Here is a 72,089-nt window from a genome sequence, read left to right as displayed (position 1 = left end):
TATTGGCTATTACTGATTGGAACAACCTCCCGGAACCTATTGTGAGCATCACAGAATGCAATGACTTCAGATCTGCCATTTCCTCTCTTGTCACCACCTAGCGTCCTGTTTGCACGTGTTCATAAACATCCTAGTCTTTTTTTTATTTTTTTTTATTTTGAGAGTTTAAATTTGCCCCCTTATGTAAAGCCCCCTATGGGCATTTAAGGGTGAAATAAATGAAATGAAAATGAAATTATTATGTTGAACGGTGATATCTTGTTAAATGAACAGGTACAGCTGGGCTGCGGCGTTTCTTCGGAACAACAACGTTTTCATTGTGCCAAGAAGCAGAGTCCTCAAGGATAACACTCGAGCATTGAGATTCGAGAGAAAAACTGTTTCATCACTAAAAACATTTTAGTGCGGCTATTTTTAATGTTTGCGTCTTGTGGGATAATTGTTCCTGTTTGTAGATCCTTCAAAGCTATCGCCCTATATAATTAACTATATAATATGTTGCAAACGGACCGTCACGTAACTATGCTTGCCAACAAGCCAGGAAAGGACAACAACAGAGTTTGGCTTTCCTCTATGTTCGCTCTTCATGAGCCAAAGATGCCAGATTACGATCAAAACGACCAACAGCGAAACCTTACTCTGGAATTTCCTCAGGGATGGAGGCACAAAAATGTCAGACGACAACTGAAGAACCACGCAGTGAAGCACTGACACTTTTTTGGCGAATTAGGACGAAAATCCCCAGACTCTGGCCAAAGAATACCAAGTTTGTTTCTACCTTGGCTACTTTACAAAACTCACATTTGGGCACAAAGAACTGTGCTACCTGCGATGATGATGATGATAAAAACTACCCATGTGTTTTTTAAACCAACTTCCTTTGTTCCGAAAAAAAAAATCACTCAAAACCGTTGTTTTACCGAAAAATACCCCAGATATGTCACTCTGAAACAGACGCCTCCACATATCTGACGCTATGAAAACAGGGAAATAGCTTTGTTAATGAACTATTTTGCTGATGTCGCAGCTGCTCACCGTTCTGTTGACGTCAGCGTTGTACATTTTGAAAACACCTTTATTCGAATGCGTTATTGGACGTACAACTTTCTTTGACGTATTTTTGTAATCTACGCGTGTGTTCTCAGACACAACTCTGACGCACGAACTCTCATGTTTACCGGAACTGGAACAGATGTTTAGAGTCGAAACGCCAGAGTGCATTTTGCTTTCTCGTTAAAGTGCATAACACAATAATTTTCTTCAAGTACCAACAAAATAATCATACCACGGGACATCTTGCCACGGAATTAAAAGTTATATTTGTTTTTAATATCTCGCAATTACTTCCAAAACAAAATGACACTGATTGTAAAGCATTTTGCAATTTACACATTATTGAAACGTCGTTTCCTCGCCTGAGAGCGACCCATTTTATTATTCAAATCATTGATTAAGGCTCTGAACAAAACCTAAGACGATTCTTCACAGAATAAATATTTGATTATAATAAACACGCTCTATGCGAGCATTCGCTAAGGGATACCCCGCTTTAATAAAAAAAAGTAATTCATCTAAGAAATAAAAAAAACAACCTTTAAGGTGACTACTTATTTCAGTTCTAAGTTGCACCTGCTCGATAAGAATATAAATATGAATATATGACTCATAATCAATAGAATTTCCGGATAATAGGGCGCGGCTATTTATGATGTCATTCGTCGCTGCTTCCCGATTGGTTGCCTATTGTTCAGTCGGGTAGCATTCTAATCTCACAGGCTTTACAGTGATAATAAGATGAATAAAATGTTTTATAGTTTTCCGTCATTTTTTTTATGAAGGCCGTAAGATAAGCGCCAAGAAGCGAAAATGTTAGAATAAAGAAATGCAAAACACACTCATATAAAAAATACATGTGTGTTTCTCAAACTCTTATTTGTTCGAACACACCTCGATGTAGGCTGCTTCGTAGGTATACATAATTAAAATGCAGGGCCTCGTCATACAGGTTTTATGAGTCTTTGTTCGTCGCGCAATTTATTAACGTCGAATGCAAATAATGTGCCGCGGTTGCATCGCTCGGGGTATGACGAGACGATTAGATCTACTTCATGAAATTCCCTGCAAGTTTATTGCTGAGACCAGAATTTGATTTTATGAGAGAATACCAGAGAAAACCATTTTATGGTATTCTCTAGCGGTGAGTTGGACACAGGCGTGCGCACGACGAAACGTATAGACTCTTCATGTGCGCAGACTAAAAAATCTGCTTCCTTAAAGTCGCACACTGCTAATACGCGATATAAAAGTGCTTACTAGTAGAGTTAATTATTACATGACTAATTCACAATGTGCTATGCCGAGGTAGGCTGAGGTCAATTCGTCATTTTCTTGATGTGAGCGTGACGAAACCTATGAGCTTTTGTGCACTGTACCCAGTTGAGGGTGCGATGTGAATCTTCGGAACGCTCGCCTTCTGTACGCACCAGAGTGCTCATAACAACCACATGGTGGTCGAAATGACGTCGCTGAAAACACTTCATACATAAATCGTTCGAAGGGGGTCCGATCGCCTCTGCAGTGCTCGAGGGAGAGAGAGAGTGATCGTCTCCTCGTTTTGTGTCCTGTGCTGGTATAACGAAATTGGAAAGACAGTCTGCAGACAGTCTGAGTCATATTTTTTTCGTTGTATAACCATGTATCCTCCTCTATACTCACAAAGCCTGGCAGTTCGACGACGGAGCCGGCCCGGTCGCAGATTTGGAGCGCGGGGATCTGGTAGCACAGAGCATCAAAGAGCCATTTCTTGGGGAACCTGGACTTCAGAGCACAGCTTTTGCAGCGGCGAGGACTCGAAACACACTTGTTCGCTCGGGAGAAGTGCGTTTCGGCGTCTCGCCGCAGCGGGGCGCCAGTCACGTAGAGGCTCTCCTCTCATCCGTTGTCTGCCGCTCTACCTTTTTTCATTTCGGCGGCCGCTTCTCGTGGCGATCTGCCAGGCTTTGTCAGTGCATGGGAGGCTGTGGTATATCGATCCCGCCACATTAGTAATACACAAACTGTCTGCAAGCATGTTGGAAGCATAGAAAGGTATATGAAACAAGCGTGCTTCGAACATACTTGAGGCGTGTCTGCAACAAAAACCGTCCCTTTTGTATTATGTATATGGGTAGTGTGTACAAATGGTGCTCTATATCGATTCCAACATTCGCCACCTGCGGGCTGCATGCCATCTTTATATACTGGGCTGCGGAACGCCTCCTGGACATGCGCAGTAGCTCCCTGCCGCGGAAGATCAGTCGCCGTGCACGCGTCCACAGCCCAGCGACTGTGCATTTTTTTTTAAACGCGATAGGGTTTTTGGAGCTCGTGTCGCAAAAAATCCGGCGTCGGCGTGCAACGCGCGCAGCCACGTGTGATGTCACACGTGGTTGCGACGTCATGACCCTATCGACCCGCTAAATTGGGCGGGAAAATGTCCCGCTAAATTTAGGGAAAAAGTTTCCCGCAAAACATAGCGTAAAAGATTCCCGCACAGAAAATTTTTCCAGCAAATTTGGCGAAAAAATTTGAATGAAAACATGTGATGTGACGCTACCGACTATACCACGCCCAAACGCTTGTACGGCTTGAGACCAAGCGCGGGTTTATATGAGAAAGTTTTACGAACGGGGCCCGATAACACTATCACGTGACACTATTAAATGAGAAGCTTAAGCGTCCCCCAAGTTGATTTTTTTTTTTTTTTGGGGGGGGGGGGGGGGGGCTTGATAAGCGCTGGAAAGAATTCACAACATTAGAAGGGAAGTGTGTCTTTTTCAGGCGCCCTCTCGTTGCCGTCTGTCTTGCTTCGGCTGCGTTGCACGTTTGGATCTCATGAGGTACCGAAGCCTTATCGGCGGTAGAAAGCTCGTGCTGCACTACTTTTTCGCACGCAAAGCGCTTGGGAGAGACGATCGTAGCAATCTGCTGAAGTAACTCGACAGATGACGAGTCTCTTTTGGCTTTCCCGTGTGGTTTTGGCGAAAGATAGAAGCTCCAGATTTCTCCGAGTTCAGCGGCTGCCCGCTAGATGGCGCCAGTGTGCTATCTTGTCTAAAGGGCTAAAGCGTGGCACTGGGCCCAGAGGAACAGAAAGAGATGGAGCGGATAGCCAGGAAACAACGGCTGGCATCCCTGCTTCCCATGGACGACTGCCCCATCCCACCAGGCTTCACCAGGTGGGAGAGGATATGCATCCGAAGGGCGCCAGACATGCACAGCCCTGACCTGCCTGACCCCAGTATGGCGTGCTCGATTTTATAAGCCCACTTCACCGAACGATCCCGGCCCAGACCCGCTCTGTAGAACTTACCTGTCAGCACCTTATATAGGACTGTCTGGGCATCAACAAGCAAAGACAAGCTGCCATGCACGAGCTCCTACCTGCGGAAGCCAGATCCATAAACTGCAGAGAATGGACAAGACCGGCCAGTGACAACCTCAATAGGAAACAAACCATGGGCATAAAGCCTTCTCGGAATTTCAACTTCAACGGTGTTAGTTTCCGTATGCGATGGCTTCTAGCTTCCAGTTTGGTCTTTAAACACACCATCGAACTTGTCGTCGCAACTGATGGTAAGTACACGGGGTAACGACTCGTAACCTCACGGCGAGGCAAATCCTGATCGTGACGTCACGAATGGAAACCGCAAGAGGGCGCCACCGAAACTTCTCGGCGCTAATAGGAGCGCCCGCGGCACGATCAAACGATGGCGGTGCTTGGATAAGTCAGGATATCCAGCGCTTTAATCTCGTCGTGAGCAGCGATGAGTGATCGTAATGCAGTCGGTCACTCTCAAACGCAAATGTCTTCTGAAGGAGGTTTTTGTCTTGGAAGTGCCATATTTTGGAAGTGCAAGTCGGATGGTCAAATCTCAGAATAAATCTCCGCATGGTGAGTCGCGGATGATGTAAATAGGATACTCTGTCTTGACGAGTCGCGATGGAGCTGAGGTGGGGAAGTTATTAAATTTTTGTTTTGTGCACTCAGGGCGCGATTGCATTACAGTCGGGGTAGGTTTACAATGTACAAGAAGTAAAAAGAAATGTGTGAAACGGGGTTTTAGTAGTCCGGTTAGAGCATTTTTAGAATCAACAGGAATTGTGGCAATGGACGTGAGGAGATGATTCCGGTCAGTAGACTTAACGATGTATGAACGATCTAAAGTAGGTATTAGTGTGACACATTGGAATTCCGACTTGTTGTGGGTGATCGACGCTTGATGATATAGAATGGCTCCAGTAGAAGCTCTGATTTCAGGACGGGGTGGTCAAAAAAAAAATGTGTGAAACGGGGTTTTAGTAGTCCGGGTAGAGCATTTTTAAAATCAACAGGATTAAGAATTGTGGCAATGGACGTGAGGAGATGATTCCGGACAGTAGACTTACGATGTATGAATGATCTAAAGTACGTATTAGCGTGACACCTTGGGATTCCGACTTGTGGGTGATCGATGCGAGATGATATAGATTTCAGGGCGGGGTGGTAAAAAAAAAAAAAAAGATATGTGTGAAACGGGGTTTTAGTAGTAAAAGACAAGCTATTTTGTGTGGATGTTACAGTTGAACTACGATGCAATTTTGAAATTATAAAGAATAAAGTGCGCGGATATATTCTGGACAGCCTTCAAGGCGCCGACAAGCTTCTCAGTGTTAGGGTCCCAGACTACAAAAAGCGTACTCCAGTTTTGGCCTAAATAGTGTTTTAAATATAAAAAAAAAAAAAATCATTGAGTTAAAAGAGCTTGGAATAAATGAAGTTTCAAATAGCCAAGCGTGCGTTTGGTGTCGTAAATGACGTGCTGAACATGTGAGTCCCACGTGAGCTTAGATGCCATTCATGTAATCGCCCTGATATTTGTAAGAGTCAAAACGTTTTCCAATGTCGTGCCATCAAGAATATGGGAAGTAGGTATGTTAGCTCGTCTGGATATGGGCCATATGTTTAGACGTCTTAACGTTTAATAACATGTGCCAAAAGATTTTTTTTTTTTTTTTTTTGCGTGGTTTGCATGGTTCCGCGTGGGTTCCGCATTCCGGAGATGGCCATCTTAGCCCAGTGTACGTAGCGCTGCTGGCACAACTATAGAATTTCGCTGTTTCTACCGGCTCCGGTTCCTCGTTTGATACAATTAGTGGTGAAAACGTCAATGCAACCAAAATGCTTTGGATGTTTGGACTGGGAGAGGGAACTACAGGGCGGCCGATCGCTGCCGATAGAGCTCCATCAACTCAACATTAATTTATTAAACAACGTGCGCGACGTGCTCGAAAAACGAAACCGAAAGAAGATGAGTCGGGAGGGCGGAAGCTTTCTCCCGTCTGCCTGGAAAACTAGAAATATGTCTCGTTCCTCCCTTCTTCTCGTGTCCTCTTGGGGAGGACACGAGAAGGGAGAAGGGAGGAAAATGCGCCGTTGCTACCCATTTCCTCCATTTTTTCTTAGAGTGTGCCAGTGTGAATACCACTTTACAACGAAGTATGTTTTTACAAACTACACCCGTGACATATGATTAATCATAGTGCCAATACAGAAGCTCCACAAGAAACCCACAGTTTCTCATGCACTGCAATTATGTCTATGAAGAGTTGAAAATGATACATAGAAATACAGCTTCCAATGTTTTATTCTCAAATATTCATTTTGTGATACTAATAAAAAATAAAATAAAACACCGTGAACCGTTTTGAACCGGTACCGCTATATGTTTTTACGATTCAGCTCCGGTTCAGTTCCAAGATGGCGGCGAAGATTTCGGTTTCGGTTCAGTTCCGATTCGGCTAAAAATGACGATTCGGTTCCGGTTTTCGGTTCGGTTCCGGTTCGACACTATGAAAATGAGTTATCATCATATTTAAGCGATCTCAGAAACTTCCTAAAAGCACCTTTAATAAATAATTGCTAAATGTTTTTAAGTGTCATCTTTGAAAATATTACCTTCGGTCCAAGAAGAGAACAAATTCTCACAAAAGCATACAAATGGCCAAATAAAGAAATAATATATATATATATATGTGTATCGGTGGCCGAGTGGGTTAGCGCACACCAGCTCGGAGCGCGTGGAGCGAAAGCTCGCGCTGCAGAACCCAGGGATCCCGTGTTCGATCCACACCCCTACTTGTTTCGATCTAGACGAGCATCATACCGGCGTGCGGTCGTGTATCACTACTGCACACCAAGTTAGTGGTAGTGCTGCACGGGCTAAATGTGTCATCTACAGCTGAGAGACAAGTCTCCCTTTGAGGCAGACTAAGTTCAGGCTTTATAAACATACCCAAACCCCATTCTTTTTTCAGCATTATCATAGATTTTCTGGCCATTTTAAAAACGGAACCTCCACGATGAAATGATCAAACGAAAAAAACGAATCAAAACTTCAGCTGAATCGGAAACTGCTCCATGCCCCCAGCTGTAGAAGCCACGTGCGTTGGAGGCCAGGAGCTTCGGAGCCGGTCGAATGAAACACCTGAATGTGACACGCTCGTCAAGCGAGCTTAGGCTTAAAAAAATAATAATAATGCTAGAAACAAAGCCCCGCATTACACGCAAACCCGGCGACTGAAATGTTTTACAAACTAGCAAAAAAACAAAGCTATTCTCTTGCACTTGCTGAGAGAACACCGATAAACGTTGGTGAAATCGGATTACGACTGCCATAGATTCTCCCGTTGAACGCACGTGGCTCGAGTACCTTCCTTTACAGGAACCGTCGTTAAAAAAGAAAATAAAAACACGCATTGTCGATGGGTTTTATGCTGTCATGGTTTCGTGTAGAATCATCGTGGCTGAAAAAGTTCACCGCTAAAGTGAGCTGGTAAATTTTTTCAGATAACTTAGCGGAAAGGTTTCTTTGTTCAATGTGGCGGAATAATTTTTGTCACTTAACGTCATGGCGTGAATTAAGGCACGTGACACCATAAGTAGACACCGCGAGTCAAGGTATGTGATATGTCACGTGACCTAATGACGTCACGGTACCCAATGGTATCGCGTGACCTAATGACATCACGTGACCTAATGGCATCATGTCCCATGACGCCGCGGTTAGTGTGCAGTGTGATTGTGAATAGCCAGTGTGCGTGCAGTGTCTTGGCTGTTGTCACATGTTCATTTGCAGGATACGGCAAGGAACCTGGATTGGTTTTCTTATCTAGAGCTGGGCTACATTGCTTTATCAAATAGCGTGGTCTTTAACGTTTTCTTGGGTCTCGGTTTGGCGTTATCCAAATAGGTGTTCATTTCCCTAGGATAAAATGAAGGTTTATGTTTTAATTTGTAATAACTGTATCTGAGTTCCCATTTCTGTTTCTTGCCGGTATAGGATATACACCATCGTTTGTTCCTCTAATTCAGTGGTTCTCAAATGGGAGTCCGCGGACCCTTTGGGGTCTGCGAAGGCATTCTAGGGGTCCCTCTGTCTCAAACGTCAAGCGCGACAATAAAAGTGTTCTTTTTTCAGGTCGGGAAGAAATGTTTCAGTCTTCGGGCGAGTTTTCTCATGTGTATGTCAACAAGAAAGGTCTACTTCACTCTATCTCTTAGTTACAACTATTGATTAAATCATTACTATATTTACCCGGTACCTTTCCCCTCTCCTCACTACGAACGGGGTCCTCCATCATCTCCGCCGATCCACAGGGGGTCCGCGAAACATCAGTGGTTGAGAACCACTGCTATAATCGATGACAATAACTTTCTTTCTCTCTAGTCAAATTATATTCACTAACACCCTATAGAATTATTCCCATATGAGGCGAAGTAGTTACATTGTAAATAAATCATAAGTAATCATTACTACAGTACTGCGCAAACTGCCAGTCTGCAGTGTAAACACCAACCTGCAACCTTCATGACGAACGCAAGTTCCAGGCTTCCAGCTGTGTGAACGAACCCCGTATCGAAACTGAACAGTGCACAGCTAAGCGCAAGAGTCGCGGGAAAAACAGCGCAATTCGTTTGTTTCACGGCAGTCTCGCTGTGACCCAAAAAGTTCACTACAATGAACGGATAGCATTATAGTCACCGAAGCCTAAGAAACAAGGCGTGCCAAGTCCTGAGCATCTCGTTATGGCTCCTCAGCCAATGAGATTGCGGCATTTGGCGATAAGAACTTCAAGCAACAAAGCACAAAGCGAGGGACGTGAAAATAATGCGGCACGCAAGGACGTTGCGAACTGACCGAGGCCCGAGTTTGACCAAGTTCGAATTATCCAAGTTCGAATTATCCGAAATTTTAGCTCCAAGTTCGACATGAAGCTCCATGAAAGTGCGACCGCCATGCACATGCGCGTGAAATAAAGGTGATTTGGCTGGCACCACCTCGGCGTACGAAAGGTGGAGAATTCTAAGAAATGTACCAAATTATTGAAAACTGGTATGTTTGTTTTCCCGTCGTCTCCACAGTTAAGGCGAATGGCTCCCTAAAATTAGAAAGCTGTTTCCTACATAATTTTTTTTTTTTTTTTTTAAGTCGGGCCACACTGTTATAGAAGTCGATATTTGTCGAATTTTGCCAAAAAGTACGAAGGTGCGGCGAACGTGTCCAACTTCGAGGCTCAACGGAATTTCATTACATTGCTACACCAATAGATACTACGCCTCGAGTGAAAACTTTCTGCATTCGATAACATTTAGGAACGGTGCACACACTTCCGACTGCTTACGACCGTGCACATTAAAAGTTAATACCCCTTAAAAGTTCTTACGACGAGAGAACACACTGGCGCCATCTATCGGGTAGACGTAGAACAATTGCAGACTTCGTTTACTTCTGATTTTTTTGCGCACTATTAATTTTTTTTTTGGCTCCAAAAACTCTGGTTAATGTTATCAAATAACTTTTCTTGTAAGTGTAATTAATTTCCAGGCTCAGCCTATATAGATGGCACGAGCGTGCCAGTTTGTTTTCTATATACGTAAGAAATGTTAAAGGGGGATTTCTAGCAAAATTCTCGTGTTCCGCGTACCGCACTACCGGAGCATTAGAAGCATGCTTTAAAGGGTAACTCCGCTCAATTCCGAAAAATTTAGGCTTACATGTGATTCCATTTCACAAAGCACTACTAAACAGCTCTACGTCCTCGGATTCGCGAAATGTGGAATATTATTTGTCTAATCTTAATTTAAACATCAGCAGATACCGAAACCGAAACTTCGGTCGCGTCAGGCAACATTGGTCTCGTGCCGTCAGAGTCATGGTCCCGTCACGTCGAACCACGTGGTCTTGTGACGTTCGCGGGGGCGAGGGACAGGACACGAGACGCGGGCAGGTCGCTTCGCATGGCGTGGACGGTGACGGTGATGGCCCGGGGGAGAGGGGGAGAAGACGAAAGAGGAGAGAGGGAGCGGAGAAACAGACCGATAAGCGCGCAGGGCACCGCAAACTAACGCATGCGCCTTACGGTGATCACGTGGACGCCGTTCAGCCAACACCGGGAGGAATAACTCATGACGTCATCGTTCAATTTCGCTCTGAGAAGTAAAAACAAACAAAACGTGAGAATGACGTAGTCATGCCTCTGACGTAGTGGCTCAACGTTGGCCGCTCCAACTCCGTGCATCGACTTCGCTGATGATTGCGCCTCACGTCGCACGCTGGAGTTAGCAGATTTCGGCGACTTGGCTGATTTCAAAGTTTGCTGGCCAGTTTATTAAATATATAGACGGAATTAGATCGTAATATTTAACATGGGGTCTTCCTATATGATACTGAAGAGGGCTACATAGTTTTCTAAATATCAAAAATGAAGCGGAGTTGCCCTTTAAAGCGCACGCCTCGCCGTCACGGTATCACCCAGGCGAGTGCCTAAAAGCTTGCTTCGAATGCTCCGGTAGTGCGGTACGCGGAACACGGTAACGGTTTGCTAAAAGTCCCCAATAACTTGGTCCTATAAGCGAACGTAAGTGCGTGGACAGGCGTGGCCGAAAGCATCGAGCACGACCGAAGGCGGAGCATCTCGTAGTGTAGATAGCATCAGCTGAATGGATGGATGGATGCTACGGTCGGTAGCTTGCGCCACCTAACCTTCCGGGTGTGCCCCAGTGTTGTCTGCAAGAAATTTGACTTTCACGAGCAGCTGAACAACAATAGGTTCATTGCTTATCTTATCATCGATGTGATCATCGAATGAGATCATAACGTATTTGCCAAGTTAAGTTATGGACCAATCATAAAGCATCGAATAACGTCGTAGACCCTCACTCACTGACGGTGGTCTTTCGGGCGCAGGCATCACATCATCATCATCATCATCCAATCATGTCGATGGCGATAACAGCTGTGCGGCATCGTAATTAGGGGTGTCGCGAACCGGCCGCGGTTCGAGTTGGACCAGGTTCGACTTTTTCGACCTTTTAGTGGAAAGTTCGACGAACCTTCTATTGAGGTTCAACTCGTGTGCGCATGCGCGACAGGCTGGCCAGTTGGCTTCGGATTGGATGATAATGGCTAAGAGATGAATTAAGTGCAGCGCTGATTGGCTACTTCAGTTGATACAGTATTAAAAATTAGGTTATTAGACAGTTTTAGTGGACCGTACGCTATAGCTTTGCGTACGCAAGGAAATTGCGGGTGGTGAGTGCGCATGCGCAGAACGCAATAAAAGGGCTAGCGTATTGCGTACGCACGCAACGCTGGGAATTTTGCGTTGCTGGCTAGTGGGTCTTGCGGGACGCTTTCGAGAGATCTCGGACTTAACGAGAGCGCCAGTTTCAAGATGGCGGTTGCCTCGACTGGCGCAGCAAGGGCGACGTGGTGTTTTCGAAGTTCTGTGTTACGTGAAATTGCGTGGTGTTCAGCTCAGCGACTCTTTCTGGGACCTACCGCGGTCGAATCAGATCGCCGTGCAGCTGAAGGAGTGTACAGTGAAAATGTTCGCCGCTCGGAATGTGCGTCGACGCTGCGATCTGCTCAACGCTAAGCCTATTCCCACAGTTCATCGCCGACGGACGAACGACTCTAAAAAAAATCGCCGAAGTTCTCGCTATGCACTGGACATCAGGGTCATGAATTTCATTCCGCGATAGCATTGATAAAAGATGCCGTTTCAAAGGGAAGATTGACGGAGGCTCCGTGATCGAATTTGGCTACGCACTTGAACTCGTAGCCTCTGTACTCCGCAGAAAAGCGAGCTTGACGAGGCAGCTGTGGCTTGATTTAATTTGAAATAAAATGATTGGACACGTTTTCATTTTCAATATTTCTTTCCAGGAGCATAGTTGCGCTATAAGAACGCGGAATTCTACGGCTCTAGCAAATTTAACCAAGTTCATGCGCCGTGTTCACTCGGAAACGTAACGCACAACTAAATTCTGCCCGAGCAAGTCATTTTTAGCGTACGCTATACTATTGCGTATTGCGTACGTAATATCCAGCTACGCTATACTAAAACTGTCTATTAACTTCTTCAGTGATTAGAATTAGTTTATTTTAATTGCAACTGTTCCCAGTATAAAATAACCCTTAGCATAAAAATTTTTTTTTCCAAACCTAGATATGCTTGTAACAAGGTCTGGCCACACTGTCCACAAAGTCGAACCGGTCGAATCTGGTGAAAAGTTCGAAGGTCGAACCCCGAAAGTTCGACCAAAAAATCTGGTTCGACAAAAGTTCGCGACACCCCTAATCGTAATCGTAGCTCTGCCAATTCACGTACTGTAAACCACAGTCAAATGCTCACACAGCGCACAGAAGACATGGTGTTCGCTGCAGAATAGATTCTTTTCAAAAGTCCGCGCCGTCGCCGGTCCGCCATTGCGTGATCACATACTCTGAGCATGAGTTGAACACGAGGCCAGCGTCAGCGTTCGGCGCGGACTCGGATCCAATCACGCGCTTTTCGTGACCAAGTAATGGCGACTGCCAATGTTGCCCGAGGAACTTTTGAAGGTCTCTTATATGTAGACACGCCTCTTTCATGCCTGAAGTGCGTTTGCTGCGTACATTTGTATGTTTTGATCATGTCTGCAAACAGCTTTTGTGTGCCAAGTATGACAGGACTCCCATACAAGGAACAAACACGTCTCAGTCGGTGTCTGCAAGCTGCATTTTGTGTAATGCAGCAGTGTATAGCGGGTTAACCTGTTTGACAAGTAAACAAGTTAGGGACTAATCCGAAAGCAGCGAATGCCGTCGTAGACCCTATCTGGCTGACCGCGGCCTTTCGGACGCCAGGCATCACATCGCCATCATCATCATTACCCAACGATGTTGACGGCGATAGCACCTGTGCGACGTCGCAAACATGTTTCCCCGAATCCACCAACATGTGCGCAGTCAGAGCGAAAACCCATGGGCCTTTAACAGGCTCCGCTACGGCACGCGTATAACCAATATACTGCGCGTCCTGTAGAAAACGACACATTGCGGGGCAGACAACGTCCATGAATTATATGGCGTAGGGTGGCTATTTCCTGTCGTACGAAGGAACGCATGTGTGTGCGTAGCCAGGACAGCCGCCGCCAACAAATGTATGTTTTTATTATATATCTTTGTTGATTTTTGGTTGCTCTCTCTAACTCCCTGAGCCTTCTGCCCCGCAGCATCACACGCCATCTCGCGATAAGGCCCGATAACACTCGAGGCAACAAAGAGCAGAGCAGCGACGCCTTCTCTCTCTCGTCTCTCCGCCCCAAAGTCGACGCGTCGCTTGTGTGCGGTCCTCCAATCGTCGCTGAATAGCCGCCCGCATTCGTAAAGAGGGCTGCCTTGGCGCCGGCCGTGTGATTATGAACAAGTTCAGGCTGTTCGCGCTGAAGAAGCTACCGCTCCGACAGAGAGTCAAGGCTGCGTCCAAGAAGGGCAAACTTCGCGCCACCTTTTCTTCTTCGCCAGCGAAGATGCCGCAGCAGATTCGGAGGGTTGCCAGACGTGTGGGTGTCGTTTTGGGTTTCCGGCCGAAACAGGCGGACGAAACTCTCATTGTGATCACGGCTCAGCCCAAGTCCAGCGTCAAGAAGCCGGGGAACGCCAAGAAGAAGGTGCGGTTCGAGGTGCAATCAGAGGTAAGAGACTCTAAAAAAGCCAAGCTGGTTTACACTATAATAGATGCTGACAATTTAAGAAATGGTGACGGTGCCTTGGTTGCGTTCACGGTTCTTGCCTCGCGATTTGCTCTTGTTTATTATTTTTCCTAAAACCGTCTTAACCAAATGAGAGGATTATCAGAGGTTTATAAGTGGAGAGGATTTTCTCTAGGCTGACCTCTCTGACTCCTTTATTTTATTTTCACCTCAATAATACAAGTGCAACAAGGTTCACCATATTTCGCTTTTACCGCGCAAGCGACAAGTTAAAGTTAAAAGGGCAAAACGAAATGCATGAGGCGACAGCCCACACTAATCGATTTTTGTTCTCGCCGAAATATGACCCCGTAGATTCGAAGTATAAACTCTACATTTCCCCAGTTCCATATATAGAGTCTGGGAATCTTACCTCCTGTTTCTGGGGTAGCAAGGAGAAAAACAAACAAACACAAAAAAACATTGCGCGGAGCGTGAAGCAAATGTTACAAGCACAAGCGCATACACGTCACTGAATGAATTCTCTGAGCAGCACAATCTTTTGACAGGTGAAGCTGCGCCATGCTCGGTGTCTTCAACGTATTTGAGACAACCGTTTCGCTGCCATCATATGTTTCTTGAAACATGGCTACTGGCGAATATTTGATCCCACTTCTTGCTTTGCAATCGATTTATGATTACACGATTGTGAGATTATCAGAGCCGACTACTCCGTCTGTTTCATATCGGTGATGAGCGATCAAGAAGGCGTAATCAGGCACTGGTAAAGACGGGACCTCAAGAATCCTAGGAGGGTGACTCCAACTTCGTTGGTGACTCTTTTACGTGGGTTCTACGTATATTTGTAATCACTGTTGTGCAGTGAACGTTATTGATGTCAGATTTGCGGAACCGTTCGGCTTGTTCAAACTGTCCGGTAGAGGTACACCGTGCTTGTACTTTGTACAAGTGACCTATTTCAACTTGCGAGGCAGAGAGACTTTCGCTGTCCTATAGACTTCATGCAGATAGTTTTACTTAAACATGGTTGACGATTGTATCGTTTTGTATAAGGTCACGAATAAAACCCACCGGGAAATCCGTGGATGACCACATGACCCAAAAGCGGTATTAAACCAAGATAAAATACCCGAAGATATTTAGCCCGAGCCACTCTGAGAAATCTGGATCGTCTGCTCTCTCGCAAAGCACCTGGAAGAGGCAATCACTGAAATCTACGGCAGAAGCTCGGCGAATCATAAAAATAAATATATGATTGGACATTAAAAACAATTACACTCTGCGCTGTGCCACGTCACGGTAAAATCTCATGCTATGTGGCACAGCATATACTGTTTTTCTTTAGTCTTTTTTTCATTCTAAACATGTTTTGATTTGTCGTTCGCTGCACTCACTCTGTACATACCAGCGAGTGACTCATGAAAGTGATTTGCGGGAATACATCCCAGATTTCTTAAGGTGCCGCAAAAGGAATCCTACGAATACGGCCACACTTAATTTACTCTGTTTAGCCAGGTGAACAGGAAAAATTCCTTCGATTGGATATAGAAATGCGTACATCAGGTCAAGTCCGTAGACACGCAGAATATCCCTGTTCGGGATGTAAGATCAGCGTCAGCTATGGATGCCAGCCTTGCTTTACTTCGCTTTGTTTTAATGGCACGAAAGGGCGTACACTGACAAAGAAAAATAAACGCTTCGGTTGTAAATGTAAGTACACGTGCGTTTCGCCTAGCACAGCTGTGCGACGAGTTCGCTCTGTTTTTCTAGCCTCGCCACTTTTGAACTGGCGCATGTTTCCGGCGCGAAATACTCGAAATCTGGAAAACAAACCTCGTATAGGCCTTTTTTCCAATAATGGCCTTCTGTGCGCTGCCATTTGTTTGTCTGCTGTGGAACCCGTTCTGAGCATGCGCAATAGCTATCTTCAACGAAAAAAGAAGAGACGCCTCGCATGCATGCGCCCACAGCCCAGTGACCCAGCATTTAGGCACACAGGGCGTGGCCTATTAGGATCGCTCTTTCTTGCTTTGTGATTGGACCATCTGTGCTCCGATCGACTGATGCAGCAATCTGATTGGCTGCTGAGCGATAATGAGATGCAAGGCACGCGCCACGCCCTGCGTTTCTTACGCTGTCATTGACAATAGAAGCAGCAGGACGGCAGCCGACGTTTCGGCAAGAGCTGCTTTTGGGCAGTCGCGGCCTCGAAGACGTCAATTTCTTTAAAAAAAAACACCAACACCCTCCCCAAAACTTCATTTTTTTTTCTTTTTTGTCAGGTTATTTAATGTGCTGTCAGAAGACTACCCAATCAATATTTTGCTACAGCGTCACGTGTATTTTGAATAAAGTTAAATAAAAAACGCCACAGCTCAAAACCGAAACCGAAACTAGAATGGAGTTGCCGGAAGTCACGTGACTACACGCGACCGCGTTTTATTTTTATTTTTCCCTCGTTTTTCCGACCTTGCAAAGCAGACGAAAGACGCGCACGTCGTAGGAAAAAGGCAAAGTCAAGCATTTGGTGCTTGACGTTTGCGAGTTTTTCAAGCTCTTAACCAATTCGTGTTCGTAAGACGAGCGATGTCTTCACCCGGGACAAGGGGTGACGACTGAGCGACATCTTCGTTCAAATCAGCTTCGTGGTCGGGCGTGTCGCACGCATTAAATCCTAATTGTATTAATCTGTAGACTACTTCTCATTAAAAAAAAAAAACCCTGAAAATAATTTTTTCAGCAGTCTGTTTGGGACACGCGTGTCAAAAAAGTAATTTTACGCTAAAGAGAAAATTTTTTTTAGAGCAATGTTGACGGCGCGAGACGCGATTTATTCGGAAGTCACCTCCTTTCCACTTGATTTCCCTATCGTCCTTTCGGGGGGCGGTTGGAGGAGAGGTGGATCGGCTTCGCCTTCACGACCGAGATGGTCATTCCGGAATGACCAGTGACGTCATGGACTTCGCGCGCAGAATTTCAAATAAATCTCTCGCCGTCAATATTGCTCTAAATCTTTTTTTTTCGCGTAAAATTTATTTCTTGGCACGCGTGTCCCAACTAGACTGCTTATTTATTTTCTTTTCAGGGGCTTTTTAAGGCTAGACCGATTCTACGGTATCGCGAACAACAGTTCCGAAGTAGAGGTCCCACGCCCCCTTTGTCCCCAGCCATCACTCGGTCCGCTTCGTTCCAGCCCGTGTTTCCCGCGATACGACGCCATGTTGAGAATTACGCAGAGAATTCACAGAATGCTTCTGGATCTTTATGCAACGTTTTTTTGTTTGTTTGTTTTGTTTTTACAATCAACATGTTTGCAGTTTTTTAAAAGCCGCAAAAATAAGTATCACTTTTTTTTTCTTCTTTTTTTTAACATTGAGTGCGTGCCTTCGATGACTCGCGACTTGGATTATATTAGGTATGCGAGTGATTCTAAACCGCGGATAACGGCACGTGACCACAGAGAAGAGGGAGCGCGACTCAAACCGGCCCATATCTCGATCGGCGGATTTTGGGGCGGAAAGAACACGAATTTCAAGCCGCAAATTGTGCTCCAGGTATTTGGGCTCTCGTATGTCATGTACTGATAAGAAAGAAACTTGGCGAGCATAACAACCCTGTGAGTGAAGCCGCCGTTCACATGATTGATACATCTCGAAAAGAAGAGACACTGCCTGAGGCGTCTTTTTTCACTGGTCACGCACACATTGTTTGCAGACACACTTGAGGCACATATATACACGAAGCAGATGTCAGCAGCGAATACTTGTAGGACAGTGCGACTGCACTTTCGGGAGGACATCGGGGCACCCAGTCTAGACTATTCAAACAACTTAACGTCTGTACCGTTTAAAAAAAAAAATAATTAGATTTGTATTTATTTTTTTGAATAAAAATTTATCAAAGAATAAATCAAGGTGGAAAACTAAACCATCCAATATCCAGTTGATGGTTTGCCCAGAGATTGCGGCGTATATCGGAGGAGACAACGACCGCCTTCATTGCTGTAGCAGTGACCACAACTGAGCAATTTACTCGATAACTAAGTCGACTCTGAGATAATACGGAATGATTGAGATAAAGACCCGGTCGACGGCTTGTGATGTATACGTAAAAGATACGGATGGCTCACGACCCGGCGACGAGGTCTCCTTGACACAGATGGTACATTTTCTGTGTCCTTCTGCTCCGACCTTCTGTTGCTACGCGGAACTGCTTCCTTGGCTCTTGTGCGCGCAAGGAGTTCCCTGCACTAAGTGTCCAGCAGATGTCACGTTGTCATTCCTATTTAACCTTGCCCCCCCCCCCCCCCCCCCCAAAAAAAAAAAAAAAAAAAATCGGAAAAGAAAATCTTGATGGCGTGAAGTGCATACAGCAGACGCTCTTTTGTGCTCCAGAGAAGTTAAAACAGTTAGCCGCCTCGGTGGCTCCGAGGCGAGAGCGCCTGCCCACGGATCCCCAGGTGGCGGGTTCGAATCCCGACCGAGGTGCCCGCAATATGACGGAGGCTTATTGCGGAGAAGGCGCCGTGGTAACCGAGCTTTCGGTTGCACGTCAAAAGATCCCCAGGTGGTCGAAATGAATCCTCAGTCCTCCGCTGGGGCGTGCCAGATGCCCGTCGTAGGTTTGGCACGTAAAGCCCCCAAATTTTTTAGAAGTTAAACCAGTTTGTGACAGAGCAAAACGATATCCACCTCAGCTTCCTAACCCGGCATCTGAAGCCGAGGAAGTCGTATTTTTGAATTGTGGCGATCGACAGTGGCGTCTGCTGTACACTAAGTACCAGGATGGCGGCGCCCACTAGCAGATCGGGGAACGAAGTGCCGAAGCGTGGCTCATTCTAGCCACCATAATAAGCGATGATGTGACGTCAGTGTAAGCCGAGTATGGTAATTGACAGCTCTAAAAGATACAGGGCGTGGTGATCCCTCTTCACACTTGGGGGAGGGGGGGGGGGGGGGGGGGAGTCATATATGTTAAATAAGGAAATACCAAGGTCTAAGTGCAAACGTTCCATGAAAATAACAGCGACTGATAGCTAAGCGTTGCTGCTTTGCCTGAGGGAAACTATTTGGGAAGCCGCTTTTTTATTCAGACAGCCAACGACGAGAGCAAAGCAGCGTTGTTAGAATTGAAGAGGACGTAACACGTGGGATCGTATTGCACATTCGCGTCTGTAGCAGATGTGGCGAACTAAAATCACCGGACAATCGGAAAGTATAGCGCCATTGCCTCACCTGCCTATTAGCAGGATTCCAACAGATGCTGTTAACTGTGAAGTAACCAGGAGTATGATTACACAACACACAACGAGTAGCTTTACTCCGGTTGCTTACACAACTGCCGATCTTGATGGCGGCGTGACCGAATGTCCAACATGCGCATGGCACGCACACCATCCGATTGTCGGCAGAAGAAGACGAGGGCCGTCTTCTTTTTTTGACATGTTATGAAGGACGTAACACCTCCCCTTACTAGACGTCATGTTTATAGCCTTGAGTAGGTCGGCGGTTCCGGGAACTCCTTCGAATGTCTGAAGTGCCAGGCTCTGCCTGTGGCGCAACAAGAACCGATTCTTCCGGAATTGCAGTTGTACTGTTGTCCCTGATGATTGTCGCGGGCAGCGGAGCTAGGTCGTCGCGGCTTTAAAGGACCTTGGCAACGATATTCAATTGGAATGTTTTTCACTTGACACGAGCTTACTGGCACACCTGGGACTTAAGGATACTCACACGCAACGCCACTGGCCAAGAAACTCCTTTGTTGCGGTGTAATTTCAAGAACAAAAGCCATCATTTTCATTCAATCTCTCCTTTGCAAAATTTGATGGCGTAACGTGGAGATCGCAGTACACCCAAGTGACGATATTTGAATGCGGTTCATAGATTGGACCCGAGCATTGCGTGGGCACTCGACTTGGGCTCGTGATAATTGCTAGCTCGAGAAGCATTCGGATAGTGACCCGTGTCCAATCGATGCAACGACGACAACAGCCGAGCCATAACAATGTCTGGAACTCAGCCCGTGTCCTGCGCTTTGCCAACCCGCGTGGCTATGATCAACACTGGCGGCATATAATCGGCTCCAGATCACGTGGTCGCTTGTTCTGGCTGCGAGTTGAGGGGGTGAACGCTGCTCGTTTTTCTTTAATTTTTTTTCTGGGACTTCTATTGCGTGGGGTGAAAAAGGAACGCGTGTTTCATAGGTCATTAACGTTAGGGATCCGTTTTAAGCGGTATTTGCGCAAAGTACAAAAATTGTTGCATCGCTCCTTTAATGGCCCATGCAGCTGCCACAGCTGTCTGTGGAGGTTGATTATGCGATCCTGTCTTCGTCGCCAATGTTAATTGTGAAGTAATTAGGACTACGATTACTCAACACACAACGAGTAGCTTTACTCCGGCCGCATACAACTGCCGATTTTGTTGACGGCGTGACTGAAGTTCCAGCATGCGCTGGCACGCACACTATCCGACTGTTGGCAGAAGAAGACGAGGGCCGTCTTCTTCGTTTGACATATTATGCAGGCAGCTGGACACAACAAATACTAATATACAGACGACCAAAACCTCACAAGGCGATTGGCTAATCGGTCTCTGTTGCCATGGCAATCGACATTTCGTTCGTTGGAAATCATCGAATCTTTGAAAAGGATGTTCCGAACCAGTCGCGCCAGGATCACTCTGCAGCGTCACTGCACCGAAAGCGTTCCTCACCATTATGAGCGTCTTTGTCACTGTGTATGCAATCAAATTAATAATCATGCTTACCTCCCCTAAGGTTTCTCACAATGATATTGTTCTTCCTACGTATTGCCACTTTCAAGACAGGGAAATTATATTTCAGTGACGCTAAGCACCGATGCCGCGTGTGGTGGCGGTTGCAAAGATTGTTTTGCCTGAGTGTGGATATGCAAAATCTCGGTATAAAAGATATGTCTTTACAAAGCAACCTGTCAGCGGGAATTTGGACTGGCACACCAAGAATGAAGAGGTCCAAGGAGAAACTGCTCATTTCATTCATTAAAATGGCGACCACACGGGAAGCTTGGCGCTACATTCCCAGGATCCTGTGACTTTAGTTCACTTCTAAGCTGACACTGCACGGTTGTGGCTACGCACTTGCCGGGCCAATCAACCGCCTCCTTTTCACCACCTGACCCCGTTCTCTCTGCACGTAGATGGGAGCGACATCATGTGACTAAAGATATGACTGATCCAAGGGGCACGTAGCTACCGTAGTGCCAATTTAGCGGCCAAGGAAGTATAGTCGGCAAGACAACGTATACCCATTGCTGCTGTATCTATAGACGCTTTACACACGCGCCAAATTACAGCCGCCATTGCTGACCTTCTCTTGTCTTACCGAGATGCCGAGCAACTGAAACGGTAGTTGACGATCCTCTACAAAGGCCGATGCTTTAGAAAAGGACACAGTTGAGTCCAATATGGCAATAACCTGGCCTGATATATGGTAATGATGAAGTGAAATAAACGAAATAAGAGGACACAAAAACAGATGGTCAGTTATCGCGGCGTCCATGCACAGCTGCTGCGAAGCGTCTATACATGACTTGTACTGGCGTCACATCAGCGGGTATTGCGGTGGCCTCTTCTGCTGAGAGCGTACCTTCTATAGTTTGCCGAAACCGACTTCGTTTTTTATCGACGAGAAGAAGTAGGAAATGACCTTCAGCAGGAACGATGACGTCGCGTGAAAGAGACACGTATTAGCAGACGACACCGGAGCCCGACGGCTCGGAGCACCGGCGACACAACAGCCCCTGCGCAAGGAGCAGAGGATCTTCCGCCTTTGTGTCCACCCCCAATATCCTCCAATCGGAGCTCGGCTCTGTGACGTCACTGTACCCTCCGCGCAAGAGGCGTGAAGGTGTCCGCGCCGTTCAAGACAAGCGCCACGTGATGGAGGCGGACCAAAAAACAATATTACAAAAAATGTCGGTATTTCTAGCATAGGTCTTTTGTAGTTGGGCGACAGGTGAAGAACATTGTAGATGTTTCGCCTCGTACACGAGCGGCCTTTGGTAACGCTTCGTGGCACGAGCAGCTCCAGGAGAGGCAACGAGATCGTTTTGGAGGTGGAGAATCTACAGCGTTCTTAACCTGTCACCGACTATGGAGCGACTCTACTCCACTTAAACTAACTTGAAAAACGGCGCAAGTCAAAGTTCCGAGGGAGTCAATAAGGACAATGGAGTGAGTCACGTAATAGCGCTTCACAAAATGGATAACTCGGGCGGTGTGTCGCCACGTGACTCGCTCCCCCAAGCTCCTATTCTACATAAAAATTCCACAGCTACTAAGCACCTACCCAAAACTATTGTCAATGGCACACACTCTAAAAAATGTATGTAAGTCTACTTTCCCGCACAACACTCGGAGAGCCAGTCCCCGTAACTTACGGAGTCAGCTCAGCGAATGACGATGCGGAAACATATGTTTAGACCAAAAAACGGAGACTGAGCTGTGACATTAAGCAATGCAAAACGTCACGCTTGCATTGCTTAATGTCACAACTCAAACTGCGTTTTTTTTGGTCTAAACATATGTTTCGGCATCGTCATTCGCTGAGCTGCCTCCGTAAGTTGCGAGGATTGGCTCTCCGAGTGGTGTGCGTGAAAGTAGACGCACAGACTTTTTTTAGAGTGCAGAGCTCTAAAAAAAGTTTAAATCCATTTCAAAATATTATTTCTTAACTTTAGCATAACATAGTGCCACGCGCATCGGCGAGCGAGCAAAACGTTTAGTTTCTTCAGTTATTCGCGGCCTCATCATTTGTCATTCGTGACAATATTGAAACCAGCCTGGCTGGTATGAAGTGTTATTGTACATAGTGTTTCATTTTGTTACTTGTTAGGCAGCATTTTCATGTCCGTTAGTATTTATATGTAGGGACTATTTTATTTTTGTTATTTTGTTATGCTGCTGTGCTGTTGAGCTGTGCACGGAGCCTATAGCCAGGCGATATTAGTGGACTTTTGCCCCATCCTCTTAATTGCCTAAAAAAATAATTTTAATTTTGGATTATTGGACTGCAAGTTTCGTTGTTCGCCAGGTCATGCTGAAATGGGATTTAGGTTTGTCAGTCCTTCCTAACGAGACAGTGTTAAATGACGGGATATAGCAGCGCAAACGACAAAGCAACATGGTCGGAACAGCACCTGTCACAACAGCGGGTGGATGTTTTTGTGTTTGGGAATGTGCGGCTCAAAAGCGGCGTTTTTGTTTCGGAAACAAAATGCACAACGAACGTAAAAAAAAAAAAAAAAGCTTTATATTTTTAGGTTTTGATGTTAAGCATTTGATGCATTTGCATGACAGTGTTAACCGCTGCTTAGAACTTCGGTCACACCGCCAATACATCATACAAAAACACTCTGCAGGCGTTGATTGAGGCGTGTCTCCTTCCTGTGTGACAGCCCTGTCACATTGGTAATACAAAAACTGTCTGATGGCATATTCAAAGCGTACATATATTTATGTAACAAACATATTTTGAACATACTAAGAGCGGCAGTCATTTATGTCATTATGTCTGCAACTCTTGCAATAAATTTGCCTCGTGGAGGCAAATTTATTGCAAGAGTTTCAATTTTGAGACTAATCGTACACTATTTTTTTATTTTTTTTGCTGCACTCTCGATTGCGCGTATATGGTCCTGGTCGTTGAAATTTAGGTAATCTCATACTTAAAAAAAAAAAAAGAAAAACGCCGGTGCTTTTAGACGTAAATGTATGCTGTGCAACATACTCAAAACCAGCACCATATAGACCAACACGCGGGGCTGACCTCACGCCGCTGCGGTGGCGCTGTCAACGGCACTGCGCATGCGCAGACGCTTCGCCTCACACGAATTCGGTTTCTGCGCATGCGCAGTGCCCACACCAGGTGTGGGCAAACACGGGCTTGTTTGTAAACAGCGTGTCGGTCTATAGGAGAACGACTATGCAGAAGAACCTCACCGCAGTGCTATTTTGCTGAGTGTCAGTGACATCCGGATAACTGCTTTCAAAAAATAAAAAAAGAGAAAAAGAAATCGTTCGCTTGCAAGTAAAGTCCACAGTTTTTACTGCCCAAACTCTGAGTACTTAAAGTGCAGTTCGGTTCCCGAAATGTCGTAACAAAGCGCGTTGTTTTTCACTGCACGCTGTTCTCTTGTTGTCACTGTATTGGTGCATGCTTTGTTACCCTGGACTGATACGACCATCGGATGTTTTATCACTCGCTGTTTTTACCCGTATCATTTTTTTTTCCGGCGTACTGTTTTAACGCCGCCATGATATTTTGATGCGCGCCGATTTTATCGTGTTGTTTTTTAGTGAAATATAGAGTGGAACGAATGTTTATTAGAATTCTCTAACGGTTGCATTTTTGTGGGGCCACATTTTTCTATTGTTTGTTTTCATTTGTTGTGTTTCCCGGCATGGGTGCGAGACGAGACTTCGGTCTGTTTAGTTTGGGAACTTTCCCGAATAAACCGAACCGCATCTACCCATGCACATACCTACTCGCAAAGTGCTACTTGGCTTGTTTCCGTAAGTGCGCTTGATTTGGTCGAATATATAGGTTGCAGCCAGCCGCTCTGTCGCATCTGATATGTTAATCAGACTAAAATCATTTTCCTTTAAGAAGAAATGAATACGAAGGTTACTGTCTCGATGTTGTAAAAAACGGTGCACCTGACTTGGCACAATCACCACACCTTACTATACTTCGTTTCATCTGAAGTTCAGACTCAGCAGACGCTACGAGGCAATAGGGCCCTGTAAGCAGCGTGAAAAGCGAAAGTAACTAGGCCTTTTTTGTTTACGATTGATTCAGCGATGATAGAACGCGTACGATTGGATATGACGATCACCATGACGGTGCGCTTTTGGCGCTGTCTGATTGGGCCCAGTTAATAGCGTCGGCTGCGTTCGGACGTATAAGGTGAAACGAAGCATAGGGAAAATGCATTCCACTCTGCTCGTTTGCGTAAGACATGGCGTCTGTATCGCTAAACCCTCCCCAAGTCGTGTGGGTGCATCGCGTTTGGGAGGACGCATGCACATCCCGCTGTCCACACTCAGAGGGTCACCGCCGGCGCGCCGAGACACCGGTATTGCCAAGATAGCCGAGACGGCTGTCTTGACTGACTGGCGCTTCAGAAGCATCCAACGATAGATGGCCGACATTCGTCCCTCCCAAATTCCAATACAGATGCAGAACCCCGAGGCTGCGGCGCATCCAGCCGTTCGAACTATTCGCAAAAAACGTCCGCGCCAAGGCCGTTGGATTTTTCCGGAGTGTCGCGAATGGAAGTGGGTCAAGCGAAGGACCTCAATGCCATTTTCATTATATTAGTGACTAGTATTAAAGTACTTAGAAAAATATATAATGTTTATTATCTCTCTCTCATATGGCCGCATTCAACCAAATTGAATACGCGGTGCTCGAGACGTATTAGAAAACGCACACGCATTGCTTTGCTAAGCGGCAACAACAGGCATGCGCCTCCCATGTCCGCGTCGCAATAGTCGCAACCGATTTCAAAGAATGCGAGCTTGTCTTTCCAGGAAGGCTGCTCAAGTAGGTTTAGTTTACCAACAACTTAAGAAGGACCTGGCACAGAAAGTTGTGCTACATCGAAGTCATGTACACGATAAGGTCAGCGTTATGGCTCGAAACTTGAAGTGTTTTTTTAGTCAATGGCAGGCTCGCTGAAAACAGCATTCGCCGAAGGCGACCAGCCTTATCCGTGCTTCTGAGGACGTACGTAAACAGGGACAGATAATGAGATACGTTCGAAGGTTTTGGGTGTCTGCTACGATCACGCGCTGTTTCTCTTCGTAGGAAAGTCCGACAGACGTACAGAGAGACCCCGTTGGCACTGGAGTGGCGTCCCAATCATTTGCTTCATCAATGCTATCGTGTGTTGACTAAGTTGGTATTGATACCCTTGGGGAGGAAGTTAGCCTATATCATTTAATAAAACACTATACTCCGTTTCACCTTATGTTGTACCGCAGCGAAGGCTAGAAGCTGGAGCTCATAGCGTTAGCAGCTGCCCTTGGTGCACCAGAGATTGTGCCGCCGAGATGTGCCCTAGAGCAAGGAGTGCGCGCTTGTAGCCTTTCCTGCGGTACGACACAAGATGAAACAGAGTATAGTTGTAACCATTGGGGTGATATAACAATAATTAAGCGAAAGTAAAATCCGGTTTTTGGACCCGGATAAAATGACTCCGCATCGCGGTAAGCTGAACCTTCGTGACGATGGAAAGATAGCAGTAATGATGGAATGAGAAAAAGTTGAAAACATGAGGTTACCTGTGTCGAAAAATAAAAACGGCAAAACACAATTTCTGTAGGAACCGGCGAAGAAATGGCAGTTTGGGCGCCTGTAGCATTTTTTTAAATCAAAGCAATAATAATAATAAAATAACAATAATAAAAAATTTTCTTCCCGACAAGTGTTAATTGTTGATTGAAGTAAATGTCACAGGCGCCCACAATGTCATTAATTGTTTGACGAAATTTGGACCTGAAGAAGTAAACATCGGTATATATATATATATATATATGAACGAATATGTGCAGATGAATGAACCGTACTTAATTTAATGAATCAAAGAATTGAGGTTTCGAGGAACCCGCCGAAAGCCAAAAATTGGCGGAGCCAGGATTTTTGGCTTTCGGCGGGTTCCTGGAAACCTCAATTCTTTGATTCATTAAATTAAGTACGGTTCATTCATCTGCACATATTCGTTCATATCCTCCTCGGAGACCACGTACGATGACGTGAAGTGCCCGTGTTGTATATATATATATATATATATATATATATATATATATATATATATATATATATATATGATTCTTTGATTCATCGAATTAAGTACGGTTCATTCATCTGCACATATTCGTTCATATATATATATATATATATATATATATATATATATATATATATATATATATATATATCTTTTTGTCTTGTTTTATCCTTTGATATAGGCGACGTCATATTCCCAAACTTGGATATTCTGGTTATTAGCATTTTTCCTTGTACCTTCTTAGTTACTGGGTGTTTAAGTTGTAATAATTGCCTTGTCTAGGCTAACTAGTGGTACGCTAGTAAACCTCAAGTTTTGCCTGGTGTCTCCGAGAGCTAAAGATGGGCAATTTAGCCACTGCAGTACTTCAGCTTTCCAGAGATGTTCAATGCGCACCATGATTACACGAATGCACGCGGGTACAGCACCCATCCAGATATAAGTGGGCGGTGCTAACGAACGAAAAAAAAAAACAGCGCAAAACATGACGAAAGACAAGTAGTAGACGCGACAAGCGCTGACTTACACCTGAACCTTACTATTAAGAGGTTGACGGGGGTAGTATCTGGAGCTTACTCTGCAACTTCGAGCCGCGCCTCACTCCCAACTCAGACAACATTGGCGAGTTCAACTGCCGCATTTTATCGAACAGCTTATCTTTACCATACCAGACCGTCCCACGTCTACAGCCTGACACGAGCTCCTCTTATCTCTGCGCTTGTCCCACGGAAATTCCGGTAGATTGATCGATCCAGTGCTGGTAAAGGCTTTGCTTCGAGCTACCCAAATTAAACACTATTTCGGAATATCAAGGCTGACTCTATCCGACGTGCTGTTCATTATCTCTAACTTCCAGATAGCTATTGAGGAAACGGCAAAGATACGGCCAAGATGAACATTTCAAACTTTCCGTGCTCGGGAAACGGGACGTCACGTGCAGTTAAAACTTGCGAAGTTGAACAGCCAGTCCGAAAAAAAGCACAGTCTTACGCGCATGTTTTTACGCTTTGCTGGCGCGAGCTTAACCAAGACCTCTTACATAAGAAAGCCTAAGTGATGAATTTTCCTGCGTCACTTCAGAAGGCCACCGTTGCCCACTGATTGGACACGACAACGGCGTTAGTGTTCGGCAGGGATTCGGGCTCTTACTGATTGGACGCGTGTTCCGGCCGAAGGCTGATGCGGGAGACCACATGGGCGGCCAATCTGTGACCTACGATGGCTTTCTTTAGTGACGCGGGAGAATTAAACACTTAAGGCCGACCGACATAGCGCGTATTTTGGACAAATTTAGGCGCGGTTCAGTGGGCGTAATCACTGTAATTGGCGGGCCCTATTTTTTACAGAATGGAAGAGGGGAAGGTTGTCAAAGCACACGCACGGCGCTTTTCATCGACGTCTCCTCGGTGTTAGGTGGAGTGTAGCCCGACACGCGCCTTTCAAGGAGACAAAATGAAGATCGGCTGCTATATTATTGCGTTCCGCAAAGGGACGGAAATAACTAAATGTTAATCAACTACGAAAGCCTAATTCGCTAACGCAGCTGTGTCATGAATGTTCTTTGGAATCGCCGAGTTGTCAACAAGTCCCGGCAGGAGCAACTGGCCGCGATCTCTGCTGAAAACGCTTCCTTTTATAATTGTTTCCCATGGCCCGCTACATAGATGGTATTTTCTTCTGTCTCGGTTGTTCATGGCTCGTTCCAAAGAGATATAGGAATTTCGTAAAATTCGCCAGAACCGGCCGCATAGCTAGCCAAGCCGATCCTCGAGCAACTTCCGGCTGTCAACTCGGGAGCTGATTGGCCACCACTGCGCGGTAAACTTCCGGATACGCCACGCCGAAACACGCCGAAATCTATCTTGGTCGGATCGCTGAATGCCGCGTATTTACATGTCGACCTCGATGCGTTGATGAAGCGCTCCCCCCGACGCCCGCTATACGCCGGGATGACGTCCGCCGAAACGCCCGTAAATACGTCGAAAATACGTCCTATGTGGTTCGGCCTTTAGGCTTTATTCTCTAGGAGGTGTTGGCGTAACCGGCATTCATTTTACTCTATTAAACTTCTTGTATAACCCGTCGGGAACGAGCTGTACTGCCCCCTATTGTCCCCTATCACGACATCTCTGACGTCGTGGTTACAGGGCTGCTCATAGAACCTCTGAAACCAAATTTAAAACTTCCGCAGCTTCGAAAAAAACAAAAACGTTATTGTGACTTGTAATTTATATTACTAGCCCAGATTGATGTGTCGAACGAATTTTTGATTATTGATGAATTTGGTGATGATGAATTTGATGAATTATTGATGTGTCGAACGCATTTTAAAGCGAGTTCAATTGACCGATTTCCAAAAGAGTTCTGGGCGTGCACAGGCCCTCCTTGCGCAGCGGCGAAAACTCGGACTACGCTTGGCGTACGGAAAGGGAGTCGCGCTACCTTTTCTGCCCCATGCTCGACTCAGATGGATCACGGAGGAGGCAGGACAGGTATCGGAACTCCCACTTTCTATCGCATTTCAAGCTTTCGCCGCTCGGTGCCGTTCTTTATGTGAAACAAAGAGTTCGTTACCGAAACCTTCTCACAGGTGGCTGCACACGGCTGTGGAAGCGTTCTATAGATCCTCGCGTAATATTTTTCTTTTTTTTTTTTTTATGGGCGCTTTACGAGAGCTGGGGGAAATAATACATAGATTTTTTTTTTTGAAAAATAAAGCTGCAGTTGTACATTGTCGTCGGCAATATATTGGGTCTGTGGCTACACCTACGAATGGCATGGGTTCTAATTGCTCTCGTGAAACAATATTAAACGATATATAACAGGTTCGATATTTTTCTTACCACATTAATAATTGTTCTCCCCAAGTGTCAATATTCTTCACTCCCCGAAAATTTCAGCTCGTAACTGACTTATTTACCGGTGTGTAAGTCGCGGTTTTCTTACAGAACTTCGGGCGGTGCGTTTTATTCAACGATGTGACTTTTATGCGTTTTTTTTCTTCTTCTTCTTAGGTATGGATCCCGGAATTTCGCGTTCGATTTGTTGACGAGAATGTCGAAACTAACTCACCCTTGTACTATATGAGCGTGTTGGTGCTTTTTAACCATTTAGAAAGTGGAGACACATAGGAACGATACAGACAGGACAATCTTTCAACTTAATTCAACAACATTTATTTTCGGTTTCAAGCTCAAAGGCCGCCCGCTCCCGTACTCCCACGGAGCGGGCGGCCTTTGAGCTTGAAGCCGAAAACACATGTTGTTGAGGTTGAAAGATTGTCCTGTCTGTACATCGTTCCTTATGTGTCTCCACTTTTTAAATGTTTAACAAACTCCCCCTTGCGCACGTATCGCCATCGCCGTACATACACGCAGGCTTATCAATGCACTTTCGCCCCACCGGTCGTACAAATATACTAGAAGCGCGGCTTATACAAAGGTGTGACTCATACACCAACTTCTTTTTGAGAACTCCCGTTTACGGGGGAGTGGGACTTATGCAGTGGTGCGACTTCAGGGTACTCGACTATGTTCGAGCTACCCTAACTCTATTTTCTGATTCCCCGGCCTTATACCCCTTCCGGTCTGCTGTTTTAGTACCGGAAATTCAAAATGGGTATTGTGGTATCGGCAAACAACAGTGATGCCAAAACCAACAACCAACTTTTGAGAGCCGCTACGTCAGTGGCAGGCAGGCTTGCCCATCGAGCAGGCAGTCTAAGCGATGGAGTATGCCCAGCATTTGTTTCGTGTTGCTGCGCGGGTGCTGCAGGAGTGAGCAAAGCATTCACTTGAAACCATGAAACTGCTTCTAATTGGTTTGAAAAAAGTCCAGCAGTCGTAAAAGTGAACCTCTGCCTGCCACCGATGTATGGACGGATGGACGAATAGTGGTTGTACTGTACTCTATATATTGGATGCTAGCTAGCGCTACCTAGCCTAGTTTAGAACCCCCTTTTAAACTTTTGAATTAAATTTCGTTTTTCCTTGATTCACATAACCCATCAATTTTGCCAGATTATATATCTAGATATTTCTTGTAAAAAACTGCGATCCACTGGAGTAACTTTTTTTTTTTATTGTTGCCAGTAGAGACTCATTTAAAAAAAAAAAAAACACGGCAAGGACAAATATTGTAAATTCAATAACTTACCGAAAAAAACAATATTTTGACCTAATATTTGAGATACTATTTCAACTATGTAAGTTGGTGTGTTTAGCAAATTTTTAAGCAATTCGGAGGTCACGAAGAAGACGCTGGGCACCCCTGTACAAACAGAACACAGCAGACGGCGTTTCCTTTCGACATATGAAGTGTTTTCTAAATTCACGGCATACGGCGTGAAAGTTGCTGTGCGCACGTCCCTTTTCAGTTTGGACAACAACCACGCAAACAGCACGGCTTTCCTCCTCGTCTCCTCGCTGTCGCCCCTTCCCATTTCGTGTTTTCGAAAGATGGGGAGACTGACGACAGTCAGCAGATTGGATGTCCGGACCCACGGGTAGCTTCCCCCCCCCCCCCCCCCCCCCCCGCAACAAGAACGTGCGAAAGCAGATGGGAATGCGTCATATGCCGTCAATTTAGTCAACCCTTCATCTGCCGTGAGGGAACACTCCATCTGCTGTGTCCTGTTCGGACAGCCCTTTAAAGAGCGTACAACACGGTACATATCGGCACCCCGGGACACTTTCGTGCTGATCATATGCATGTTCAGGCGTGGAGCAACAGTGAGATATATTACCTAAAATTTCCAAGCTAACAATTCCAATTTTCCGTGCGAAAGAAGCCACGCAAAGGAGTATTTGCACATCTTTTTTTTTTTTTTTCTCCAAATCGTGGTACACAGCTGTCGTAGGTTTCTCACCGTAAACTGTTGCAGGCTAAGGAAAGCAGGGCAAGCTCCTCCAACGAGGCCCTCCACCAATTCCTTTTTTTAGCAGAGTCAACGCTGGACAGGAGGCCAATAGGAGGAGGAAGCCGCCGCTCCTCTGGAGTTGAGAGATTTGTGAGAGAAACTTGTCCTGCTTTTACTTAACCTACAACAGACTATATAACATATAGAACAAAAAAAGGCGAACGCAAAGGCTGCAAGCGTCACTCTAAAAAACACACACACCCACGCACACACACCCAGACGACCTTAACATCGAAAGCGAAATTGGGACATGCGAACATTAATTTCTTTTCTCGGAAAAAACTAAATTATTTTTCGCGAGTTCTGTGTAATAAATTATCCCGTGCGGGTATTTCATTTTTCTGTTCTTTTTTAATACCTAGCGTACGACAATTTGCGCACTTTCCTATTTCCGTCCAAATTTCGACTCTATTGTTTTGTTTTTTCTTTTTCTGGCGGGGTTTAGAGTTTATCTAGAATTATCGGAGTGCTTATGCGTATACACTTTGCGCAGAAATAGACGGAAGTAGAGGTCGTACTTGTTATCGGTAAAAATGTATGACTTTGAAACAGTGTTTATTTCAATAACAAGGTCAGCGATTGTCGAGTTGTGTGCGTGGGCGCGCGTGCCTGTGTGTCTGCGCGTGTGCGTCATTTCCTATAGCCTCTGTTTTTGAGCACCGTTGGTATTCGATTATGTTTGATCGTTTAGAATTTCAATAAACTCTTACATTCAAAAAAAAAAATAAAGAGTACTTTTTACGTTTGATTTCCCACGGGTACACTTAGAGAACCAGTAATCGCAAACTACTGTGTGAAGTGGGCTAATCACTATACGCACTCTAAACAAAACGTCCGAGTTAAATTTTCTGCAAAGCACAGAGGCATATGCCAATCACGGCGAACCATGAAAGAATCCCCAGCGAATGACTCAAAGCACAGATTATACTTTTCGATGTGTAGCCAGCGCAACGATCCGATGGTGCTAATCAAGCGCCGCCAAAGGCACTTCGTCACGACGCTCGTCGTCTTTGGGAGTTTGCACCATCACCTTTGAATCGGGCGGTGACTTGCGCCACCTATAGTCAAAGCTAGGTGGCACAAGCCGACAGTATAGAGCCACCGCACGGAAATGGCATAACAACGTTTGACCCGTGCACAAACAAGGTGACGTCAAGCGGTCGCTGGAGCACGTGTCGAGTGATGATTGAGCCCTTGCGAATGCAGCCGGCGGGCGTCTAACCGTTTCCTGCTTAAAAGCTGGCCGACGATACTCTTTCCTATCAGGGCACTTGCCCGGGTTTCTTTTTTTCTGTCTGTTCTTTTTTTCTTCGTTTATTCCCACCCGGCAGAGAAAAAGAAATAAACACGAACAGGATGATGTGACGGTGATGACTGTCCCTGAGGTCACAGAGCATCAAAAACCAAATGCAAAATACATTAAAAAAAAAAAAAAAGAAATAGAGAAAAAAAGTGAAAATAAGAGTTTCTATGAGAAGATGCGTCTCTCGATACAAATTAAACCGCAGAATATTTTTATCAAAGAAAGATAGGTAGCCATTAACGAGCAAAATGTTCGAGCACAAACTATAGCTGGTGATGGTCGAACGTATTTTAAGACAAAATCCTGAGGCTTAGAAAAATGAAGGGCAACGCTCGAATTTGGAGACTGTCGTGTTGCTCTCCACTTCACTCCAGTTTTGGCGTTTCGTCTTAACATATGTTAGATACCCATTGGTGGATTTGAGCACCAGTATCGTTCTTCCCGTGCGGGGGATTGAACATTGAACTGAATTTCTAACTTGGATCACAATGCACGAAGAACTGAGTAGTATTCGAGGACAGCTTAGCGTGATAGTAGAGCGAAAGCTACGGGCGCCCGTGTGCTCCTGATGATTGAGCGCGGATCAGAGCTGTGCACGCGCAATCTTCACTTCTGAAAAGCCGTAGAAATTTGTCCATAACTAACATGGAAAGGAGCAGCAAAAATTAATTTACAGATTTTAAACATTTAATAGTGGTCATACGCAGCCGATGATACAAGCGCGAGCACGTGACCCTGAACAGTGCTTGCACTGCACGAGCGCGCGTGCTTGGCAAGAGCGCTGAAAGAACGAAGCTCGTTCTTCTGCTACGCTCACACTTCAGTGGATGTTTTCAGTGATGTCAGGAATGTTTCTTTGAAGAGGCAGTATGAATTAAATCTTTCGTTTAAAGGGGCAATTCGAGCTGGCCCAGTTTAATGGTACCCGAAATTGGTAAAAAGCTGCATGCGGTGCCTCGGACATGCTAAAGTCTCGTTCGCACACTTTGCGGTGCTTACGACCCAGCGCCTTAAAATCTCTTAGGATCTCAACACGCTAGCACCATCTATCGTGGAGCCGTGGAACACTTTACATTTTAGTATATATATATATTTTTGTGTGTGTGTGTGTGTGTCTGCAACGTTTTTTTTTTTTTTTTTTATTGAATTGAACACTTGTGTGAATGGTATAAACGATCAGTTCTTATAAATAGTACTTAGATTTGATTTCGGAAATACTGCAAAACATTCGGTCTAGTGAAAGGCAGTTTCAGTGTCACTTCAGAGATGGCGCCAGCGTGGCAGTGTACGTGTTTTCTCGTTGCAAGATATCACAAGATTTCGGTCGTTGGCAAGCGCAATTTGTGTGGATGGGTACTGCCTCATTGCGACATAAAACACTTTGAAATTTCAACTTTCTTTTTTTAATAGCTCATCGTTGCTGGGATTTCTAGCATGTCTTTTGTGGCACCCGGTAGCGGTGCAAAACTATCGATATTGCTTCGATAGTATCGATAGTCGCCAGAAATCTGACTAACGGTAGTAAAAAAAAACTATCGATAATAGGGAGTTTTAGGAAACCGTTTTCGCAGATACGATACAGTTCGATGGGCCCTCCAGCACGGACTGCGCATGCGCAACGCCAGAAGACTCGCAAATGCGCACCTCGTACCGGAAGGCCCATCGTACCGTATCAGATGTGCAAAAACGTTTCCCTAAAACCCCCTAATGTCACAGAACTATCGATAGTACTATCGATAGTCGACTATCGATAGTCTTGGGAAAAACTATCGATAGTCGATTTATCGATAGTTTTGCATTGCAACCATCCGGGCCTAAGGGTGGCTGGGCATGGACCAGCTGATGTTTCCGCATTCTGTAAGCAACCTTTATACATATCTTGGCGTAGTCGCGTGAGGACTGGAAGAGATTATATTTAAAAACGTATCGCGCAATAAAATACTCTCCTTCCCTCTAGTTTCGCGCAAGAAGTTCAGGAGCGCAGTGGATTTTCTTATTTATTTACAAATACTGCAGGCAGCAGCGCTTCCCGAGGAGGGGAGGATTACAACAGGTGTGGTTGTAGAATGTTTCTAAATTTGCCAACATTGAGGCATTCAAAAAAGCAACGATCCGGCAGGCAGTTCTACTGTTTAATAGTGCTGGGAAAGAAGCAACAAATTTTGAAATAACTTTGTTTTGGCAAAGTATAACTTTGGAGTGATGCAATCTTGATTATCCATGCGGTGCGGTAAGTAGATACGTATCACCTGGCAGGCTAGTTATCCCGTGACAGAGGAAGCAAAGGAAGCTGAGCCTGGCCATTTGCCGGCGAAGTTGAGCGGCTCCAGTTCCAGCTGCGTTAACGTTAAATGAACCTCGCAGCAAGACGATGAATCCACTCCACCTCCGCAATGTCTCTGGTGAAATATGATATTAATAATAATAATAATTTTTATTTCCACAGATTGCGATACCCACTCGGCAGCGTGCAAGGCTAGGCAGAAAAGTTGAGACCCTTACGCAGGTGCGCCTGCTAGCCCGCCGCCAAGTGGGGAAAGGGATACGGGAGAGGAAAATAAATAGAAACACTGACCGCAGAAAGATACATATAAGAAAACGGGTAACAACTCTCTGCCATTCCAAGGCAGAGCGCACGCACCCATTTGAGGCGTGTTCTAGGACTGGTCGAACTAGAGAGCGATACGGTTCGAGCATGGCAGGGATTGGTTGTTTCCGACACGCCGCATTTTCTGATCGTTTCAGCCGTCCTCGAAGAAGATCAAGCGTATCCTCCGCAAGGCCTGCCAGTACGTGACTCTCGGCGCCATGGTCTCGGCGCCGGGCATCCTGGTACACCCGACGGAACCCAACTTGGCCACGAGCCACCGCTCCTCGTGGTCCTCTTGGACCGAACCCGTGAACTGGTCAAACAGTGGCCACTTGTTCATCTGATGTGTCGCCGACGTGCCCGTACATAGCCCATGGACCATATACGAGGCTATGGTTTATAGACCTCGGCATCGCCAGGACAGGGTGATTCTGACGCGGGTCTCGAGATAGTCTGCACAAACCCTTCTGTTCTGCGCGGAGGAGATGTGACCGAGTATTAGAGTGATCACCTAGAATAATCGAAGCCTGTGGACAGCTTTCTGTACCTCCATGAAACGTAATCAGCACCACGCGGAGCGCAAGTATACGTCTGCTTCCTGCGCGGTGGTTGCGATGCTAGCTGCCTTGAGGTCTGCGCACTATCCCTCCAAATCGGAGCCAATCAGAGCACGGCGTTATGACGTCACCGCAACTCGCTGCACAAGGAGCAGACGAGCTTAATTCAGGGTGTGGCGAGTCCCGGGCTTCTATTTATCGCTTGGCAGTCAATGAGACATGGACATCAGACAATAAGAATGCCGAAGAATAACCAATCAGGAAGCAAAAAAGCGTGACCATAATAAGAGAATCCCTCCGTTCGTGCACTGAAGCAGCTAGTCGTGTATCAATCTGCGTCTGCGCTCGACCTAACTGCGATGACGTCGAAATACTAGAGCACCCGGGCTTTGATTATTCTAGGCGTTTTCCGTGTACATTTAGTCGGAACACGTGATCGTTGATTTTGTTTTCCAGGAGTTTAAGACTGCCACCTCGAACAGAACATTTTGAAAGCTTCGGAGTTGCAGTCACTTTCGGCCATAGTTGCTGTGTTATCGTTTGTTTTTTTCTTCTTGTTTTTTGAGAAAATGTATTATTTTGAGGTATTACACCTGTGATTTTGCGGGCATTTTGTTAAGAGCCAATACAAAAGTGATGTGCTAATGAATTATTTAAAAAAGTAATAGTCCCTGGTGTAATGATGTATTCCGCAGAATATAGAGCTATTATACGAGCGAGAGTAACGACCGTTTAAGTGTCTGCGCTTAAAATCGTAGTTGCCCGTTCTTGAAACTTCGTCGGAAATCGCAGGTAGCGCTTTTCAGTTTTCCAGAAATTTTTAGAATTGTTCGTGACACAGCGAAACGATAGAGCCCGAGCTTTTTGACTCCATATCTGAAGCCGAGGAAGCCGCATTTCAAAATTGTAACAATCGCCAGTCGCGTCAACTTTGCACCGAGCACCAAAAATGGCGGCGCTCACACGAACATCGGTGCATGGAAGGTCTGCACTCTACGCGTATACCCATCGGGCAATGAAGTTTGGTTTGATGAGTGGCGTCATGTCTGTGGGGAATCGCAGAAACTGCGAGACGGCCCGCGGTCGCGTTCATTGGAACCGATCTCGATCTCGAATCTCCGAGCGGCGTTTCGAACTGTGACGCAGCGCTCATGTCCAATCGCTGGGCGACATGGCCGTCCCAAAGTTGCCCTTTTTGGCCACCAGCGGCACTGACTAGCAGCCGACCGAGTTGCCTCCTCTTCACTGCCCTTGTGCTATATAGCATATTCAGTGGTTCATAGGGTAAAAGTGTTGATGTTCTGAACTTTTGTGGGTATGTGTAGACGAACGGTTTTGGATAAACTTTTTTTCTGGCGAAATTACGATCAACACGTCTCACATGGATTAAGCACGAAACACATGTACGACGAAACCATCTGATTCGACGTTCGAACTGCCGGAATGACCTTCGGGGGTGAGGGCTTTCGTAGCACTGGAGAGCGTCGAAAACCCTCGCCTCCGACCGTCGTATTACCTGATCGGACGTCGGATCGGACGCTTTCGTCGTACATGTGTTTCGCGCTTTAGAGGTTCCTTTTAAGACTGTCATGTCAGGGTGCAAATGGGAATGAATACCGTATGAGCTGTTTCATGGCATCCCGGGCGGTTGTTCTTAAGCTTGTGTTTTGCTCAATGGTTTAACGAACAAAGATCCCCCCCCCCCCCCCCCCCCCATATGCAGTTTGTTTGAAAAAGGTTGTAAATTTGTTTGTTGTTGGGTTCGGTCGTTCTATACATTTTAAGTGCCTTCGACTGGGTGTTTGTAGATACCAATTACTTGTTTAATTATTTGAAAGCGTATGAAAGCAAAATCTGTATTCATGACATCGCGGTTTGTATGGTTTTACTGTGATTAATTTTATAAATCAATATAAAGGACATTTTACAGCACGTTTTTTTATGCAAGAAAAAAAAAGAGAAAAGAACGCTTGGAAAAAGGAAAGCGTGGTTGAAATCCGTTCGCATAATGTTTTTAATCACATAAGTCTTCCCTCGGGTACATTTAACAGAAAGCGATGCTAGGAATGTACCTGGTAGGCCTTCTTCTAATAGTCAAAAGTACCATTACTTATATTCATGGACACCTGTTAGAATCCTTGTTTTTTTGTTCATCCTTTAACAACTTCGGACATTAAACTTATACCTACTCATTGTTATAATCATATCTCTGGATACTCCCTGTCACGCTCTGCTTTCAGTGTTGTTGTTGTTTGAAATACTGTCGCTCTATTAATTGCGAAGAAAGTTTGCTCTTGCGGATTTGCAGACGGCCCGGTCCTGCTTCAGTGACAAACACTAAACTACCTAAAGTCACCGACAACTTAAGGAACGCGGTGTATGACAGATCCCCGACATCATATAATGACTCCGCGTCCAATCAGGTTGCGGCATTAGCGGATAAGAACGCCGGAGGACCAATCACGAAGCAAGAAGCGTGCTCCTAATGGGCCACACCCTTCGTTGTTTAAGTTCTCAGTGACTATAGTACAAACTGTATTTTTGGTCGACCTAAGCTGTTAAATGAGGGGTATCCAAGTGTAATTTAAGTAACTCGTTAACAAGGTGTGCTGAAAAATAAAACAGTGTGTAGGCAAGCTGGTGATTGTTAATCGAAATGTGACACCTAAGACTGTGATGGGGAAAACAAAAAGAAACTTCCATGTCAAAGCAAAAATATCTTCAGACGTTTTCTTACCGTTGTCCTAATACGACTTAAAAGTTGATTTTTTTTTTCCCTCCCGCATTACAGTTTTGTAGGTGTTACATTATGATGAATGTATACGGGACGTGTCTGAGATCATTATGTGTTGCTTGTCGATCTTGTTATATATATATATATATATATATATATATATATATATATATATATATATATATATATATATATATATATATATATATATATATATATATATAATTTTTTTGAAAGACGTGTGATAAGGTTCTTTGTGGTTCAGGGGTTCGGGTAAGTGAGATATATGCCACTGAACTGAAAGAGCTCATATGTACATTTTGTAAATATTGAGCATGCAGCAATAAAATGTTTTGTTTGGATGAAGGTCTTATGGGTATAACCATGGGTATAGAACACTCGTGAGTGCCACCGTTCTTATTGTTTATTAATAATAGTCGTAAAAAAATGAAAGCCGTTTACAAATCCCTGTAACGCCGAATTGGAGCGCAGCTCTTGAGGAGGAGTAGGGAGGGTACTGAGGGGGGTCACGTCACCTGCGGGCAGTCACGTGACCCCGGGGGGGTCACGTGGGTTCGGGGGAAGGGGGTTCACGTGACCTGGGGGGTCACGTGACCTCGGGGGGATCACGTGACCTCGGGGGGGGGTGGGTCACGTGACCCCCCCCCCCGGTTACGCCGACGGCGACGCCGACGCCGACGCCGCTCAGGCTGGAAACGGTCCCCTAAGAGCTGCGCTCTAAAAATTCCGGTTGCTTTTTTGTGCACCCGAAATTAACAGCAGTAGCGACAACCGAGGCGCTGGCCACCCTGCTGCAAATTCTGTTGTTAAAAAGTTACACACACTCACACTGCATACACACGTTTTTTACCACCATTCAGAACTTATTGGCATAAAACACCGATTAAACACATTATTTTGTGAGGTAGCGTTACGTGATGTCATGTTAAAAGAAACCCACGAAGTCAAAGCTCAGCATCTGCGTCAGCGCTTGGAGCGGACTCGTATCCAATTACAAGCTTAAAATCTCAACCACCAATGTTGCTTGACGCAGTTTTGAAAAGGGTGTATTGAACGGCGAGATTTTCCTGCTAAACTGAGCCTTTCGTGCATTGAAAGTGTGCGTGGAACTGTTAGGTATGGCGCAACGGGCGCGGGGTGTGAGCGCGCACGTTCACGAGCAGTGTGCTCGAGCCAGTGTTCCTGACGCCATCAGACGAAAGACCTGCCGTGCAGAACACCGTTCTTCAGTATTAACGGCTCCATGGAGGAGTTTCCCGGAAAAGGATGGTCGTCGTGGGCGGAGCGGCTATATACGATATTACTTCGAAGCGAACGGCATCGGAGACGACCCAAAGATGCGCGCCGTGCTCCTGACACTGTGTCGTCCGACCAATTTCGAAACAGTGAAAGCACTGGTGGCACCAAAGACGCCAAGTGAGTTTTCCATCGAAGAACTCGTCACCTTGCTCCAAGTTCACTTCGATCCGCGCCCGTCGGAGCTCTTCAGCCGGTGCAGATTTCAACGAAGAGACTAGCTACCGGATGAGACAGTGACTGCATACGTTGCCCCACTAAAAAAAACTTGCTGCAGATTGCTATTTTGGAACGGTACAGCTGACTGCGACCAGCGCAGTCGGCTACAGCTGACCTGCCAGGCCATTCGAACGCCGTGGAATCGGCTGGAACCGCGGCAATTGGTGCGACTACCACCTCGGTCAACGTGACAATGCTCTCAATGGACATTATGCTTCGCGATCGTTTTGTTTGCGGGTTTCGGGACGAACACCTGCAACAACGCCTCTTCGCAGAAAGGGACCTGACGTTTCTCAAGGCCTTTGATATAGCCGTACGAGCGGAGAACGCCAAGGACCATCAGCGACATATCAAACAAGACTTCCAGGAAGTCAACAAAGCAGAAAATTTACGCCTGACACACCGACGGCACGATGAGGCCACCGCAACATCTTCAACGCCGTGCTACGTACCGGTGTGAAGAGCTCTACAGCCCGAGTTCATGCAAGTTCAGCACATCGCAGTGCAGATACTGCGAGAAGGTGGGTCATGTTGCGAAGGCTTGCATGAAAAAAGGGCTTCCGACAAGAGCGCCGTTCGCCTGGTTGACCCACAGAGAATTTCTGGCTCGGCTGCTCAAGGATCAGGTCAGTTAATTTAAAGTGTCACGATCTTTCTAGAACGTGGACGAAGGGGGCCGAAGCACCCGCCGAGGAGAGACGACACGCAGCCTGCTTGTGAGGGTGGACGATGTCTGGCCGGAGCAGCGTGTGCTCAACGGTGTTTATTGGTGAGGTGAACAATGTTGCCCGCCGAGCCAGGCGGCCGCGGACGGGCGGACTGGAGGGGGGCGCCACTAACTTGTTACACTCCTCCCCCCCAGTTTGTTTTTCCTAAAAACAAAAAAAAACTAAATACACGACGCGCACGGCCGACACCAACTCGGCGTCTGGTCGTGCAAAGTCCTGGCCGGTCGATGAAGATCACCCAGGCGAGTAGCGGTCAGGTGGCCTCCGCTGCCGTGCGCTCCGCCTGGGCACTGGTGTCGACGGGCCAGGTGTGGCAACGCCGGGCGCTGCCTGACTTGGTTGCGCTCCACCCGGTGGAGCTGCAGTGACCGGATTGGGGAGTGGCACCGGTCCAACTGGTGCCACAGGAGTGTCGACGCTCGTCGCCTCCGGGGTGGATGGCGCTCCGCCGGCCGCTACCGGTGCTGTTGTTGGGCCCCCTGCAGGCTGGTCCTCTGAAGCAACGGCCGAGGGTGGAAGCCAGGTCCCGAGGCGAGGCCTGACATGGTCGGCGTGCCGGTGCCAGGTGGTCCCGTCGGGCATGCGGACGAACAGCGATGAGGCGCTCGCTGGTGAAACCACATGTCCGGCAGACCAGGGTGGGCCAGGACGGAAGTTCCTGGCGTACACCGACGCTCCCGGCTCCGGCAAAGGCCCGGGACGGCACCCTCGGTCAGCAGCCAGCTTCTGCTTCAGCTGCTTCAGGAGCGCCGAGGACCGGAGGTCTGGGTGCAAGACGTCCAAGGGTGTCTTGACCATCCGGCCCAGCAGAAGCTCGCAGGGGGCACGGCCAGTGACCTCGTGGGGTGTGGTCCGGTACTGAAACAGTACCCGGGCCACCTGGGTCCGGAAATCCCCGGGCTGGCTCCTCTTGAGCTTGTCCTTGAGTGTCTGTACCACCCGCTCTGCTGCACCATTGGAAGCGGGGTGGTACGGCGGAACCAGCATCCGGCGGATCCCATTCCTCTGCAGCCAGTCGTGGTACTCGGCGCTGGCGAAAGCGGGACCATTGTCAGACACGATAATGTCCGGCAATCCCTGCGCCGCGAAGACTTGCCGCAGCGCCGCAATGGTCGCGCTTGCCGAGGGACTGGTGACTGGCAGTGCCTCCACCCACTTGGAGAAGGCGTCCACTACCACCAGGAAGTAGTGGCCCTTGAAGGGTCCCGCATAGTCCACGTGCAAGCGGGACCACGGCCTCTGTGGGAACGGCCAGGGGGTGATCTCCACGTGGCGCGAGGCTCGCTGGTTCTCCTGGCAGACCTGGCAGCCTTGCACCTGGTGCACGATGTCCTGGTCCAAGCCAGGCCACCAAACGTGCGACCGTGCCACCATCTTGGTCTTTTCGATGCCAGGGTGCCCCGCGTGCAGCAACTGCAGCACCTTGGCCCGCAGACTTTGTGGAATCACCACCCTGGAACCCCACAGGAGGCAGCCTTGCTCCAAGCTCAGCTCGGCGGTCTTGTGGCTGAACGCCTGGTGACGCAGCTCCTCCCCTCGAGAAACCGCCTTGACCACCTGAGACAGGACCGGGTCCCGGCTGGTCGCCTGCGCCACCGCGGTCCTGGTGAGCACCCCCGGGTAGGCCCGCTCCAGCAGGAACACATCAGCTGGCTCTGGAACGGCAGCAGGCACCTCCGGCAGGGGCAGACGGCTCAGGGCGTCAGCAGGTCCTAGGTCCTTCCCAGGGCGGTAGACCAGCTTGTACCTGTAGGCTGCCAGCGTCAAGGCCCAGCGTACCACACGAGGCGAGGCTTGCACTGGGACCGCCTTGTCAGGTCCCAGCAGCCCCAGCAGCGGTTTGTGGTCCGTGACTGCCTCGAACTGCCGGCCCCACAGGTACTGATGGAAGCGCTGGACCCCGAAGATGAGGGCCAAGCCTTCCTTGTCGAGCTGGCTGTAGCGTTGCTCCGCCGCATGTAGTCGACGAGAAGCAAACGCCACAGGGTGTTCCTGACCATCCTGACCCCGGTGCGACAGGACGGGGAGACCCTCGGGACCCGGTCCTGTCTCAGGTGGTCAAGGCGGTTTCCCGAGGGGAGGAGCTGCGTCACCAGGCATTCAGCCACAAGACCGCCGAGCTGAGCTTGGAGCAAGGCTGCCTCCTGTGGGGTTCCAGGGTGGTGATTCCACAAAGTCTGCGGGCCAAGGTGCTGCAGTTGCTGCACGCGGGGCACCCTGGCTTCGAAAAGACCAAGATGGTGGCACGGTCGCACGTTTGGTGGCCTGGCTTGGACCAGGACATCGTGCACCAGGTGCAAGGCTGCCAGGTCTGCCAGGAGAACCAGCGAGCCTCGCGCCACGTGGACAATTGGTGCAGCCCACTCGGAAGACTTGACGGGCACCAGGATACCCTCTCGCTGCAGCCGTTGCAGCTCCTGGGTGACCCCGTCCTTCAGGGCCAACGGCAGCGGATGCGGCTTGAAGAACCGAGGCCGGGCTCCCTCGGGTACATGGATGCCAACCGTCGTGCCGGCGAAGGTGCCCACCCCTGGCTGGAACAGGGACTGGAAGTCGGTCAGGAGGCTCGGGACGTCCTTCCACGTGCAGCGCAGCTTCTTGGTACTCCGGCAGCCGAACACCCAGCGAGTGAATCCAGTTCCGGCCCAGCAGCGTCGGCGACGACCCCTTGGTTAAATAAAGGGGAAGGATTGCCTCCCTGTCGCCAAGGCGAACGCTGACTTGGGCCCGACCCTGGACCTGGGAAAGCTGCCCGGAGTAGCTGCGCAGCATGACGTCCGACGCCTCTATGGACACGCCGGGGAAGGTCCGCTTGAACAGCTTCCCGGGCATGACCGACACGCTGGCCCCCGTGTCCAGCTCCATGGTGATGGGGTGGCCGCAGATTTCGACAGACACCATGTATGGTGGCACAGACGATGGAGGCTTACTCGTCTGCCACAGGTCGAAAATCTGCGGGTCCTCGGCCACGACGTGGACCCTGGCTGAAGACGAAACCGGGCCTGGTGCCGCTCGTCCCCGCCGCGTTCTCTTGCGGCGACCACCCTGGCCGCGGGCTTGGCTGGAACCCGGGCTTGAACCAGGCTGCCGCCGCTGCTGCTGGCCGCCACTCGTCCTCCCCCCTCGGCAGACACGTGCGAGGTGCCCAGTTCTCCCGCACGTGAAACATTGTGCGTGGACGAACTGGCACTGTGAGGGGGAGTGGGCAGCACCGCAGCGGCTGCAGGCACCGCTCCTTGCCGCCATCTTGTTCACCGCCGTTTCCGTCGACGGCGAGCCGGCCGCACGCGCAATCTCGCTGGCGTCGTTTGCTGCGGCTTCTATCGCCAGCGCTGCCTTCACCGCGTCGTCCAGCGAGGGGTCGGGGAGCTTCAGGAGTCGCGTCTGCATGGCAGGGTTGTTGATGCCGCAGACGAACCGGTCCCGGAGTAGCGAGTCCAATTGGTCGCCGAAGGCGCAGGTGCTCGCTAACCCTCGTAGCGCAGCGACGAACTGCCCGAGGGTCTCCCCGTCCTGGCGGCTCCGGTTGTTGAAGCGGAACCGCTCCATAAGCGTGGACGGCGCCGGGCTGAAGTGCGAGCGCAGCGTGGCGAGCAGCTCACCCAGCGTTTTAACGTGCGGCGTGGCCGGCTTGAGGAGGTCGAGCAGGAGGCTGAAGACGCGGGTCCCGCAGCTGGCCAGGAAGATGTCCCGTTGTTTCTCCTCCGGCGTGTCGTTCGCCCGGAAGAACACGTGGACTTGTTCTTCGTAGACCGGCCAGGCGGACCCATCTCCCTCGAACGGCTCGAGCCTCCCGTACAGCGGCATGGCGACAGGAGCGGGGTGCGGTGTTCCGACTCTCTCGGCGGCGTGGGCCGAACCGTGCACGTTGGTGGCCTCCAGTGCCACGGTTCCTCGTCGCCAGTGTCACGATCTTTCTAGAACGTGGACGAAGGGGGCCGAAGCACCCGCCGAGGAGAGACGACACGCAGCCTGCTTGTGAGGGTGGACGATGTCTGGCCGGAGCAGCGTGTGCTCAACGGTGTTTATTGGTGAGGTGAACAATGTTGCCCGCCGAGCCAGGCGGCCGCGGACGGGCGGACTGGAGGGGGGCGCCACTAACTTGTTACAAAAGGAGCTGTGCAACGATTTTAACGTTGAAAGAATTGGCATTTTTTGCTTTTGATATTGTTCACTATGTCACAAATGGCAGAAAACACACCTCCTTTCATCGAAATGTTGCGATTCCGCCGTGTAATAGCGAGGCAAAACTTGGAATATTTCCCGACCTGCAGCCACGAGCGGCGGCCATGAGAAACAAGCGGCGTGACGTCGCTTGGGTAGTTGTAAAAAAGATAGCAAGTTGTGTGAATACCTGCTCGATAAAAGGTAACTTTTCTATAAATCTTGTCGTTCCAACATATATATAAATGCGTCAAAACCCTGGTATCATCGACAAAACTTTAATTATACGGAGTTTTAGTGGCGCCATCTATCCTAGGTCCACAAAACCGCGAATAGCCGCCAGAAGCCGGAGGGGGAGGGGGACAGCGCCGGACGGGCAAGGACGGGTATGGCCGGACCCGGATGAGACTTTCCTCCTTTCACCGTATATTTCGCGGGGCGCCCGCCAGCACGTAATCACGCGGTCGCGAGCGGATGAGTTCTCGCTGCTCGCTGATGGCTCTAAAGAGAGAACTTTTCCGGAGCCCCGCGCCTTCTCAAGTGACGTCACTGCGCACGTGACCCGGAAGACGATGTACGAGTTGAGAGGCGGCAAAAACCTGGATCTTTTTCATTTTAGAGCGCAGCTCTTAGGGGCCCGTTCCCGGCTTGAGCGGCGTCGGCGTCGTCGTTGGCGTCGCCGTCGCCGTCGGCGTCGGCGTAACCAAGGTCATCCCAAGGTCAAGTGACCCCCAAGGTCACGTGACCCCTCCCAAGGTCATCTCAAAGTAACGTGACCCCACGTGACCCCCTTAAGGTCACGTGACCCCACGTGACACCCTTAAGGTCACGTGACCCCTAAGGTCCCGTGACCTTGGGGGTCACGTGGGGTCATCTTGGGATCACGTGACCCCTCGAGGTCACGTGACCCCTTCCAAGGTCATCTCAAGGTCACGTGACCCCAAGATGACCCCACGTGACCCTTTGAAGGTCACGTGACCCCCGAGGTCACGTGGTCTCCTCCCCAAGGTCACGTGACCCCCAAGGTCACGTGACCCCTTCCAAGGTCATCTCAAGGTCACGTGACCCCAAGGTGACCCCCACGTGACCCCCAGGTCACGTGACCCCTCTGAGGTTACGTGACCCCCCGAGGTCACGTGACCCCTCCAGGTCACGTGACCCCCAAGGTCACGTGGGGGTCACCTTGGGGGTCACGTGACCTTGAGGTGACCCCCAGGTCACGCCTCCCCGAAGTCACGTGACACCCCCCCCCCCCCCGAGGTCACGTGACCCCCCCCCCCCCGGAGCATATTAAAGAACGAGGGGAGGAGGAGAAGGGGGAGGGGTGTACCCTCCTCTCAGTACCCTTCACTCCTCCTCAAGAGCTGCGCTCCAATTCGGCGTTACAGGGATTTGTAAACGGCTTTCACTTTTTTAAATAAAAACTAGGGTGTCCAGGCAAAATCTGTTTTCTGTAATTCATTACAGAAATTTCAGGCATCAACTTCCACAATTATTTAAGCAAAGCCCTGAAATTGTTGCACAGCTCCTTTAAGCTCACTGCACAACATCAGTTCGGCGAGAAGTGAGCAGACGACGACGGAAAAACTCGCGGTGAGCCTCCATGTGGAAGGTGTCCCTCTTCAATTCAAGATGGACTCGGGAGCGGCATGCTCACTCATCAGCGAAGAAACGTTTCGCGCAGCTTGGCCCAGGCAACCGCCCAAGTTCTCATGCGATAACGTCGTCCTGCGCACCTGGTCGGGTGAAGGTCTGGAATCTCTGGGCTCAGTACATGTATGGGTACAGTACAACAGCTTCAGAGTGAAGTTGCCGCTCCTCGTGAAGTGTCCTGGCTGCAATCTGCTTGGCGGTAACTGGTTTGAGCCTCTTGGTATTGGACTGAGCAATGTTCATCAAACCTTGCGTGACAAAAACTTGATCGATATCATCGAAAAACACGCTCCAATTTTTGACGGTGACTTGAGCCAGTACAAGGGTCCGGCCGTGAGTCCGGAGCTGCAAGATACTGCTACGCCCAAGTTTCTAAAAGCACGAACAGTGCCGTTCGCACTGAAGCCAGCGGTTGAAGCAGAATTACAGCGCCTCACGGACTAAGGCGTCCTGGAGCCGACTCAACATTCAGAGTGGGCCACACCTGTCGTGGTGGTCCGGAAAAAGGACGGCAGAATTCGACTATGCGGGGACTACCGTAGCACTATCAACGCCGTCACACGCAAGGCTGCGTACCCCCTATACCAATTGTTGTGTCCTGCTCGTTCCGTTGATGGTGAGCAGAGCAATGAACTTGTACGCGATCAGGTTTCCAGTAGTGATTTAATGTTGCAGCCGCGCAAAAGGCGGGAGCAGGAAAAAGTTCAGTAGCAACACAAAAACAACCTGGCGCGCACACTACTCTCAAAACAGCTAGGGGGTCGCTCCGAGAGCGGCACTCCCCTGGTGGGTACGCAACAATCCCTCCCCCCCCCCCCCCCCCCCAATTTGCGCTTTAGACGAAGTCATTCAAATAAACTGGCCCTCTGAAATGGCGAGAACTTCGGGAGGCTGTTCGGCTTGTGTCGGTGTGAAAGTCATGCGGCCTCGAGGCGTCACTGGTTTGTGGCTGCTCAGTAGGCTCAGAATCCAAATACCGGCGCCGTATTTGATCCGTGTGTCGCCGCAGTTCCCGGCCGTCAGGTGTTCGAGTCCGGTATGATAATGGCCCTACTACTTCAGCAATGACTGCGGGAACCCAGCGTGGTCCAGAAGCATAGTTCCGCTCATACACCGCGTCGCCGGACGAAAAACTGCGTGCTGGATCTTGCTCTTCTTCAGTGTGGACGGTCTGGCCGTGGTCGTCTCTGACCCCGTCTGGGTGCAGTCTGTCCAGGAGCGTCTTGGGACGGCGTTTGAAAAGCAACTCTGCAGGGCTCCTTCCCGTACTTGTGCATGGAGTGACATGTTGCTGGAGAAGGAAACTCGTAAAGACGTCGGTCCCAATCGCCCTGGATGATTCGCTTTAAAGCATCTTTAGTTGTTCTAACCATGCGCTTCGCCTGCCCATTGGTGGCTGGATGAAATGGGGCAGATGTCACGTAGTGAATCAGGCCGCTTGCCAAGAACTGTCTGAACTCCTCAGACACAAACTGTGCTGCATTGCCCGATACAATAGTTTCAGGTGGTCCGTGAGTCGCGAAAAGGTGACGCAGGCACTTGATTACAGTGGCACTGGTCATGGAGGACACCGAGATCACCTCCAGCCACTTGGAGAAAGAGTCCACAGCAATGAAGAAAACTTGCCTCTGAAAAGGGCCAGCAAAGTCTATGTGAAGACGAGACCACGGCGTCCTCGTTCTCTCCCAGTGGTGCACGCCAGAGACCCGAAGGGGATCTGGACTCGATGCCTGGCATGCACCGCACACGTTTACCTTGTGCTCAAAGCCAGAGTCCATCTTTGGCCACCACACGTACCTGCGGCCGAGGGCCTTCATGCGGACGAACCCTGGATCCGCACTATGCAGGGCCTCCAGTACCTGATCTCGTCCTTCAGTGGGGATCACAACTCTGTTACCCCACAGAACGCACCCCTTGTACACCGAGATCTCATGCTGTCTCTGCTCATAGGCCTGAAACTCGCCACCCAGACGCTCCGAAGGTCAACCCCCCAGTGCCCAGCTCAGAACACGAGACAGCACAGGGTCTTGCCGCGTCAAAACAGCAATGTCTGTGGCCTGCAGAGGAGGCTTTGTAGACAACTCCAGCATGAAGACCTCTAGTAGCGGTGGTGGTGCATAGACAATTGCAGGCGAAGGCAGTCTGCTGAGTGCATCAGCGTTGGCGACCTCCTTCCCCGGACGATGGACCAGTGTGTAGCTGTAGGCGTTCAAAAGGATGGACCATTGGAGCATTCGAGGGGACAGAATGGATGGGGTCACCTTGTAAAGCACAAAGATTCCCAGGAGAGGCTTGTGGTCGGTTACAATCACAAACTTACGACCGTAGAGATAGTCATGAAATTTCTTCACGCTCGACACTATGGCCAGCGCCTTACGATCGATCTGCGCATAGCTGCGTTCCGCCTCCGATAGGGTACGTGAGTAAAATGCAATGGGAACCTCCCTGGAGTCGTCCAGCCTGTGGCTAAGCACTGCCCCAATACCCACAGGGCTAGTATCGCATGTCAGGACCACAGGCTTGGTTGGGTCGTAGTGTGTCAGAGCTCTGTTTGAGGAAAGGAGGCTCTTCACCGCATCAAATGCCGTTTGCTGCCTCATTCCCCACGTCCACACTGTCTTCTCGTCCAGGAGTCGGTGGAGAGGCTCCGTAACTGTAGCCTTGCCCTGTGGTAGAAATTGAGCAAGCCGAGGAACGCTTGCAACTCTTGCTTGTTTCTTGGAGGAGGTGCCTCGTGGGTCGCTGCAACCTTTGCCTCTGTGGGGAACATGCCGGCAGTAGTCACACGAAAACCCAGGAAGTCAACCTTAGGCACGCTGATTATGCATTTTTCTCTCTTTACCCGGAGGCCTGCATCCTTGAAACGCTGAAGCACCTCGCGAAGTCGAGAGGCCAGCTCCCCTTGTGTAGCAGCAGCAATGAGAATGTCATCAAAGTATGTAACTGCTCCGAGAATGTTCTTGAGGAGGCCATCCATTAACATCTGGAAAATTCCAGGAGCACTGCTTACACCATACTGCAGCCTCTTCACCCGGTATGCCCCACGATGCGTGGCGATTGTCTGAGCGTCAGCTGACACTTCATCAACTGATAGTTGTTGATAGGCCTGCACAAGGTCTAATTTTGCAGAGCACTTGCCCCCAGACAATGATGACAGCAAATGACTCACAGCAGGATTAGGATACGGGTGTTGCTTGAGAGTCTTGTTTATTGTGGACTTATAGTCTCCGCATATCCTAACGTCGCCATTGCTCTTCAGTTCGGTCACTATGGGGGTTTCCCACGTCGGCTGCGTTACAGGCTCCAGCACTCCTCCTCCACCTTCGGCTGAATTGCAAAACGCAGCCTTCGAGCTTTCAGGCTGATTGGCGGAACGCTGGTATCCAGGTGCAGGGAGACTGGTGGTCCCACTTAGTTCCCCAAACCGTCTTCAAATACCTCACTGAACTCTGAGAGAACGGTGTCGACTGTCAATTTTTCGATCTGGGAGACACCTGTGATGACAATGCCCAGTGGTCGAAACCAGTCAACCCCCAGCAGGTTGGTGCGGGTGCCCCTTGCTACCAGTACCGTCAGCAGGCCCACAAACTCCTTGTATTCCACGTGCACGCTGCAGGCCCCGACAACGTTCACTGGGCTCAGCTGATAATCAACCACCGTCGAAGAAAAGTCAGTCAGCACCAGCTCTCCACCGCAAAGCTGGAGTCGGCGAAATGTCTCCTCGGTGAGGATCGAGAAATCCGATCCGGAGTCCACCTCCATATCGCAAATCTGGCCTTCAATGGACACCTTTGTTCGTAGCTTGCAAGGCGCCGGTGATCCTCCTGCGCCGACGTGGTTGCTATAGTAGCACTCGTCATGAGGCAGAGCGGTCACGTTGTATGCCGCTCTCGAATTCCGTGGCAGTCGAAACGGCAGGTTTCGCTGCTGGCCACTCGAGTTGCCGGCGCGGCAGACTCGTTCGATGTGGCCGGTTCTTTTGCATGCCCTGCACTGCGTGTTCTTGAATCGGCAGACGGAGCGGAGGTGCGCACCTCCACATCCGTAGCACGTGCCGTAAATCGTAGCCTGCGGTTCCGTCCGCCCGAATGCGGCCGGTTTCTGACATTTCACTTGGTTAGTCGCGGGAATGGTTGCGGCAAAGTCATTCTCTTAAAACTGTCGGACAACCCTCGTGCTTTTCGCGGCCGCTTCTGCCGCCAGAGCCTCCTCCTGGGCCACTCAAAAAGTCAACTGTTTCTTTGCGAACAGTCGGTTCTGCAGGTGCTCATCGCGGAGTCCGCAGACGAGACGGTCCCTGAGCATTTCTTCCAGGTTGGGGAAATTGCAGTGCTGGGCCAGGCGTCGGAGCTCGGCGATGTAAGAAGATACTGTCTCCTCCGGGGCTTGGTTCCGCTTGTAAAATGTGTTTCTGCGAACTATTTCCGATGGCTGCGGTGAAAAATGGGCCTTGAGCACCTCGAACACCTCGGCAAGCGTCTTCGACTGCGGCGCCTCCGGGGCTACGAGCGATTGCAGTAAGTCAAACGTGTCCGCGCCGCACACGCTGAAGAACACCGCCAACCGACGCTTGTGTCCCGCCACTGTGTTTGCATTCAGGAACAAGTTAAACCTTGAGACGTAGGAGTCCCATTTATCTGGCGTGGACGTATCAAAAGGCTCGATCTGGCCTAGCGTCGACGTCATCGTCCCGATGAACTTGTCACTTGCTTGAACGTAAGCACTTAGACGATACCGTGCATCCTCGTCGCCACTGTTGTGTCCTGCTCGTTCCGTTGATGGTGAGCAGGGCAATGAACTTGTATGCGAGCAGGTTTCCAGTAGTGATTTAATGTTGCAGCCGCGCAAAAGGCGGGAGCAGGAAAACCGTCAGTAGCAAAACAAAAACAACATGGCGCGCATACTCCTCTCGAAACAGGGGGTCGCTCCGAGAGCGGGACTTTCCTGGTGGGTACACAACACCAACCACATCAGAAGTACTGGCAAAGCTCCGCGGAGGCAAGATGTTCCGCACGGTAGATCTTGCAAAAGCTTACCAGCAACTCAAGGTCACCGAGAGCACTGCTGACATACTAACGATAAACACCATCAAGGGTCTCTATCGGATCAAGCGCTTGCTCTTTGGAGTGTCAGCAGCACCGGCAATTTTTCAGCGGTGCATGGATACCACACTGGCAGGGTTACCAGGAGTCAGCGCCTACCTGGGTCCTGGACGATGTCATCATCGTCTGTGTCTCCACACCAAAGGAGCACGCTCAGCGTCTAGACTCTGTCCTTTCACGGCTTCAAGGAGCCAGCCTGCGACTACAGAAAGTCAAGTGCCGTTTTGGTGTCGCCGAAGTCATCTACCTGGGACACCGAATCACCTCAGCGGGGATCCAGGCCACAGACGACAAGCTGAGGGCAATCAAGGAATTGCCCGAACCGACATCCAAAGCCACTCTACAGTCATTCCTTGGAATTCTTGCATTTTACGACCGATCCTTGGAAAAAAGAGCCACGGTGGCTTGTGCACTATACAAGCGGCTGCAAAAGAACGTTCCCTGGAGATGGGAGAAACAACATGCTGCTGCTTTCAAGAACCTCAAGATGCTGGTACTACACAAGACAACTCTGGCTCACTGCAATGACGCAAAGCAGCTTATTTTTTCTTGTAATGCCTCACCGTACGGCGTGGGAGCAGTCCTGGCTCAGGTAGATGAACAAGGCAGGAAAGCTCCCATCGCGTTCGCATCCAAGACACTGGGCGAAGCCGAGCGGAACTACTCCCAATTGGACCGAGAGAGGTTGCTGTGGTGTTTGGAGTCATACATTTCCACCGATACATCGCTGGACGCAATGTGATGATTGTCACTGATCATCAACCCTTGCTCGGTATCCTAAGTTCCCAGAAGCCTGTGCCCCAGGTTCTCTCCCCAAGAATGCGACGCTGGTGCATTAAGCTATCGGCATACGAATACCAGCTGGTCTAGACCAGGAAAGAAGCACCAGAACGCTGATGCGTTAAGTCGGCTACCCTTGCCCGACAGCGAGGATGAACCGTGTCCTCCAGGTGATGTGCTGATGATAGAGGCGCCAATGCAGGGGCTCCGGAAGCGGGGGGGCAGGGTGGGCTTGAGCCCCTCCGGTCCTCAGGACCGAGCTGCCGAGCCCCCCCTCCCCCTCTCCCTCCCTCTTTTCTTTTTTTAGTTTGTGTGTTTGCAGGTTACTGTAAAACCCTTTATTTTCGCGGCCCCTATTTTTCGCGAATCGGTCACAGATGACATAATCGCGACCACTAAATTTCGCGAATTCCAGACGCCTGCATTGAAAATCTTAAGGACCGAAATTTTCGCGCGCCCTTAAATTTCGCGAATTCTTCAATTCCCGAAATTCGCGAAAATTGAGGGCTCGCGAACCTTAAGGGTTTTACAGTATCTGGTATGGGCCTTCGGCCTATCTGCTGTACCTCCGCCTCTCCTGAGCCGAAATAAATTAAATGACCCATTATGCATGCTAACCTACCGCCCTCCTCACCTCCGCCAAGCACAAAAAGCACCGGGGAGACGGAGAGGCTTGCTTGAAAAGTCAAAACCAGAAGAAAATGACAGGCAGGACTCATGAGCCTGATTGACAACCAGTTTAGAGCGAGCAAAGAGGGGACAGCGAAATGAATGGATTCCGACAAGACGACGTCGGCGAGCGTTTGTCTGCTTCCCCCGTGTGGAAGCAAGAAGCCCAGAAGATGCATGGTGCTTCTGGCCCGCGGACAAAACAGGCAGGCGGTACTACCGCGGCGCTTAAAGGCCATCATTAGGAGAGGGAGGGGGGCTGGTGAGCTTGAGTGGGGATTCGGGAGTGCTTAGAAAAGGCGAAAGTCTACGAGCTCCCAAATTTGACAAGGCGCCTTCGATGGCAAAAGCTTTGCGCGCATGCGGCGTCGTGCCCGCAGGGTGGTGAGGTATGAGGCGACACATGTTTACAAACTCAGGACAACACAACACGAAGTCTCAAACACAGCTCTTATCCTTCAGCACATTCCTTTTGTGATGCCCCCCAACTTGCATCGACGCCAGGAGTCCGAAGCGATCACGGTCGATGTACTTGACCCTGAGGTACATACCGATGTATGCAATCTCTGTCCTCAGTTGAGACATCCGATGGCCCAACTTGGTGTTTTTGAGACTTTGTGTTGTGTTGTCCTTTTTTTCCCCCGAATCTCGGGGTTTTGTTTAAAACTTTTAACACTTGTTTGTGTACGTCTGCGTTAATACATCATGCTACCCCGAGAACCCCTAAATGAAGGAAGGTTTTCATTTCGAGACATAGCCAATTTGGCATAGGCACAGCTGCGGTTGATATGTAACAGTTGGTATAGGAAAGAAAAAATAAAAAACACATGGTGCGGCTGATTTCAATGGTTATCCAATCATTAATTGTATGAATCGTCAGTGCAAGCTTCTTTTCCTGTTATTCTACTGAATCATTGTTTTAATTTGTTTTTCATGGATATGTGCGTGAATATGCGAACGCGCTGCATTAATATGTTTTTATTCAAAGATGGTAATTAATGTCAACCTGAAACCAACCTAACCTTGAGGATTTCGGAGATGTCGAGCCCCCCCTCTAGAGAAAGACTTCCGGAGCCTCTGCGCCAATGGGTTCTAGCCTAACGGCCAGCAGGATAGCACAAATGACGCAAGTGGACCCAGTTCTTTCCCGAGTTTTTCAAGCTGTTAAGCGAGGAACGCTCACTCAGATAAAAGAGGCAATGTTCCTGCCTTCTAAAAAGAAAATCGACCAGTTGTCGACACAGCGAGGATGTCCAATCTGGGGGTCCAGGGTCGTCATTCTAACCGCTGCATGCGCCGAAGCAATGAATCTGCTCCACGCAGGACACAAGGGAATTGTGTCCATGAAGTTGACAGCTCGCAGCCACTTGTGGTGGCCAGCCATCGATAAAGAAATTCAATAAACAGTTGGCAAGTGTGCTGCTTCTCAGGAGTCCAGACCGCTTCCTCACAAGGTACCCTTGCCAACGTGGGATCAACCGTCTCAGCCCTGGGATACCATACACCTGGACTTCGCGGGTCCTTTGGAGGGGCAGATGTTTCTCTTCATCGCAGACGCATACACCAAGTGGCTACATGACATCTGTCACATCCGCATCAGTCATTCGAGAGTCGCGAGCTCTATTTGCAAAATTCGGACTACCAAGGAAGGTAGTGTTCGACAATGGATCTGTCTTCGTGTCAAACGTAATGACCGACTTCTAAAAAAAAAAAACAAAAAAAAAAAAACAAAAAAAAAAAACGGAATTATAGCCGTAACCACTGCTCCCAACCATCCGGCTACATATGGCCAAGCTGAGCGGATGGTCTAGATACGAACTAAAACAAGGATTGGCAAGGGACAAGAAGGGCTTCTGTTATTGAGAATGGCGAAACTACTTTACAAGCAACATACAACGGTATCTACTTCGACCGGAAAAACACCTGCCTTCATGATGTTCGGCCGCGAACTGGCTACAAGCTTAAGCAGACTGATGCAGTCCCCAGAACGAGAACGACAACCGCAAGGAAAGATGCCCGCATCCAAAGCCTTCAAGGAAGGGGAGCCGGTGGTTGTCGTCAACTTCAGGGGAACTCCCAGGTGGATTGACGGCACGCTTGTGAAAAGGATTGGCTACCGATCTTGGCTGATAGAAACCGCTTGGGGAAGGATCTGGAGGCACCTCAACCACATACGACGACGTTCATCTTCGTCGACTTCGCCCGCTGCGTGGGAAATCGACGGTTCTGACCGCCCTGTTGTCTGTCGACGCCCACAAGACGCTCCTTCACAGGAAGACACAGCAGCTGGGGATCCCGGATCTGTAGCTACAGAACCACGCAGGATAAATCCACCAAGGACTAGACGTCCCCGAGACCGTTATGGTGACTACGTCTGAAGTTGGAGGGATGTTATCTATGACGCAACGGGCGCGAGGTGTGAGCGCGCACGTTCACGAGCAGTGTGCTCGAGCGAGTGTTCCTGACGCCATCGGACGAATAACCTGCCGTGCAGAACACCGTTCCTCAGTATTAAATGATATACTCATCAGGTACACGCCCAAGGATTTGCCGCGAAACCTTGTCAATTCGGCTAACACCGTAAAATAAAAAAATAAAAAAATATTAACAAAACAATAAAATGAATAATCTATTTAACCTATGTTTGCAATCCGAGCTCAAGTCCCATCCAGATAAACTGCAGTTCTAAAAATTAATTTGACGGGGCGACGTCATCTACATGGAGGATTTTGAACTATAGCGATGTGTAGGTACGGCGTCTCGAACAAAAAATGGTGTTCGCAATGAAGCAAAATTGAGCGCAAAGGGTAACTACGGCCCATATGAGACCAGCTGTTTGTTGCCGGCTTACAAGGTACGATTAATCTCTTCTCGAAGCACCTTCCCGTTATAACGATCACTGAAGTGCAGTTTGAAACCGGCAGCTTTGTGGATATTACGATGTAAAATAAGCAGGGGAATTGGGTGCCTGGGCATAAAAGGTTCATACTTCCCCGAATGCACAAATAGCTGGTGCATTTTACCTGGTAATATTTCAAGGCGTAGCTTCCTTCCAGTGAAAAAAAAAGAGACCAACAAACTTCAAGAGTCAACGGACGTGCATGCAAACGACAAAGTTAATAATGGCAGATGGTAGTAACGCGCGGCGCCATCTCCCGACAGGCGCGGCAAGTAGACGACGCGCTCTGGTCGTGTGCTCGTTCCGTCTACCGAAAGATGGCGCCGCATGTTACAGCCATCGCTAACTCGGTCGGATTCAGACACGTACACCGTTGACCCAGGCAAGTCAGTCTTGACCTATTTTTGCAAGAAGCGAGCTACGCCTTGAAATTTTACGAGGTAAAAGGCACCACGATAGTGCACATGCGGTGAGCTTTTGAGCTTGCCATATACAGGCGACGATAATTTCCGGCTTATTTTAGAGCGCAAGGACTCGTAGCAGGCACCCTATAAATAGAGTTTTTTCAGGGTGAATTCAGCGGCCTAGGTTGTCCCTCAGTTTGACCATCGAAGCTACCCATTATCTCTAATTTGAAAGCCAGCGATAACACAGGTCAGAGGTGCGATGATTCATTGTTCCATTGAGTGACATAAGTGTTTCAATGTATTGGGAGTCTGGCCCTTTGAGCCGGGTAGTTTGCTGTCGCGTTATAGGCGACGGGATGTTTCGATGGCGCCAACTCACTATCTAGTGTTAATGGGTCGGCTCCGTCACGAAGGTATTTTCTAGTAAGTTTGGACAGACACTAGCACTTCTCATTTAGCGGCAGAACTAGAATCACTAAAAAATCCACGCCTCAGAGTAACGACACTTCTGGAAATCATTGTTGCCTGCTTCTAAAGCGCTATCAGAAATCGCAGCGAAACGCATTAGTAGCAACTGAGCGCATTACAAACAGGGACAAAATCTGGGGGCACATAGAAGGACAAGTACAGCGCTAATTTCCGTCCTCCAGAATTCGCTATTTTTTTCCTCCAGAAATTTTGAAACAATCCGGGACAGAGCAAAAGCGATATCGACGGAGATTCGCGACACCGTGTCTAAACCTCAGAATGTCGATTTCTTTTATCGCCAACAGACCATTTTCAAAAGTTCATCAAGTAAGATTGGTGCAACGGCGGACTCGGCTAAGTGGCGAGGCAGCTACTAGATGGCGCGCACTTTTGAAAAGGGTGAGAGTTCCTGAATATAGCTAACTACGGTAGCAGAGTTGCGCTTTCAGCCTCGGCGGCTGGTCGTAACGCCGGCTTTCCTGCACGACCCTAGATGCTTAGCTGGTCACGTGACTGAATTCGTCGAATGGCGGCGCCGCGCGCGCCGGCGCGCATGAAAAATTGAAAAGGGGGAGAAGGAAGCGGAAGCAGGGGAACACACGCCGGGGCGCGCGCGCGCAACGCCGGCGAAGCGACAGTAGCGGTGGCTTTCCTGCACGGCGCTGGATGCTTTGCTCCTCACGTGATCGATCTCGGCGAATAGCGGCGTGGCGGCTCGGGGATAACAAATGCGCAACTTTGCTCTCCCTTCGGGGGAGCATATCGAGGAACTCTAAAAAGGGTCACTTGAGCCCGCTCGACACGAAGCTCTCAAAATAGGGATGTCCATGGGAAATGCGGGGGATGTGCAGCATGTAAACTAACGCTTTTAAGGCACTTTAGACGGTTCGCAAAAATCGGATTCCCACCGTATCGCGTTGCGTTTTCTACGTAGGTGCGGATAATATAAGTTTACAATTTAAAAAAAGAAAAAGAAAAAACGAACACAACTTTGTTTTTGGGAAATCTATGACGTCACTTTGCAGACGATACTATGGCTTGCGAGACCAAGAAGAGCGCGAACGCTTCTCCGGCCTAAGAACCGCCAAGCCTCCTTTCCCTCGCGAAATCCTCACCCTCTCCTTCTGCGAAGTGCGAACATTCGAATCTCTCGAATTTCAAGTTAGGAAAGTTCGAAATCTTCGAATTTCTCGAACCTCAAGTAAAAAAAAATATTTGAAATAATCGAACCTGAACTTTTAGAAACCATTAAAGCTTCGAACGTTTCGAATTCGAAACTCCACGATTTTTGAAAGTTGCGAATTTTTCGATTTCGAACCTCCGTACGGTCGAAAATATCAAAACCTTTCGAATTCGAACATCAGTTGGGTACGAAAATATCGAACCTTTCGAATTCGAACCTAGCGTGGTTCGCGGCATCCCTATCTGCAACTTTCGAACACGCAACCAAAATACATGTTGCAAAAAAAAAAAAAAAAAAAAAAAAAAAAAAGATAATTGCCGGCTTGGGCCGCTTTGGCCCGCCTTGTAGACTGGAATGCAAGGCCCGAACTCGGCCCGGGCCCCTCATGAATGTAGCCATAAAGCCCAAGCTCGGCCCGCGGGAGGTGCCGGCCCGTGGCCCGCGGGCTGACTTGTACCAGTGCAGATCTGTACCTGCGACGCTGACGGTTCGCCGCTTTGGTATGACTGGTATGACTTAAGGCCCGTTCACACATTTGCGTTCGGAGCGACCACTATGCTTACGAACGAATGCAACCGCTGCGACTTCAACGACAACTATGCGCGACGTGTACACACACATGCAACCGCATGCAACCATACGAAGCAACAGCCAATGAGAAACGAGCTTCAGCTCTTGCTCCTAGCCAATAGGAAGCGACCCAGCTACGCTTACAAACATGGCGGACGGTTTCGTGCCCGACGCGGGGTAGCGGGGTCCTCACCGGAGCAGCCCGAGGGTTCGGCTACGGCGTACAGTCACGAAGATCTGCTGTGCGCCTACAATAGCCGTGTAAAGGCTGGTTCAGACATCTAAAACGAACCCGTTATCCGCGACTGCGTCCGTTGTGACCAGAGCGACCTGAACGATCGCTCTGCGCCGCGCGTACACTCCTGCTACCACTGCAACAAGCGCAGCGGGTCGGCAGCACGGCGACCGCCTCTCCGTTGCCGTCAGCTGTTTCAGCGGTGCCTCCAAAAAGAAGGGGACGCGCTGCCACTCACTTGCGTAACAGAAAATAGACAGACCGTCTTCTATGACCTCAAGCTTTATTACTCTTTATTTCAGGATACGCTTGCAGGGTAGTGCATTAAAAAAAGAAAAATATGCAGTACGCCGTCTTGGACGATCACCACTTTAATACACGACTTTGCCAAGAGTACAAATCTCGCCACACGCCTTTTTTACGATTATAAAAGACGATGTAATCTTAGCAACGATATAGCAACGTAGAAATATAATTTGACAGACGATGCGAGCGTTCAGGATTGCTAACACTAATCACCTTTTTCGGGCGATGAAAACGAGTAAAAAATTCGCATCCTTTGTACGGTACGCACCAGTAATACCTTGAACTTGAGCACACGCAAGGAATGCGCCAAAAAAGAAATCTGGGTGATGTTTGAGGTTACAAAATGGAATCAGCGCGCAAACAACGAAGACACAAGGAAGAGAAATTGACAGGACAAGCGCTGGACTTCAACTGAACGTTTATTGAAAAAGAAGAAAACAAACAAACCACCAAATCATCACCCCATCAAAACGTGCTCAAAAAAGCTACCTCTCTCTTAAGTAAACAAATCGATGTTTGGCTGACGCATTGGTCACCTTCCTTTCCTATCTCAAATGCTTCGAGCAGTTCGCGTGCTGTCTTATCGGCCCCTCTTCCCAAAATCGAGATGCGATCAAATATCGGCTCGCACGAGCAAGTGCTGCAGTGTAAAGGCAAGTGACCGCCCGAGGTTGATCGCAGCGAAAGCGCGTGTTCACGTGCTCGGTCATTAACACATCGGCCAGTCTGGCCGATGTATACTCGACCACAGCTTAACGGGATCCTATAAACTACCCCCATCGCGCACTCGACGTACTTGTTTCTGTGCTTTACGTACTTGTTTCTGTGCGGAATCAAAGGGCTCCTGCCCTTTGATTCCGCACACTCCAAGTTGGTTAAGAGGAGCATCGCGTCATCTTGTTTGCAGGCGGCCTTAGCAAAATCTTGCCCCCACACGTTGCAGGAGAGTTTTGAAAAGCAGATTGATCGGCTTAGCTCCGCGGGCTTCCCAGCGACAGTTCTGTTGGCGGTAGCAGAAAAGCTACTAAGAAAGGTAAAGACGGGACCCCAACAACCAAGAGACCGGCCAAATAGGAGACCGCAAGTAATCCCATATTTACACAAGGTATCCCACAATCTAAAAAAGATTGCGGGGCGCTATGATGTACCGGTTGTCTTTTCGGCGCCCTGCAAGATGCTGCAGCTATGCCCCAGAGTGGCGGACAGGGGAACGGGAAGGAATAGATGTTCCGTAAAGCACAGAAACAAGTACGTCGAGTGCGCGATGGGGGTAGTTTATAGGATCCCGTTAAGCTGTGGTCGAGTATACATCGGCCAGACTGGCCGATGTGTTAATGACCGAGCACGTGAACACGCGCTTTCGCTGCGATCAACCTCGGGCGGTCACTTGCCTTTACACTGCAGCACTTGCTCGTGCGAGCCGATATTTGATCGCATCTCGATTTTGGGAAGAGGGGCCGATAAGACAGCACGCGAACTGCTCGAAGCATTTGAGATAGGAAAGGAAGGTGACCAATGCGTCAGCCAAACATCGATTTGTTTACTTAAGAGAGAGGTAGCTTTTTTGAGCACGTTTTGATGGGGTGATGATTTGGTGGTTTGTTTGTTTTCCTCGTTGGTTCTTTTTCAATAAACGTTCAGTTGAAGTCCAGCGCTTGTCCTGTCAATTTCTCTTCCTTGTGTCTTCGTTGTTTGCGCGCTGATTCCATTTTGTAACGATGAACCAACTCGCCTGCATTGCCACTTTGATTGATGTTTGAGGACACAAATGCTAAGAAAGCACCACTGTAGTCGAAGTAAACAAACACGACGGCACGGGCGTTTCTGCTGTCTTGAGAGTGCCGCCACGAGATCGCCGCACAAGTAGGTGGATCTTCCCTTCTAGTACGTGCTGGGTTATCCTAACGACACACGACGAAAATTCACAGTCAAGGATAGCCCTTTTACGGGGAACGATGAGCCTTCACCACACCGTCCTGCCGACGATCACCACCGACGCCATGTTTGCAAATAGAAGGAGCCTGGAACGACCGGCATGCAACGCGCGCGACCGAGCTCCTTGACCTGTGATTGGTCTGTCGCTCCCGTCGTTCCCGAACGTAACGAAAAAGTTCAGCCCGGCTCAACTACTTGCGTTGCGAACGAACACGAACGAAACGACCGTTTGGCGCTTCGTTGCTATGGTAACTTGTCGCTCCAACCGGTTGCATTCGTTCGTAAGCGTAGTGGTCGCTCCGAACGCAACTGTGTGAACGGGCCTTTAGAGTTCCTGTATAGCTACCTACGGTCCCATACAGGAACTCTAGTATGACTGGGCAGACATCGCCACCTCGCGGCCAGCGATCGAGTTAGCGAAATTACACTCGTACTGCTGGGGAGCGAGTCGAATGCAGTCTTGAGCAGTAACTAGTTACTAGTAACACGTTACCGGTAACTAGTTACTTTTTCCGGTAACTTTTGCCTGTAACGCGTTACTCTTTAATACTGGTATACCTTGTAACTGTAGCACTGTTACTTTTTATTGGGTAACTGTAACTGTTTAGGCCGTTACAGTTACTTTTTCTTTACCATATAAAATAGAACCCACTGCCGCGGACATGAAAACATTTCCATCTTGAAGTATTTTTCTCCAAGCTCCTCGATGACAAAAAAAATAAATAAATAAATAAATAAAGAGAAGCGTGGTCACGCATTAAACAAACTAAAAATTGCCTGGTTTAGCCCACGACCGAGAATGGGCGAAGGACGAGTCAGCACGAAACTGAGATAAAGGAAACGGCGCCTGCGGTGGTAGGGGCGGCAAACAATGTCTGTTTCACCGATTTTGGCTCACTCTTCTTTCGTGGGGACCATCTGCGGGTATTCCGTCTGGGCAGTGTCTGTGCTGTCGTTTTTACACCCAGTGGTTCGCCGTTTCCTCTTCCCTATTAGTTTCCAAGGAAGCCGTCCCCATAGTGTGCAGAAAGCCGGCGCTTGTTTAACTTATTCATTCTCATCGGAGGTTCTCGAGTGAACACGACTTCTACAGTTGGCGTTTCGGACACAGACGCCGAGGTGGTCGCCGTACACTCGTAAAGCACCTGAAGTTAATTGTCTCCTTTCCCTCTTTATTCTTTCGAAGCTGTTTGACCTGTCATGTTTAGGCCTGCTTCCAAGTATATCCCTTAAGATAATTTTTCGACTATATCCGCCCTTATTCGTTGCGGAGTGAAAAATAAACCAAAACGTTCAACGACACGTGCCGATGGCAATTTTGAAAAAGGTTGATTTTAGGTTATAACAATTATTGCAAATAAATTATGCACATCAAAATGCTGAAATGGCAAATGATGCAAAAAAAAAATAAAAATAAATAAACGCCGTTTCCTCTTTCCTATTAGTTTCCAAGGAAGCCGTCCCCATAGTGTGCAGAAAGCCGGCGCTTGTTTAACTTATTCATTCTCATCGGAGGTTCTCGAGTGAACACGACTTCTACAGTTGGCGTTTCGGACATAGACGCCGAGGTGGTCGCCGTACACTCGTAAAGCACCTGAAGTTAATTGTCTCCTTTCCCTCTTTATTCTTTCGAAGCTGTTTGACCTGTTATGTTTAGGCCTGCTTCCAAGTATATCCCATAAGATAATTTTTCGACTATATCCGCCCTTATTCGTTGCGCAGTGAAAAATAAACCAAAACGTTCAACGACACGTGCCGATGGCAATTTTGAAAAAGGTTGATTTTAGGTTATAACAATTATTGCAAATAAATTATGCGCATCAAAATGCTGAAATGGCGAATGATGCAAAAAAAAAATAAATAAACGCCGTTTCCTCTTCCCTATTAGTTTCCAAGGAAGCCGTCCCCATAGTGTGCAGAAAGCCGGCGCTTGTTTAACTTATTCATTCTCATCGGAGGTTCTCGAGTGAACACGACTTCTACAGTTGGCGTTTCGGACATAGACGCCGGGATGGTCGCCGTACACTCGTAAAGCAACTGAAGTTAATTGCCTCCTTTCCCTCTTTATTCTTTCGAAGCTGTTTGACCTGTCATGTTTAGGCCTGCTTCCAAGTATATCCCATAAGATAATTTTTCGACTATATCCGCCCTTATTCGTTGCGGAGTGAAAAATAAACCAAAACGTTCAACGACACGTGCCGATGGCAATTTTGAAAAAGGTTGATTTTAGGTTATAACAATTATTGCAAATAAATTATGCACATCAAAATGCTGAAATAACAAATGATGCAAAAAAAAATAAAAATAAATAAACGCCGTTTCCTCTTCCCTATTAGTTTCCAAGGAAGCCGTCCCCATAGTGTGCAGAAAGCCGGCGCTTGTTTAACTTATTCATTCTCATCGGAGGTTCTCGAGTGAACACGACTTCTACAGTTGGCGTTTCGGACATAGACGCCGAGGTGGTCGCCGTACACTCGTAAAGCACCTGAAGTTAATTGTCTCCTTTCCCTCTTTATTCTTTCGAAGCTGTTTGACCTGTTATGTTTAGGCCTGCTTCCAAGTATATCCCATAAGATAATATTTCGACTATGTCCGCCCTTATTCGTTGCGCAGTGAAAAATAAACCAAAACGTTCAACGACACGTGCCGATGGCAATTTTGAAAAAGGTTGATTTTAGGTTATAACAATTATTGCAAATAAATTATGCACATCAAAATGCTGAAATAACAAATGATGCAAAAAAAAAATAAAAATAAATAAACGCCGTTTCCTCTTCCCTATTAGTTTCCAAGGAAGCCGTCCCCATAGTGTGCAGAAAGCCGGCGCTTGTTTAACTTATTCATTCTCATCGGAGGTTCTCGAGTGAACACGACTTCTACAGTTGGCGTTTCGGACATAGACGCCGAGGTGGTCGCCGTACACTCGTAAAGCACCTGAAGTTAATTGTCTCCTTTCCCTCTTTATTCTTTCGAAGCTGTTTGACCTGTTATGTTTAGGCCTGCTTCCAAGTATATCCCATAAGATAATATTTCGACTATGTCCGCCCTTATTCGTTGCGCAGTGAAAAATAAACCAAAACGTTCAACGACACGTGCCGATGGCAATTTTGAAAAAGGTTGATTTTAGGTTATAACAATTATTGCAAATAAATTATGCACATCAAAATGCTGAAATAACAAATGATGCAAAAAAAAAATAATAAATAAACGCCGTTTCCTCTTCCCTATTAGTTTCCAAGGAAGCCGTCCCCATAGTGTGCAGAAAGCCGGCGCTTGTTTAACTTATTCATTCTCATCGGAGGTTCTCGAGTGAACACGACTTCTACAGTTGGCGTTTCGGACATAGACGCCGAGGTGGTCGCCGTACACTCGTAAAGCACCTGAAGTTAATTGTCTCCTTTCCCTCTTTATTCTTTCGAAGCTGTTTGACCTGTTATGTTTAGGCCTGCTTCCAAGTATATCCCATAAGATAATATTTCGACTATATCCGCCCTTATTCGTTGCGGAGTGAAAAATAAACCAAAACGTTCAACGACACGTGCCGATGGCAATTTTGAAAAAGGTTGATTTTAGGTTATAACAATTATTGCAAATAAATTATGCACATCAAAATGCTGAAATGGCGAATGATGCAAAAAAAAAAAAATAATAAATAAACGCCGTTTCCTCTTCCCTATTAGTTTCCAAGGAAGCCGTCCCCATAGTGTGCAGAAAGCCGGCGCTTGTTTAACTTATTCATTCTCATCGGAGGTTCTCGAGTGAACACGACTTCTACAGTTGGCGTTTCGGACATAGACGCCGAGGTGGTCGCCGTACACTCGTAAAGCAACTGAAGGTAATTGTCTCCTTTCCCTCTTTATTCTTTCGAAGCTGTTTGACCTGTCATGTTTAGGCCTGCTTCCAAGTATATCCCATAAGATAATTTTTCGACTATATCCGCCCTTATTCGTTGCGGAGTGAAAAATAAACCAAAACGTTCACTGACACGTGCCGATGGCAATTTTGAAAAAGGTTGATTTTAGGTTATAACAATTATTGCAAATAAATTATGCACAGCAAAATGCTGAAATGGCGAATGATGCAAAAAATAAAAATAAATAAACGCCGTTTCCTCTTCCCTATTAGTTTTCAAGGAAGCCGTCCCCATAGTGTGCAGAAAGCCGGCGCTTGTTTAACTTATTCATTCTCATCGGAGGTTCTCGAGTGAACACGACTTCTACAGTTGGCGTTTCGGACATAGACGCCGAGGTGGTCGCCGTACACTCGTAAAGCGCCTGAAGTTAATTGTCTCCTTTCCCTCTTTATTCTTTCGAAGCTGTTTGACCTGTTATGTTTAGGCCTGCTTCCAAGTATATCCCAGAAGATAATTTTTCGACTATATCCGCCCTTATTCGTTGCGGAGTGAAAAATAAACCAAAACGTTCACTGACACGTGCCGATGGCAATTTTGAAAAAGGTTGATTTTAGGTTATAACAATTATTGCAAATAAATTATGCACAGCAAAATGCTGAAATGGCGAATGATGCAAAAAATAAAAATAAATAAACGCCGTTTCCTCTTCCCTATTAGTTTTCAAGGAAGCCGTCCCCATAGTGTGCAGAAAGCCGGCGCTTGTTTAACTTATTCATTCTCATCGGAGGTTCTCGAGTGAACACGACTTCTACAGTTGGCGTTTCGGACATAGACGCCGAGGTGGTCGCCGTACACTCGTAAAGCGCCTGAAGTTAATTGTCTCCTTTCCCTCTTTATTCTTTCGAAGCTGTTTGACCTGTCATGTTTAGGCCTGCTTCCATGTATATCCCAGAAGATAATTTTTCGACTATATCCGCCCTTATTCGTTGCGGAGTGAAAAATAAACCAAAACGTTCACTGACACGTGCCGATGGCAATTTTGAAAAAGGTTGATTTTAGGTTATAACAATTATTGCAAATAAATTATGCACAGCAAAATGCTGAAATGGCGAATGATGCAAAAAATAAAAATAAATAAACGCCGTTTCCTCTTCCCTATTAGTTTTCAAGGAAGCCGTCCCCATAGTGTGCAGAAAGCCGGCGCTTGTTTAACTTATTCATTCTCATCGGAGGTTCTCGAGTGAACACGACTTCTACAGTTGGCGTTTCGGACATAGACGCCGAGGTGGTCGCCGTACACTCGTAAAGCGCCTGAAGTTAATTGTCTCCTTTCCCTCTTTATTCTTTCGAAGCTGTTTGACCTGTTATGTTTAGGCCTGCTTCCATGTATATCCCAGAAGATAATTTTTCGACTATATCCGCCCTTATTCGTTGCGGAGTGAAAAATAAACCAAAACGTTCACTGACACGTGCCGATGGCAATTTTGAAAAAGGTTGATTTTAGGTTATAACAATTATTGCAAATAAATTATGCACAGCAAAATGCTGAAATGGCGAATGATGCAAAAAATAAAAATAAATAAACGCCGTTTCCTCTTCCCTATTAGTTTTCAAGGAAGCCGTCCCCATAGTGTGCAGAAAGCCGGCGCTTGTTTAACTTATTCATTCTCGTCGGAGGTTCTCGAGTGAACACGACTTCTACAGTTGGCGTTTCGGACATAGACGCCGAGGTGGTCGCCGTACACTCGTAAAGCACCTGAAGTTAATTGCCTCCTTTCCCTCTTTATTCTTTCGAAGCTGTTTGACCTGTCATGTTTAGGCCTGCTTCCAAGTATATCCCACAAGATAATTTTTCGACTATATCCGCCCTTATTCGTTGCGGAGTGAAAAATAAACCAAAACGTTCAACGACACGTGCCGATGGCAATTTTGAAAAAGGTTGATTTTAGGTTATAACAATTATTGCAAAAAAATTATGCACATCAAAATGCTGAAATGGCGAATGATGCAAAAAAAAAAATAATAAATAAATAAACGCCGTTTCCTCTTCCCTATTAGTTTCCAAGGAAGCCGTCCCCATAGTGTGCAGAAAGCCGGCGCTTGTTTAACTTATTCATTCTCATCGGAGGTTCTCGAGTGAACACGACTTCTACAGTTGGCGTTTCGGACATAGACGCCGAGGTGGTCGCCGTACACTCGTAAAGCACCTGAAGTTAATTGCCTCCTTTCCCTCTTTATTCTTTCGAAGCTGTTTGACCTGTCATGTTTAGGCCTGCTTCCAAGTATATCCCACAAGATAATTTTTCGACTATATCCGCCCTTATTCGTTGCGGAGTGAAAAATAAACCAAAACGTTCAACGACACGTGCCGATGGCAATTTTGAAAAAGGTTGATTTTAGGTTATAACAATTATTGCAAAAAAATTATGCACATCAAAATGCTGAAATGGCGAATGATGCAAAAAAAAAAATAATAAATAAATAAACGCCGTTTCCTCTTCCCTATTAGTTTCCAAGGAAGCCGTCCCCATAGTGTGCAGAAAGCCGGCGCTTGGTTAACTTATTCATTCTCATCGGAGGTTCTCGAGTGAACACGACTTCTACAGTTGGCGTTTCGGACATAGACGCCGAGGTGGTCGCCGTACACTCGTAAAGCAACTGAAGTTAATTGTCTCCTTTCCCTCTTTATTCTTTCGAAGCTGTTTGACCTGTCATGTTTAGGCCTGCTTCCAAGTATATCCCATAAGATAATTTTTCGACTATATCCGCCCTTATTCGTTGCGGAGTGAAAAATAAACCAAAACGTTCAACGACACGTGCCGATGGCAATTTTGAAAAAGGTTGATTTTAGGTTAAAACAATTATTGCAAATAAATTATGCACATCAAAATGCTGAAATGGCGAATGATGCAAAAAAAAAAAATAAATAAATAAACGCCGTTTCCTCTACCCTATTAGTTTCCAAGGAAGCCGTCCCCATAGTGTGCAGAAAGCCGGCGCTTGTTTAACTTATTCATTCTCATCGGAGGTTCTCGAGTGAACACGACTTCTACAGTTGGCGTTTCGGACATAGACGCCGAGGTGGTCGCCGTACACTCGTAAAGCACCTGAAGTTAATTGCCTCCTTTCCCTCTTTATTCTTTCGAAGCTGTTTGACCTGTCATGTTTAGGCCTGCTTCCAAGTATATCCCACAAGATAATTTTTCGACTATATCCGCCCTTATTCGTTGCGGAGTGAAAAATAAACCAAAACGTTCAACGACACGTGCCGATGGCAATTTTGAAAAAGGTTGATTTTAGGTTAAAACAATTATTGCAAAAAAATTATGCACATCAAAATGCTGAAATGGCGAATGATGCAAAAAAAAAAAATAAATAAATAAACGCCGTTTCCTCTACCCTATTAGTTTCCAAGGAAGCCGTCCCCATAGTGTGCAGAAAGCCGGCGCTTGTTTAACTTATTCATTCTCATCGGAGGTTCTCGAGTGAACACGACTTCTACAGTTGGCGTTTCGGACATAGACGCCGAGGTGGTCGCCGTACACTCGTAAAGCACCTGAAGTTAATTGCCTCCTTTCCCTCTTTATTCTTTCGAAGCTGTTTGACCTGTCATGTTTAGGCCTGCTTCCAAGTATATCCCACAAGATAATTTTTCGACTATATCCGCCCTTATTCGTTGCGGAGTGAAAAATAAACCAAAACGTTCAACGACACGTGCCGATGGCAATTTTGAAAAAGGTTGATTTTAGGTTATAACAATTATTGCAAAGAAATTATGCACATCAAAATGCTGAAATGGCGAATGATGCAAAAAAAAAAATAAAAATAAATAAACGCCGTTTCCTCTTCCCTATTAGTTTCCAAGGAAGCCGTCCCCATAGTGTGCAGAAAGCCGGCGCTTGTTTAACTTATTCATTCTCATCGGAGGTTCTCGAGTGAACACGACTTCTACAGTTGGCGTTTCGGACATAGACGCCGAGGTGGTCGCCGTACACTCGTAAAGCACCTGAAGTTAATTGTCTCCTTTCCCTCTTTATTCTTTCGAAGCTGTTTGACCTGTTATGTTTAGGCCTGCTTCCAAGTATATCCCATAAGATAATTTTTCGACTATATCCGCCCTTATTCGTTGCGGAGTGAAAAATAAACCGAAACGTTCACTGACACGTGCCGATGGCAATTTTGAAAAAGGTTGATTTTAGGTTATAACAATTATTGCAAATAAATTATGCACATCAAAATGCTGAAATGGCGAATGATGCAAAAAATAAAAATAAATAAACGCCGTTTCCTCTTCCCTATTAGTTTCCAAGGAAGCCGTCCCCATAGTGTGCAGAAAGCCGGCGCTTGTTTAACTTATTCATTCTCATCGGAGGTTCTCGAGTGAACACGACTTCTACAGTTGGCGTTTCGGACATAGACGCCGAGGTGGTCGCCGTACACTCGTAAAGCACCTGAAGTTAATTGTCTCCTTTCCCTCTTTATTCTTTCGAAGCTGTTTGACCTGTCATGTTTAGGCCTGCTTCCAAGTATATCCCATAAGATAATTTTTCGACTATATCCGCCCTTATTCGTTGCGGAGTGAAAAATAAACCGAAACGTTCAACGACACGTGCCGATGGCAATTTTGAAAAAGGTTGATTTTAGGTTATAACAATTATTGCAAAGAAATTATGCACGTCAAAATGCTGAAATGGCAAATGATGCAAAAAAAAATAAAAATAAATAAACGCCGTTTCCTCTTCCCTATTAGTTTCCAAGGAAGCCGTCCCCATAGTGTGCAGAAAGCCGGCGCTTGTTTAACTTATTCATTCTCATCGGAGGTTCTCGAGTGAACACGACTTCTACAGTTGGCGTTTCGGACATAGACGCCGAGGTGGTCGCCGTACACTCGTAAAGCACCTGAAGTTAATTGTCTCCTTTCCCTCTTTATTCTTTCGAAGCTGTTTGACCTGTCATGTTTAGGCCTGCTTCCAAGTATATCCCATAAGATAATTTTTCGACTATATCCGCCCTTATTCGTTGCGGAGTGAAAAATAAACCGAAACGTTCACTGACACGTGCCGATGGCAATTTTGAAAAAGGTTGATTTTAGGTTATAACAATTATTGCAAAGAAATTATGCACATCAAAATGCTGAAATGGCGAATGATGCAAAAAAAAAAATAAAAATAAATAAACGCCGTTTCCTCTTCCCTATTAGTTTCCAAGGAAGCCGTCCCCATAGTGTGCAGAAAGCCGGCGCTTGTTTAACTTATTCATTCTCATCGGAGGTTCTCGAGTGAACACGACTTCTACAGTTGGCGTTTCGGACATAGACGCCGAGGTGGTCGCCGTACACTCGTAAAGCACCTGAAGTTAATTGTCTCCTTTCCCTCTTTATTCTTTCGAAGCTGTTTGACCTGTTATGTTTAGGCCTGCTTCCAAGTATATCCCATAAGATAATTTTTCGACTATATCCGCCCTTATTCGTTGCGGAGTGAAAAATAAACCGAAACGTTCACTGACACGTGCCGATGGCAATTTTGAAAAAGGTTGATTTTAGGTTATAACAATTATTGCAAATAAATTATGCACATCAAAATGCTGAAATGGCGAATGATGCAAAAAATAAAAATAAATAAACGCCGTTTCCTCTTCCCTATTAGTTTCCAAGGAAGCCGTCCCCATAGTGTGCAGAAAGCCGGCGCTTGTTTAACTTATTCATTCTCATCGGAGGTTCTCGAGTGAACACGACTTCTACAGTTGGCGTTTCGGACATAGACGCCGAGGTGGTCGCCGTACACTCGTAAAGCACCTGAAGTTAATTGTCTCCTTTCCCTCTTTATTCTTTCGAAGCTGTTTGACCTGTCATGTTTAGGCCTGCTTCCAAGTATATCCCATAAGATAATTTTTCGACTATATCCGCCCTTATTCGTTGCGGAGTGAAAAATAAACCAAAACGTTCAACGACACGTGCCGATGGCAATTTTGAAAAAGGTTGATTTTAGGTTATAACAATTATTGCAAAGAAATTATGCACGTCAAAATGCTGAAATGGCAAATGATGCAAAAAAAAATAAAAATAAATAAACGCCGTTTCCTCTTCCCTATTAGTTTCCAAGGAAGCCGTCCCCATAGTGTGCAGAAAGCCGGCGCTTGTTTAACTTATTCATTCTCATCGGAGGTTCTCGAGTGAACACGACTTCTACAGTTGGCGTTTCGGACATAGACGCCGAGGTGGTCGCCGTACACTCGTAAAGCACCTGAAGTTAATTGTCTCCTTTCCCTCTTTATTCTTTCGAAGCTGTTTGACCTGTTATGTTTAGGCCTGCTTCCAAGTATATCCCATAAGATAATTTTTCGACTATATCCGCCCTTATTCGTTGCGGAGTGAAAAATAAACCGAAACGTTCACTGACACGTGCCGATGGCAATTTTGAAAAAGGTTGATTTTAGGTTATAACAATTATTGCAAATAAATTATGCACATCAAAATGCTGAAATGGCAAATGATGCAAAAAAAATAAATAAACGCCGTTTCCTCTTCCCTATTAGTTTCCAAGGAAGCCGTCCCCATAGTGTGCAGAAAGCCGGCGCTTGTTTAACTTATTCATTCTCATCGGAGGTTC

At 47.6% G+C, this 72,089-nt stretch overlaps 1 protein-coding gene and 1 pseudogene across 1 annotated transcript; one reads left to right on the top strand and one right to left on the bottom strand.

Moving 5' to 3' along the window:
* The first annotated feature begins 13,645 nt into the window (after positions 1-13,645).
* Positions 13,646-37,301, top strand: LOC115326833. Its single transcript, XM_029987764.4, has 2 exons — positions 13,646-14,041; positions 35,858-37,301. Exons 1-2 carry the CDS (start codon positions 13,766-13,768, stop codon positions 36,044-36,046), a joined length of 465 nt encoding a protein of 154 aa, XP_029843624.1. The 5' UTR covers positions 13,646-13,765; the 3' UTR covers positions 36,047-37,301.
* Positions 37,302-48,127: 10,826 nt separating this feature from the next.
* LOC121837886 lies at positions 48,128-50,836 on the bottom strand (annotated as a pseudogene).
* Positions 50,837-72,089: the final 21,253 nt, after the last annotated feature.

Source organism: Ixodes scapularis, unplaced genomic scaffold (assembly GCF_016920785.2).
Source record: "Ixodes scapularis isolate PalLabHiFi unplaced genomic scaffold, ASM1692078v2 PGA_scaffold4__175_contigs__length_147842914, whole genome shotgun sequence".
NCBI classification, from domain to species: domain Eukaryota; kingdom Metazoa; phylum Arthropoda; class Arachnida; order Ixodida; family Ixodidae; genus Ixodes; species Ixodes scapularis.
This window is presented reverse-complemented; position numbering and strand designations above follow the sequence as displayed.

Coding starts and splice junctions, on each gene's coding strand:
- LOC115326833 (XM_029987764.4), top strand. CDS start 13,766: ATGAACAAGTTCAGGCTGTTCGCGCTGAAGAAGCTACCGCTCCGACAG. Junction 14,042..35,857: donor GGTTCGAGGTGCAATCAGAG/GTAAGAGACTCT, acceptor TGATCGTTTCAG/CCGTCCTCGAAGAAGATCAA.